We start from the raw sequence: 72089 nt of genomic DNA, 5'->3' as shown, positions 1-72089 counted from the left end.
CAGAACTCAGGCCACTGGGCAACTCAGAAAGCAAAGTGCGGGAGTTGGGGGGGCTTGCTGCAGTGGGCTACAACAGTGTGCTCCCAGGTCACACAGCAAGTACAGGATCTTAGAGGAAAGGAGTTGTGCGTTTCCAGCCTGGAAGGAACGTTTCCCTTCCTTATGATGGAGAGTCAATGTGAGGCACCTCCAACGACTCAGCAATGCCACAACACAACACTCAGGAAGCTGAGGAAGCTCGACCATCCTAAGTCCAGGCCACCCTGGGCCACAGTGAGTTCCAGGCCGGTGTGAGCCAGAAGAAGACCCTGTCTCAAAAACAACAACAAAATTCCCAAACACAAAACCAAACAGAAAGAGTCAGCCAGATGTTAGGGGATACTGGCGCACTACTACCCTGTCAAATGCATATCGAGCTGCCAAACTTTAGAGCCGTAGTGGTAGAGCAGAACTCGCAGGTAAATCTGACTGCATGGGGAATTCTGTGGGGGGAATTGCAAGGAGGAGACAATGTGGCATAGGTCCCTGGGCTGAGAGGAGGGCAGCCCCGACCGAGCATCACTTCCGTCCTGGAATGGACTTCCATTTGGTCCAAGCAGATGCCACAGGAGACTGCAGGGGTTTGTGCGGTGGTGCAGGTCTTTCACCCCAGCACTCAGGAGGGAGAGGCAGGCAGATCTTTGTGAGTTCCGGGTCGGCCAGGGCTACACAGTGAGACCCTGTCTCTTAAAAAAATCAAATCTATTAGAGAATACCGACCCACATATTTACAGATAACAGGAAGTCTAGGATTTCCTTTCAACAGTTTAGAAAATCAAGTGTGGTGCCTGTTGGATAGAAGAAAGAGCCGTAGGAGGGCTCCAGGCTCCACCTTACACGTCTCATATTATTATGCATTACTAAAGGAAACCACACTGGATCCTGGGGGTTTAGATACGTTTATCTGTTCTGTTTAAAACACACTTATGAGCACAAAGCCAGAGTTTCTTCGTGCTGTGTAAAACTTACTTAACCACTCTTACCACTTTGTGGGTCCGACATCCACCACGGGCCACTCTCATAACACTCCCACAGGGGAGAAGGCAACAGGGCCAGAAATTAAACATATCTAAATTTCATGGGGCAAAGCGAAGACTCATAAACGTCCTCTTTTTCTGGAAGCACCAAGAAATACAGACCCCTCCCACCTACAGCCAGGGGAGGGAGGAGAGAGGACTGAGAGGACCAGGGTCCCCGGCACAGCGCCCCCTCCCGGCGGGATCCCGGAAGACCCCGGTGCCATAGAGAACACACGGAACGCAACTGCGCACTTATGCGCGTGACACGGACTCATTTGTCCTGCGGACTAGTGCTACTCGTACAACTTCCGTTTACTCGAGGTCGACCCGCTCACCCGAATTCCAAATGGCCCCCAGGAAGCTGGAAGCTGCCGGCTCCAAACGACCCTTTTCTCTTCCCCAGAAGGACGCAGCGGGGATGCTCGCAGCTCACCACCACCACGCCAACCCCAACTCCGGGGCGCCGCCTCGGCTCCGCGTTGGCGGTCATAGCTCTTGGCTGCTCCCGGAAGTGATGTTGACTGCTCCACATCCGCTTTCAAGCTGTACGGGAGCCGGCTGGAGCCCCGGGTATTGCTACTGTGAGTGTCGTCTGCCTCAGGCCTCAGGTGTAGCTCGGTGGATAAGTTGGGGAGAAACAACCCATATAAATAACTGATTTTAGGGTGTGCTCAGATGATCCGGAGAAGTGAATAAGAATAATAAATTCAACTAGGACAAATTACGTATTTTAGGGAAACGTACTGTACTAGATACAAATATGCACCAATCAAAAATGAAATATGAAAGGAAAAAAATTGGAGAAACCAGGTGTAATTAAACAAATTTAATATCCTACATCTCCATGGCTTCAGAATTGCGCTCTTACAATATAGAAGCTTATTGAGCTGCATACACTTTGGGTCTGGCTAATTAATTTTGGTGGGAATACTTCTTAAGATATCACAGCTGTATGAGATTTATGCTGTGGTACATGTTAGAAAGGCCTTGTCCTTAGAGACGTAAAGACTGTAAGATCTGTAAGAGGATAGTGTTGTAAAACACTGTCTTCTGTACATGACATGACTGTTGCACTCATGAACTCATAGCAGCTGTGCTTACCGGCACAAGACCTGCACAAGATGGGGCGTGTTAGTGTTCTACCTTGGATGAGGGAGAGGCTCCACCCCTTTTTGGAGGAGCTGTTGGAAGTTCATGGTTGCTAGGGGAGGAGGAAGTCAATTTCTTCAGTGGTGTAGCCACTGAAAAATTGCCTGTGCTCCCATAAATAGCTCCTCCCCATAAATAGCAACTTGTGATGGTTAATCTTAACTGTCAACTTAATGAGATCTAGAATAGTCTGGGAGACGAGCCTCTGAGCATGCCTATGGGGATTGCCTTAATTGGGTTGACTGAGGTAGGATCAACTGTGGATGCCACTATTGTCTGGGATGGGATCCTAGAATGTGTAAGACCGAGTAAGAGAGTTGAACACAAACATTCATTTTGGATGACCCTAGTGTCAGTTCCCACCTGGCTATTTTATCTGTGCTTGGAGGGAGGTGGGTGGATTGAGAAACTTCAAGCTGAAATAACAGAAACACAAAAGAAATAAACATAGGATAGATTTGGGAAGACTGTCAGTGAATACTGCAGCCTCCAGATTATGTTTCATAGCCCTTTTATACCACCCTGGGGCTGGGGAGCAAACAAGGGTGATTACTTCCTTAATATTCAAAGCAGTTAATAGCTATGCCCTAAGTCAAACATCCTGTTACTATGTATTGAGGCACAAAACATCTAGTAGCTACACCTTAAGCCAAATATCCTGCTATTTGACTTTGAAGGAGGGAAAACAAGCTTGAACACTAAGCTTGAGTCAAGATGGAACCAAGTTACAAGATGGAGTGACTGTGGCTCTCACAGTTTTGGAAATACTGAAGTCAGTGAGAGACACAGATAATCACTGCTAAGTCTTATAAAGACAGTCTCTACCACAGAACACAAAAGAAAACACTTCACTAAAGAAACAGATACACAAAGGGAGTTATGAACAAACTCATTGTGCTCAACATAGTAAAACACAAAACTCTATCACTTGCAATGGGAGCTAAAAATAACGAACCTAATCCAACCAGCCTATAAAACAACCAGCATGTAATAGAATTAGCAAAAATGCCTCAATAATAGCCCTGAATATAACTGTTCATAGCTCTCCAAATAAAGATGCAAGTGGTTAGATGAAGAGAGCAGTATCCAAATCTACTATTTCTAAGATGCATACTTCACTGGCAGAGAGAAGTCAATTCAGAAAGCAAGTGACAATGAAAACAAGCTGGTGTAGCAATTCTTATAACGGATCAAGTGGCTTTTAAGTTGAAATTGCGGTGATATAAAGAATGCCATTGCATGCTAATAAATGAACTAATTCATTAGGAATATACAATTATAAATATTTATGCACTAAATGGTAGGGATCCTGATTTCATAAAACAACAACAACAAAAAAAAAGCAAGCACTAATGACTTTAAAGGACAGATCCTCATACTACTAGCATTAGTAATAACTAGTAATAGTTGACATCAACAAGTGGTTGACAGCAACATCCTACCCTGCTCAGTGGATAGGCCTTCCAGACTAAAAATAAATACAGAAACTTCAGAGTTAATCTGCACTTTAGACCAAATCAACTTAATAGATCTCTACAGAATATTCCATCTAGCACCTTCAAAATTTTTTACTCTTCCACAGAGTTTTCTCTAAAACAGCATAGTTTAACCCACGAAGCAATGCTGACTAAGGCAGAGAAACTCCTTACAATTTTGTGCACACCGCCATAGCATGTGGAAATAAAACTAGAAATCAATAACAAAAGCACAAAACCAAAATTAAATAAAAAACACAATAAAAATAACATTAAAATGATTTCATTACAAAAAAAACCACAGAAAGTTTTAAACCATTTGGGGATTGAGCACACTCTTATATGGGATGTCCTTCTGTGTGCTTTGAATGTGTTGCTTTTATTGGTTGATAAATAAAGCTGTTTTGACCAATGGCCAGACAGAATCTAGCTAGGCAGGAAATCCAAACTGAGTTACTGAGAGAAAGAAGGCAGAGTCAGGGAGACCCATGTAGCCGCTGAAGGAGTAACATGCCAAACATCACCTGGAGTAAGCTACAGTCTCGAGGAAATACACAGATTAGTAGAAATGGGTTAATTAATTAGAGAGTTAGCCAGTAATATGTCTGAGCCCTTGTGCAAACAGATGTAATTGGTATTAAGCCTCAGAGTGTTATTTCATAAGGGACTGTGGGGACCGAGAGTGGGAGAGAAACCGGTCCATCGGGGACAGCAGGACAGAGAAAAACACTCACCTACACACTCTTTTTAAAATACAAGTTTTATTTATTTTAATTTTTATTTTCTCTGTATGAATGTTTTGCCTGTATGTTTATATGTGCAGTACATGTGTTTCTCATGACCACAGGGGACAGAAGAGGGCATTGGATCCTCTGGAACAGGAGTTATCAGCAGTTTTGAGTCACTATATAGGGGCTGAACCTGGGTCCTCTGGAAGAGTAGCCCATGCTGGTATCTGCTGAGCTGTCTCCAGCCCCACACGGTATACTCCTGAATGACCCACAGGATAAAATGAAATGAAACACAAACTTGCTAGTACATCTGAGACACAGCCCAGGCAATTATGAGAGAAAATTTTGTATGTATAAATGTTCATGTTGGGAAGATGGCTCCATGGACAATTCTTGTGCTCAGGCCTGATGATTTGAGTTTGATCACTGGATCCCACAAGGTGGCAGAAGAAAACTAACTCCTGAGTGTTGTCCTTTGGCCTCCTCACACATGCTATGCCATACACATGTCTACACACACACACACACACACACACACACACACACACACACACACAATTTTTTAAAATCAGAGATATCACAAATAAATAATCTAATCATGTAACTCAAGTTTTTAGAAAGAAGAAACAAAACTCCATAGCAGCAGATAAAGATATCAACTGCCCAGCTGGTGGTGGTGCATGTCTCTAATCCCAGCACTCAGGAGGCAGAGGCAGGCAGATCTCCAAACTCAAGGTCATCCTGATCTACAGAGTGAGTTCTAAGACAGCCAGGGCTACACGGAGAAATCCTGTCTCAAAAACAAAACAAAACAAACAAAACCATAATTAATTAATTAAAAATTTTTTTAATGGGGGATATGTACTTGGACAGAAATTAATAAAATGGATACTAAAACACAAAGAATCAGTGAAACAACTTAAACATGTACTTAACAAGCAGTAAGACTGATGCAGTCATAGTCTTCAAACAAGAGTCTGCTAGGACTGGGTGCATTCTGCTTAGTTCTACCAAATCTTTAAGGAATGGCTAACACCATTGCCCCTAAAGTATTCCACATGGTAGAAAGGAAAGAACAAGACTACATCTGTTCTATATAGTCACTGTTGCTATGACAACAAGACCAGACAAGGACGAAGTCATGTATGGTCATTCTATTTTGAGCTTTTGAGGAACTTCTACGTCAATTCCCAAAGAGATTGCACCAGTTCCCATTCTCCTTGGCAATATGTAAGCATTCCTATTTCCCCACATCCTTGCTAGCATTTTGTCATTTATTTTCTTGGAGATAGTGTCTCACCAGGGTGAGACAGAATCTCAAGGCAATTTAAATTTGCATTTTCCTGATGTTGGAACACTTTTTTTTTCGAGACAGGGTTTCTCTGTGGCTTTGGAGGCTGTCCCAGAACTAGCTCTTGTAGACCAGGCTGGTCTCAAACTCACGGAGAACCACCTGCCTCTGCCTCCCAAGTGCTGGACTTAAAAGTGTGGGCCACCACCGTCCGGCTGTTGGAACACTTTTTTGAATATTTATTGGCCATTCATATTTATTCCTTTTAGAACTATTCTGGTCATTAGAACTATGGCCTGTTTCTCCACCCATAATCTTGAATGCTGGCATTAATTCTTAACAAGTGCCAGAAACAATGTCTGTCAAATCCAGGTCTCTGCTCTGTCTTCCTCCTCCTTAAATCTGGTAAATTCTTGTAGTAATTGACTAAAGAGAAGAGCGAGTGCTCTGTGTTGTGTAATAAAGTAAAAAGGCAGCTGTTGACATACGCCCCTTACTGTCTGCTCAGAACCATTGCTTCCGTGGGCTTATATTTTGTTTCTACCTGCTGGCCCTGTGTGCTGCTTACACCTTTTCAGGCTTTCCCAGCCCTTCTGAAGTAGGCGCGAACATTGGGACTAATAGTTACTTCCAACTGGAAGATCAAGTCTGTAACTGTCCTGGAAGGAAAGAAGATGATGCGTGCGTGCGTGCGTGCGTGCGTGCGTGCGTGCGTGTGTGTGTGTGTGTGTGTGTGTGTGTGTATGTACAACGTCCATCTTCCACCTTGCTGAGCCAGCTCTCTCATATGTCTGCTGATGGACTGTGTGCTCCAGCCTAGCTTCCCTGTGAACTTCTGGACAGTTCTTCTGTCTGTCTCCCATCTTGCTGTAGGACTTCTGGGGTTACAAACTTATACTGTCACATCCAGCCGCCACATGGGTGCTGGAGATAGAATTTGGGCCACCAGGGTTGTGTAGCTAGTGATTTTCTGACTGAGCCTTCTCCCCTGGAAGGAATAAAGATTTTCTAAAGAGACATGTTTGCCCCTTGCTTTGGCTCTCAAACTATTAAATAACAAACCCCAAAGAAATTGGAACTTCCCTTGGAATCTCATGCAAGAAGGAAAAGAAATAGTCCTAGAGCCAACCAGAGCAGGAACTTGTCCCCTGGAAAGTGGTCACACAGTTCTGACAATTGTTCAGACCATCTTACCAGGAGAGTCTGGAGCCCAGACAATGATGAATGGAACCACAGCTTAATCAGGGTTGCTTTGTACATTTCTTTGCCCTCCATTTAAACTTAAGCCCATGTCTGGACCCTGAAGATGGACTTGGGAGGGCTGTCCCTAGACCTCTTTGTTCCTCTCCTCCATGTGTCCATATTGAACAAACCCTTTTTCTGCTCTTCTCTGTTACTTGGCTTTTATTTCTTCCCACACACAAGGTATTTTGTGACCTTGGCTGTCTATCCAATGCTCCTTGTTCTAGATTACAAAATCTCTCTAGGGTAGTTCACCCTTTGTCCTGTATACAACAGCCCTTGGGAATACACAGTACACAGCTCCTTCTCAAGGAACCACAAAATATCTCGTTTCTTTCCTTATTGAGAAAATGGTGCTGGAAACATTGACCTCAAGGTGGAAGGGTAAATGTATTATCAGAATCTGTACAAAGGTTTTTGTAAAGAATATGTTGTGGACAGAAACACAGATGGTGGAGGGGGAAGGGGAGCGGGAGAAAGTAAGAATTGCTTCCCTCAGGGTCAATAGAACTCTATTAGAATAGTGAGCTTAATTAGTCATTTTATGGTGGGCCATTTGTGTGGGGACAGATTTTAATAGATAAGAGGTGCCCAACTGTCTGCATTGTTAGATAGTAAATGTGTATATCCATTCTGAGTCTGGTCTTTAAAGGTAAGATGTCAGGAGTTAATCAGGAATTAGCCTTTGTTTAAATTCTGAAACTTCTTCGAAGTTGAAAGGTGGTGTTGAAGCCAGGTGTTGGTGGTGCAACGCCTTTAATCCCAGCACTCAGGATGCAGAGGCAGGTGGATCTCTGTGAGTTCGAGACCAGCCTGGTCTACAAAAGCTAGTTCCAGGACAGCCTCTAAAGCCACAGAGAAATCCTGTCTTGAAAAAAAGAGAGAAAAGTGGTGTTGAGAGGGGGTGGCTGGTTAACATTGCTGACCTGTTATGGGTCATAATACCATCAGGCCAATGACTCCAGCCATATACTGGGGAGAGGAAAGATAATGATTATTGTAGGTTAAAGACTGGACTGGTGACATTCTTAGAGGCTGAGATGTCCTCTGTGGGAGACAGGTGATGGAATTGACAGTCGATGTTCCTGAGACAGTAAGATTTGGAGCTTACTACCCTATAATCACAGCCCAAAAGATAACAATTATAACAGAAGATTAAGCAAGCAGAAGCCAGAGATACAGAATATACTTTTACAAAGCAAGAAAGGTCCTGTAGGAGCTAATCAGTCTTGTAGACCTATCTTGACAAGATGTCTAGGAGCTCTGCCACCTACAACTCTGCACTAAACTTTGATTTAGGTTCTTGGGGGCTTGGGTTATTTTGAAATATCTTTTCCTTTCTACTTTTCTGTAAGCATTGATCTAGTAGCACGGATGCCATTAAAGGAACCCTTGTTCCTCCTACTTCTGAATTAAGGCCATCTGTGAACCTGCAGTTTTGGAAGGTTACTCTTGCTAAGGAGCTAGAACTGTGTTGTTGTGACTCTATAGAAGCCATTGTGACCTTCCAGATACTGTATAAGAGATATTTCTGGTATTTATTTCTGAGATTCCCATGGGTCAGAGGAATCCTTTGAGAATAGACTAGCCTAATGCTGCCTGTTCCAGCAACAGGTTGTTTGTGTCTAGCATTTCAAAATCGGGAACTTTAGGCAATCCTGGATTTTTTGTGTGTGTGATGTGAGGGCTTGGAGGTAATAGTGCCTTTTTAAGAAAGGAGCCTAGATTGTGAAAATGCTAGAAGGTGAGATATCTGGACATCCAGTTTGGCTATCCTACCACTTGTTTGCAAAGACTAAATATAAGTTGCAGCCAAGTTGTAGCTTGTTCCCTTAAGGTTACTAAATCCAGCCCTAAAAAGTGGCCTGTCAATAGGCTGTTGAAGTTGGCAGTAATAGAAGGGTCTGAGGGGCCTCGGGAATTGAATCCTTTTGACCTCATACCAGGAAAATGCTCAGCTACATACAGAGATTGCTCAAAAGTGGGTAATTGGAAGGGATTTGGTAAGCCAGGTTTTGAAAGACTGCAGAAGAAAGGGAAAAGTGAAGTCTCACTTAACTACAAAAATTGCATGTGTCAGAATGCCAGTGGTCTCTCCCATTGCTTAGTGGTCATGTGAGTGCTGTTTGAAGGCAACTGGCGTACCAAATCCCTGGGGAGATGCTCAGTTGGAAACATTAACATTGTTATCTTACCGTCACTGCTGTAACTGCTCTAGAGGTGGTGGGACCTGGGAGAATAGACCCGACTAATGAGGTGGACCAAAGTCTCATGCAATAGCCAACTTTATTCATTGTCAAGTTATTCTCTGAGAGTTAGGATGAGCCACACAAGTAAAATGTACAATCACAAGGACAAGCCTCACGTGACAGACAAGCTGCAAATGGCAAGAACATGTTTTCCCATAGGGGTGTGTAAACATTTCATTAAATAATAGTAAATAACAGCAGCAAGCAATAACTCACTCCTATCTACTACACCTGATAGAAGCATGAAAACACATTCCAAGAACAATTCCATTTTTTAAAAAAAGAAACAGAGATCACAAGACTTGTCTTGTTTTCTTGAACTTTTCTCGCAAGCTCTCAGACTTCTTAAAGCACTCCAGTCTTGGACTGTGTTCCAGCACCTCACTGTGGTGATTTAAACAAGAATGGCCCCCATAGGCTCATATATTTGAAAGCCTAGTCACTAGGGAGTGAAACTCTTTGAAAGGATTAGAAGGATTAGGAGGTTTTGTTGGGTCATCCAACAAGGAGGGTCTTTGTTGGAGGAAGTGTATCACTAGGGTTGGGCTTTGAGGTTTCAAAAGCCAATCATACACACACACACACACACACACACACACACACACACAGACACACACACACACTTAATCCCCCATCCCCAGCCTGTGGATCAGGTTGTAGTTCTCAGCTACTGCTTCAGTGTCACGCATACCACCATGCTCCCTGCCAGGATGATGATGGACTAAGTCTGTGAAATTGTAAGTAAGCCCAACTGTAAGAGTTGCTGTGGTCATGGTGTCTCTTCATGCAATAAGCAATAACTAAGATGCCCAACATAGGTTGACAGAAATAGTAAGAAGAGTACATCTATCTTGTTTATCACATGATTCTCACCCAGGGTATCGTCATTTGGGTTGCATAAGAAGATCACTTAGTAATATATGATGGTATCTAGGCACCATACAAATGATCAGTTTTCTTCCATAGACTTGAAACAGAAAGACCAGTCCAAGGATTGGGCTTGGCCTGTATTTTTTGTTGGGGTGGGCTATTGCCATTGGGGTCTCATGTACAAAAGACTTCCCCAGTTTTCATTAAGAATAACTATTGAATGTCTGATACAAGAGACTCTCAAGTATTGTAAAGAGGCATTAACCATGTGTTTTATGACCATAGGTGGTCTTGGAGAATCACCACATTTATCAACATGGAGTATGGACATATCCAACAACTAGACAGGTTAGACCAAGTTTCTCTTCAGCTTATGTCTAGAGTGAGAGGGTGAGAAATGACTAAACCATAAAGGATGACCATCAGGAGGCAGCACAGATGGAGGTGTAGCATTGGGAAAGGGAATCAGATGAGGAGAGATTGGATCATAAATCCAGACAGGTAAAAGGGGTGTCTTTGGGGCGAGAGGTTGGCTGCTTAGAGGAATGCAAACAAAAGAACAATGACTAGGTTCCCAATATTGCGCTCTCACCACACTTATATTTTGTATAGAATTAGCAATAGAGGTTGTAACTTGAATTTAGTGGTGACCACAGTCCAGAAACAGTCTAAGAGAAGTCCTGGAAGAGACAGGCTGAAGATGAATCCTCCAAACTGAGTTTGGTCCTGCTTGATATTGAGAAAACATGAGAAGAGAGCTTATAAAATTATCTCATAGAATTCAGAGAAGTGTGTGAGAGAGAATCTTGGCTATTCACAGGGGCCTGGAGATGCTTACGGGTGGCTTCCCTGCAGTGGGAGATAGGAGTAGAACTCAACAGAGTCCAGTTCAGACTGTTTTGGGTGGGTTTTTGTTGGGAGGGTTTTTTGTTGTTAATTTTTATTGTGTATATTCATTGTACATGGTTCTGTGTTACATAAATGCATTTTCATACAAGTATGTATTATATGTTGTGAGTGTTCCCTCCATGATCCATTGGCACCCTCTTTCTTACTCCCCTCCATTAGTCACTTTTGTTCACCAGTTTCACTTCTATTTTCATATGTCACATAGGCATATGTAATTTTATGTATCTATATGAGATTTAAAAACCATATATGAGAAAAAACACATTTGTTTTTCTGAGTCTGGCTTAATTTGCTTAATATGATTATCTCCAGGTGTATCCATTTTCCTACAAGCAACCTAGCTTTGTTCTTCTTAAGGGCTGAGAATACACACACACATACACACACACACACACACACACACACACACACACACGTCATTGTCGTTGTTGTCATCGTCTTCTTTCTTTACCAGCTTTCCTGTTGTTATACAGTTAGGCTCATAACTTAGCTATTGTGATAGTGCCGAGTAAACATTGACAAGCACATATCTCTGTGATATGATGAACTGGGTACTTAAATATCCAGGAGTAGTGTAGATGGGTCACAGGGAAGATCTACTTTAGTTTTTATGAGAAACCCCCACACTGACTTCCATAGATCCAGGCTAGTTTAGCTTCCCAGCAGCAGGGTTCCCTTTTTTTTTTTTTTTTTGGGTTTTACGAGACAGGGCTTCTCTGTATTGTTTTGGAGGCTGTCGGTCCAGCGTGGCCTCGAACTCACAGAAATCTGCCTGCCTCTGCCTCCCGAGTGCTGGGATTAAAGGCGTGTGCCACCAATGCCTGGCCAGGGTTCCCTTTGTATGAAAGGGATTGGTTTGGCTTGTTTTCTTGATGACTGACATTCTGGTAGAGCAGAGTCTGAATCTCAGCATACTTTTGCTTTGCATTTTCTGATAGTTTGTGAAATGGACTGTTTTTAAATATGTTTGTTGAACCCTTGTGACTCATCTTCTGAGAACTACTTTCTTATTTTGCCAGCCCTCTTTCTGATTGTGTTGCTCCATTTCTTATGATTTAGCTTTTGAATGCTCTATGTAGTTGAGATATTAATAATCTGCCAGAGGTATAGTTAATAAACATGTTGGAGTTGGAGACATGACCTACTTCCTTCGAGAAGCCAAGGAGATGTGAATGGATCCCAGACACTGAATGTTTTGTTATGTACACTGTTTGGAATTTGGTTTTGCTTTGTTCTGATTGTGACTGTGCCCTGGTTCTTCCCTCTTGAAGTAAGAAGGTATTTACCTTAATTTTATTTATTTATTTATTTTTTGCTGTGATTTCTTTTTTTTTTTTTTTTTTTTTTTTTTTTTTTGGTTTTTCGAGACAGGCTTTCTCTGAGGCCTGGGGACTGTGCTCGGGGCAACCCATCCCAGCGGTCCAGGCCATCCAGAATCTGCTGTCGTGGTGTTAGTCCCACTCCACCCACAGGAGGAGGTGAGCATGGACCTGTTTCCGACCCACCTTCTGGTACTCAGTGGACCAGGCCATCCAGAGTCGGCCAAAGTCGCGCGGTGCTAGTCCTGCCTCTACCCACCGGAAGAGGAGAGCCATTGGAGTATTGGACCTGCTTGCACCCACCAGAAGAGAACCTTGAACCTGTACCCACCAGGAGATGGAGAGACCCCACAGGCACCCCTGGAAGAAGCAATGAGAAGATGACAGTATAAGAACACACTCAACAACAGAAAGATCAATATGAGACCATCAGAGTCTAGGGACACCACACCAACAAGACCTGAACATTCCAACACAGATTAAGCAAGGCTGTATTTAGGTTTCTCTGTGTAGCTTGGCTGTCCTGGAATTTATTCTGTAGACCAGGCTGGCTTAAACTCAGAGTTCACTTACCTCTACCTCACTGGGATTAGAGGTGTGTGCCACCAATGTCCGGCTCTATATGAATTTAAAAAAAATATTTTTGAGATCATAATTTAATTACAACACTTCTTTTTCTTCCTTTCAAATCCTCCCACATGCTCCTCTCTGCACTCCTTCAAATTCATATCTTTTTTTTACTAATTGTTATTGCATGCATATATGTATGCATATACACATATATATTTCTAATTATAGCCTTTTGGGTCCGTATAATGTTACCTGTATGTATGCTTTCAGGGATGGGCATTTGGCACTGGACAACCAACTAGTGTGCTGTTCTTTCGGGAAGTTCACCTCTCCTGCTCCCAGCTTTCCTCAGTTGCCTGTAGTTGTTTGTGTAGGGTTGAGGCCTCGTGGGTGTTTCCTCGTCCAGTTTGATGTGTTTGTTGGTGTCATCCTTGTTTACTCTGCTTTGGACGATCATGTTGGAGAGACTTTACTGGTGAAGCTTCTGATGTTGCTAGGAGACACAGTCTCGCAGTAGAGTCCCTGATACTACTTGAATTTTAAGATTGTTTTTCTGTTTTGGTGTAAGAATGACACTGGCATTTTTGGTGGAGATTTCATTGAATATTCAAGATTTTATTGAATACTAGATTTAGTAATATAGTCATTTTCATATTAATTCTCCCAGTCCCTGAGCATGGGAGGTCTTTCTCTTCTTTAGTTAGGTTTATTCTAAGGTATTTTATTTTTGTGTATGTGTTTGACAATTGTCAGTGTTGTTAATAATATGTAAGAAAGCTACTGATTTTTATATTCTAATTTTTATCCTCTCATTTTGCAAGTGTTTATCAATTCTAAGTGTTCTCTGGGTGTTCTAATTGGGGTTTCTATCTCTGTGATGAAACTCTATGACCAAAAACAAATTGGGGATGACAGGGTTTATTTGGTTTATACTTCCGGGTTGTAGTCTATCATTGAAGGAAGTCAGGACAGGAACTCAAATAGGGCAGGATCTTGGAGGCAGGAGCTGATGCAGAGGCCATGGAGGGCTGCTGCTAACTGGCTTGCTCCTCGTGGTTTGTTCAGCCTGCATTCTTATAGAACCCAGGACCACCAGCCCAGGGCTAGCACCACCCACAATGGACAGGAGCCTCCCCATGAATCACTAATAAAAAAATGCCCTACAGGCTTGCCTACAGCCCAGTTTTATGGAGGCTTTTTCTCAATTGGGATTCCCTCCTCTCAGATGGCTCTAGCCTGTGTCAAAGTGTAAAATTAGCTAGCACACCGGTGGAGATTTTTTTCTTCCATCTCATGTATACAGTCAAATCTTCAAATAGTGGTATTTTAAGATCAACCTTTCCTTTTTTGTATACATTTTTTCATCTCAATCTCTTTATTATGTATAGTTGGTGTTTTAAGTATAATATTACCTTGGTATGTTCTTTTCTGGTCTTGTCTATTTGATGATCTTAATGTATCCTGTACCGAGATAGGCATCTCTTTGTCTAGATTTGGGAAATTTTCTATGATTATTTTTGTTACATTTTGTTGTTGTTGTTTTGTTTTTCAAGACAGGATTTCTTTGTATTGTTTTGGAGGCTGTCCTGAAACTCACAGAAATCCACCTGCCTCTGCCTCCTGAATGCTGGGATTAAAGATGTGTGCCACCAACGCCCAGCTTATTACATTTTTTCTTTAAGAATTTTTTTTTTTTGGTTTTACGAGACAAGGTTTCTCTGTATTGTTTTGGAGGCTACCAGTCCAGCCCGGCCTCGAACTCACAGAGATCCATCCGCTTGCCTCTGCCTCCCGAGTGCTGGGATTAAAGGCGTGCGCCACCACCGCCCGGCTGAATTCCACTTTTATATCCTTTATTGACTTGCTTCTTTAGTCTGTTTACTTATGTTTTCCTGCATTCATTCTGAAGTTGGTGGTTTCTCTGAGTTCTTTGAGCATTCTTATAGTCATTTGAATTCTTTGTCTAGGATTTCATTTAATTTTTTGGAGAGTTGTGTTGCCTTATTTGTGTGTGTGTGTGTTTCTTATGTATCTGAAGTTAAGCCGCTGGTTGAGTTATTAAATCACCCTTACTCTTGCAGTGGGAATATGAGAAACTAGGTTATCTTAGATTTCAGATGTCAGGTTGGAGGCACCAGGTTCAATTCTTAGTACTCCCCTGACAGTAGAATACCATATGCAAAACCAAAATCTATCACTGTGTAGGCCCACTATGAGAATACGGTAATAATCAAATAAACAATAAATATTTCCTGAATGCCAAGAAGTAACGGAACACTGTATTTATTGTATGAACTAATTTATCAGTTACTGTGGGTATAAATGGGGAGGAAATAAAACAGAGTAAGACCAATAACTAGCAATGAGTTACCGAGAAAAAGCAGAGGGGAGAAAAGTCAATTGAAAAGGAGCACATAGGGAGAATAGTTTGGGTAAAAGCTTGAATGAGAAGAAAAGTTAAAGAAATGCAGTCCAGTAACTCAAAACAAACTTTGCTCACAGAGGCTGAGACATGCGGACTACAGATCAAGCCAACGCGTGTATTCTCTGGAAAGCTGATCAAAAGCAAAAGGAAAGAAAGAAGAGAGGGTGTGTGTGTGTGTGTGTGTGTGTGTGTGTGTGTGTGTGTGTGTGTGTGTGTGGCGTGGGGTGAGACAGGATGAAATGACCTGCTACGCTGACGCCAGGTATTGAAGGTCAATATCTGTGAAGGGGGAGGACTAGGTGGGGATGTGGAACGTGAGCATAGTCCTGCCTGCTCACTGTTCTAGTTGTAGCTTTCCAAGGCCTTTCTTCCTGGGGCACTAGATGACTGTTATGTTTCCATGATCCATTCTGAGTTTAGGTCAAGATGCTGGGCATTTCGGGAAGTAGTCCTGCCTGCGTCTGGCCATAGAAGCTGGGGGAACCTCCTGAGGCTTGGATTGTAAGTGCTGTTCTAATTTCTGCTAAGATGGGGTATGGATGGGGTGTTTCTGTCTGTGAGTGGTCTCATTAGTTGGGTCACAGACATGGGTTGTACCTCTAGGCAGTCCCTCAGGGGACTGGATATAAATACTGGACCCACCTTTGAGTGGCCCTTCCCAGTGTGGGGCATGATGCCTAGAACCTGTGCTTGTGTTCCTCCGAAGCCTGTCTCCAGACAGATTCAGAATTCCTTTCCCTAAGTCTAGAGATATTCTGTTGGCCAAGTGTCAGTGTATGATCCCAAAAGTTGGTTCTCTGAGGTCCTGGGACGGCCACACTGCTGATTCAAAAGGGGTCTTGTTAAAATGGAATCTCACGGCCAGTGTCAAGATTCCTTCTCACACTGAATCAGGAGACTGGGTCTATCTTAAAACCTTCCCACACGGGGTTGGGAGGTGACCCAGGGAGTAAAGTGCAAGCCAGAGGGTATGGATTCAGATTCTCCCACATCCACATAAAGATCTGGGCACAGTGATGTTACTGGATCACAGCTGTAAGCCCAGCACTGGGAGGTAGAGGCAGGAGAATCCTTAGGGCTCACTAGTCAGCCAGTTTAACTAAAATGGTGAGCTCCTAGTTCAGTGAGAGATCTCATCTCAAAAAATTAAGGTGAAAAAGAAATTGAGCCCAATATTCTGACATCAAACTCTAGTCTCCATATGCTTCAGCATGGGCATGCAGACCTACACACATATACATGTAACACACACACACACACACACACTCCCTCCCTCCCTCCCTCCCTCCCTCCCTCCCTCCCTCCCTCCCTATAGTAGGAGAAACTGGAACAGAAATCAAGCCAAGAATACACTCATGGAGTACATTGAAACCGTAGAATTTCATCTGTTTACTGAGAGATTTTTTTAAGGGGTTAGGTTTGTCCTTTTGACCTTCTGGGGAGATTGAGGGTGTTGGATGTCAGGCTATGCTGAGTTAATCCTCACTCACTTCCTGAATGTTATTAAAAATGAAAGCCTGACCATAATCTGCCTGGAGGGATCAGAGGAGCCTGAAATATAGAATAGTATACCCTGTGAGGACCATGGTTACCTCTTAGGCTGTGTCTGCTTTAGCAGGAAAAGCCTTTCTCTCCCTGGTGAGGGAATCCACTGCAACCCGTTGTATGGGGCTATGGTTGAGATCTATTTCAGTTCTTTCACACTGAACTGGCTGTAAAAGGGGAGGAGGTCTGAGGACCCTTTCTGGTTGGGACTGACATCTGTGGGTAAAGATTTGGAAATGGAGCATGGGTCTAAAGAATGCCTGTGCTGAGAAAGAGGCTCGGTTACCATTTGGAGAGTGTCATGATTATTGCCAACTTGACACAAACCTAGACATAGCAGGGAAGAGAGAGTAACAATTGAGAAAGTGCCTCCATCAGACTGTCCTGTGGGCATGTCTGTGTGGTATTTTCTTAATTGCTAGTTGATGTGGGAGAGCCAAGCCCAGGGTGGACAGAACCAGCCCTGGGCTGGTGGTTCTGGGCTGTTGGTTCTGGGCCGTATAAGAAAGGCAGCCAAGCAAACTTGTAAGCACTGCTTCTTCATGGTCTCTGCTTCAATTCTTACCTTGTGTAGTTGTTTTTTTACCTTTTCCTCTTTGCTCTTTTGGGGGCCTGCCATCCAGCTCCTAAATAAATCACACATGGAGAGACCTAAGTGTGACTCGTTTCTAGCCAGCTTTTCTTATTTTAAATTATCCTGTCTTTGCCTCTGGATTTTGGCTTTCTCTATTTCTGTATAACTTTCTTTTCCTCTTTCTCTGTGGCTTGCTGTGTAGCTGGGTGGCTGGCCCTGATGTCTTTCTCTTCTTGTTCTATCTCGCTCCTTCTCTTCCTCCAGATTTCTCCTATTTATTCTCTCTGCTTGCTAGCCCTTTTTCTTGCCTCACTATTGACCATTCAGTTCTTTATTAGATCACCAGGTGTTTTAGACAAGCAACACATCTTTGCATCATTAAAACAAATTTTCCATAGCATAAACAAATGTAACACACCTTAAAAATAATATTCCACAACATCCTTGCCTTTCTGTGATGACTATTCTTGGTTGTCAACTTGACTGTATCTGGAATGACCTATAACCCAGAATTGGAGGGCACATTTGTAATCCGGATTTTGAGGCAGGAAGACACATGCCTTTAACCCAGACGGTGAGGCTGGAAGGCATACCTTTAATCTGGGCTGCACCTTCTGTTGGAAGCCTATATAAAAGAAGGGGTGTTCTTTGCCCTCTTGCCCTTATCTCCATCAGCCCATCCATTCCTTCTTTGGGATCCAATCAGACCAAATTAAATACCCAGCCTCGTGGTACTGAGCAACTTCTAGATTCCTGGACTTTTCATTCATAACTAGCTATTGTTGGACTGCAGCCTCTAAGTCATTCCAATAAATTCTCATATATGTGTATGAAAGAGAGATTCATTCCATGAATTCTGTGACTCTGGAGAACCGTGACTAATGTACTTCCCTTGATAGGGGAATGTAACCTATAAACCAGTAAACCCTTTCCTCCTCTAAGTTTCCCTTGGTCAGTGTTTTATCGCAACAACAGAAACGTAACTAGAACAGAAGGCTTTGGCCCCCCAATTGTGGCCTGGTAAAAATTGTTCAGGGTTTTCTATTATGAGCATCCAGCTTGTTTGGAGGGCTCCATAAAAAGAGATGACTGGTACCGTGGGGGTTGCTGGGAAGCCTTGACTTAGAGCATGTTACATCTCTTCAGGGTGTACTGCAGATGAAGATGTGTGTGACTGGGAGCGAAGGCAGCCCTCGGTAGAAGCAGAGCCATTTGTGTGGTCTGTTGATTCACCACCTTGTTACCTGGAGAAGCATCAGACACCTCCTCTTAGTTCTTGCAATGAGTGGCCACCCGATATGGAAGCAGCAAAGAGGCCCCTTTCTCTACGGAATGGTTTCATGTGGAAAGCACAGATGAAAACTGTGTGACTAGTAAGCTTCATTCCTAGCCTATGACCTCTGTGATACAGTCACTAACACCTGTATCCTGCCACATCAACCTGTTTTACCTGTGAACCAGATGGCCTTGCAGTGGAGAAGTGGAGAATCTCATAGGTCTAGTTCAGTGCTGTGGTTAGGTATGTCACAGGAATGTGGTAGAGGCCTCAGAGGCAAGGTCTAGCTGTATGGACACAGTATTTAAACTCTGGCAGGTCTTCTCATCTACTCTGGAGTTTGTAGGAGAAGCTCTGGTGCCTGTTCGACTAGTTGTGACTCAGTGGAAGGCTCTGGAATGGGGAGTTTCAGAGATCTGATGAGGCATGGTAGCTGCCGTACTTAGCCCTAAGGTTCTCTGCTGTTCAAGGAAGTCTAGGGACCATGTTATTTTAGGGACTTACTCTCCTCACTCTCCTTCTTGTCTCCTTCAGGCTTCATAAAGAATTAGCTGGAAGACCAAACTGGGGAATACAATTTCTGTAAAATCCTAGCATGACAAGAGAGTCCATTGTCATTATTTTCTGTCTGGGGTCCCAACTGTCAAAACGAAATCCTTATGGTTACCAGAAAGGCTCCTTGTGACTGGAATTAATATAAATCCCATTGACTGGATCTTTTGATACAAGATTGGGGCTTTTGAAAGAGAAACCTTACATCTACATGAGGCTCGCTTTTGAAAAGGGAATTGTACTTTGAGTGGATTTGTCTGGGCTTAGGGTTAGCAAGTCATCCACATACTAAAGTAGTCTCTTCCCAGGGAGAAATCAAGGAAGGACGGGTTTTTGGCTAGGGCCTGTTCAAAGAGGTAGGGACTTCCTTGAAAACAGGGAGGGGAAGACAAATTATGACTTCAAGTGAGCCCCCACTTTGCAGACTGGGCGTGGTTGGACATTGGGAAAGCCTAATAGCACTGTGGCCTTGGGCACTCTCAGCTGAACTGTTGTTTTAGGATTTGTATGGCTGTAGTGAAACCCCACAACCAAAAACAGCTTGGGGAGGAAAGGGTTTATTTTCACTCAGAGTTGCATATAGCATTCATCACCAAAAGTAATGAGGGCAGAAACTCAAACAGGGCAGGAACCTGGAGTCAGAAGCTCATACAGAAGCCATAAAAGGGTGCTGCTTGTTAGCTTTCTTTCTTTCTTTTTTTTTATTTAGGTTAGAAACAATCTTGTTTCACATGTCAATCCTATCTCCCTCTCCCTCCCCTCTTCCCCTCTCCTCCCCACCAGGTCCCCCAGTCTCCCACCCAATCCAATCTCTAGTCCGATCTCCAAGGAGGGTGAGGCCCTCCATGGTGGAACTCCAGTAACTATCATTTCATCCAGGGCAGGGCCTGGACCCTCCCCCAAGAGTCCTGGCTGAGAGAGCCTCCCATACTGTGGCATGGGCACTCAAAGTCTATTTGTATGCCAGGAATAAATACTACCCAAGGCCCCATAGATTACCTAGGCCTCCTCACTGACACCCACATTCAGGGGGTCTGGGTCAGTCCTGTGCTTTCCACACAGCCATCAATCTGGGGTCCAAGAGCTCCCCCTTGTTCAGGTCAGCTGTTTCTGTGGGTTAAACCAGCCCAGACTTAACTCCTTTGTCCATCAGATCTCTCTTTCTGACACTGGATTCCAGGAGTTCAGTTCAGTGTTTGTCTATGGGTATCTGCCTCTGCTTTCATCAGTCTCAGCCTGCTTTCTTATAGAACCCAGGACCATCAGCCCAGTGGCCCTCTCCCGTCATCACTAATTAAGAAAATGCCTTCCAACCAGATCTTATGGAGGCATTTTCTTAATTGAGTTTCCCTCCTTTCAGATAACTCTAACATGTGGACAAGTAGACTTAAAGTTAGCCAGCACAACTGTCTTAGTTGGCCACACTGATAGCAAGAAAGAATACTTTTACTCAAGAATGGGTTGCTTTTTTTTAGGCTGAACTAGATGGTGACTGGATGAAAATCCCCGATTTTCTGAGGAGAGTAAGGAGGAAGCAATTGTTGTCATTTATTTCACCTGCCGTTTTCTCCCTTCCATCCACAGGTTGAGAGTTCTTCAAGTTCCTTCCAGTTATTAAAGATCTTAGAAGCTATGTTTAATGAAGTAGAGAATGGACTCGGGTCTAGCTTTTGAAGTCTATGTCTAATATCGGGAGTCACTTAGCTTATAGAATGGAGAGCCAGGCCAGCTTGGCCCTCTGGACCGTCTGGGTGAGTGTACTGCTCATTCTCTCAGCTATTCCAGACTGAAAGAGGCCAGAGTGTTCAGAGGATCCCCGTGTGATATCCCATAGCTTGCTAGAGGGCTAGATAATGGTCCTTTTCTCCCCCCCAATAGAAATGTAACCATATGATTTCAGCAATCCTTCCCCACTCACTCCTTACATTGATGGTCTGACATGATCCACGGGGCTCTGTGTTGAGCATGGCAATGAAACCTGAGCAGGCTGTATCTGGGTTGTGAGTGTAAAGCCTATTTTCCTGGTATGCCTGAAAGACCAGATTTGGGGCTTGTCCTCTTTTGCACAGGCGTGCAGCAGGTGGTCAGATGACATAGGCATCTTGTCAGGTGATATCAAAAACCACAGTAACGTTTTGGAACTCTCTAATGAAAGTGGCAGGACTCTGGCCAAACGAACCTGGTCCGGATTGTCCTTGGAACAGGCCAGTCACGGGGAAGGGAATACTCTAAGTATGACAAGGTCGACCACTTTGTAAAGCAGATGTTTTTCCTGGGAAGAGGGAATAGCTTATATTTATTTTCAGCATTCCCTTTATGATGTTTCCCAGTGTGTGTGAGTGAGAGAGTTCGCCTGGAAAGGGATGGGGAGCTGTTGGGGAGAGGATGTGGGAGCAGGGTTAGTAAGCAAAGGAGTGGCTATTGGTAGAGAAGACAGAGGTTGAACAGGGTCTGTATGAACACAAAAGAAGGCCCAGCAACGATGCCCTCTGTGGCTGAGTGCTGTGGAGAGGGCTCCTGTAAGAGGATCTGTGAGACACTTAATGGCCTCTCTCCCCTGGCTAAGGGATCTCTGACAAGGCCATGAAAGCTCAGCCAGTGGTGTCAGAGTCCTTTCCTAAGTCACAGTGCAAGAGGCCTCTAGCTGTAGGATATCACTGCTGACTGTGCCATTAGGAAGCCGCCATTCCTTGTCCTGGCAGAGTATGAAGGCTAAATTTTGTTAGAAGGAAAATATATTTTCCTATTGAGAATCAGAGGCTCAAATTTGGACACTTTTTTTTTTGATGGTACGTTGTTGGGGTGAGTCAGGGGACATAGAGGATGGGACACCTATTGTGGGTCTTATCAGAGGTGGAACACTTACGGTGGAAATGTCCCAGAGAGTGTCAGACCTCGGTGTGTCTTGGATGGTCTCATTGCACTGACTCCTGATCAGTGCTCTCCTTGTGGACAGGAGAAGCAGCAGCCTCCCAGCCTGTGATGGTTTCACTCTGGAGCTAAACTGGTCCAACCGGTCTGGCCAGACCAGCATCGAGGGGATGGTCACAAACTGAAACTGGCCACAGATTAGCTTCAAGGGACAGGGGACCCTCCCATCCTGAAAAAAGTGAAAATCTTGGATCAGGGATTCTGACCAAGAAGGAAAATGGCAGGTGTGAACTTGATAGCCACACATGAACACCGTAGTCACTGTAGTCACTGTAGTCACCTGTCCTGTTTCCTCCCACACTGAAGCACAGAAGGGACAAACGGTGAGGGGAGGCAGGACTGAGGGAGTCATCACAGATTGCGTGCCCCTGCCCTGGACAGGCTGCCCATGTCAACAGTCCCCCATGTTGAGAGTGAGGGTGCTCCTAGAAGGAAGGAAAGTAGCCCCTTGCCTTTGCAGACTATGGTAGACTAACTTCATTTTTCTGTTGTCTTCAGGACAAGCATTCAGCCTTGGCCAGGGCCCTTCAGATACAATAGGAATTAAAGCTTTCTACTATAATACTGAAAGGCATTTCTTAGCTTTTACCGGAGGGACAAAGTGGTCTGGAATTGCAGCTCAGAGGCCTTCGGTCCTACTGGAGAGCAGTGCCAGCCAGACATCTTTATTTCCCTTGAGCCAGTTGGCTACCTACGATAGCACCAGGATAGAGAGGCCAAGAGCTTTAAGGAGTGTTCCTGACCAGGCCACCAAAATGTCATTCTAGGAAGGAAGACCTTCAAGCATGGGGTAAGAAATTTAATTACCTGTCATCCAATATGCAGCTGTTATTCATGTCAGCCCTGGGGAAAGGTTTGGAGTGAGCAGGATTGTTGGAGTTTTCTCCACAACACTTTGAACCATTGGTGATTTTTTTAGTCATCTATTTATTTTACATTCTGGCTGCAGCCTCCCCCCCCCCGCATCCCCCCCGCATCCTCCCCCCCCCCCAGTTCCTCCCTACTTCTTCCCACCTCCTAGTTCTCTCCTCCTGTCTCCATTCAGGAAAGGGCAGGGTCTCCCATGAGTATCCTCAAAACATGGCATATCAAGTTGCAGTGAGATTAACTACCTCCACATGTGTTCAGGCTGGGCAAGTCAACCCAATATGAGGAGTAGGGTTCAAAAAGCCAGTAAAAGAGTCAGGGACAGGCCGGGCAGTGGTGGTGCACACCTTTAATCCCAGCACTCAGGAGGCAGAGGCAGGCGGATCTCTGTGAGTTCGAGGCAAGCCTGGTCTACAAGAGCTAGTGCTAGGACAGGCTCCAAAGCCACAGAGAAACCCTGTCTCGAAACCGCCCCCCCAAAGAGTCAGAGACAGTCCCTCCTCTTGTTAGGTGACCTAGAGGAGGACGAAGCTACACCTGTAACATATATTCAGTGTCTAGGTCAGTCCCATGCAACAGTCCCTGGTTGTCGGTTCAGTCTCTGTGAGCCCCTATGAGCTCTGGTAAATTAATTGTGTGAGCCTTCCCATGGTGTCCTTGACCCTTCTGGCTCCTACACTCCGTTCCCCACCTCCTTTCCAGGATTCTCAAACCCTACCTAATGTTTGGTTGGCTGTGGGTCAGTATCTGTTTCCATATACTGTTAGTTAAAGTTAGCAGCAAGACACAGCTGGGAGGGCCATGCCCTGGGCATCAGAAGATGAAGAGAACAACTCTTAAGTGATTGGGAAAATTAAAGTCTTCTCCCCTGAAAGATGTGCATTTTCTCTTCATCCTGTCCCTCATACCATCCCAGCAAAGGAAGAAGTACAGAGGTCGAAGGCAGAACTCTCTTGCCTGTGGCAGACATTTTCCCCTTTCTTCCTTATGACAAAGCCAACTCTGTTTCTATTCTGTTTCTCGTTCTGATGCCCTGTGCTGTCCACTCCAGTTTCTAAGACACTTGAATAACCATGGCTTGCAAACATTTTTGCTGTGAAAAAATCTTTTGGGTAAAGCAATTTTAGTCTAAAAACATTGCTAGTATCTACTAGTTGTATCACTAATATCTACTAATACATATTGATGGGTTTTTGTGTGATATTTACACACTACATTTGTGGACTGAGAAAATGTAACCTTCTTTTTTACTCTTTCTACCCTAGTCCTTCCTAGTTTCTATTTTACCTTCAAGTCCTCTCTTAATTTGTGACAGGGCAGATAGTAGCAGAGGTTCCTCCATCTTATATTCTTGCTGAAGCCATTGTGGTTTAATTAGAATCTGATCTTGGTGGGCAATCCCATGGAAATTTACCCAAGTCTGTTCTAGGAATCCAAGTTCAATATATCCAGCTATTTTTTTTTTCTTAGATTCTGTTAAACTGATTGCTTGCATGAAACCTCCCCCTGCAGCTGTAAAATGAGATACTAGAACATGAGTCTGGCCTTTAGAAACTCCTCCCCTTATGCATATTTATTATGCATGTGTAATTATATATATGAATGAAGGAAACAGAAAGGTAAGTGTAAGTAGTATATGAACAGAAATATGTAGGTCATAAGCATAATAATTAAATAGATAAGCCGAAGGAACATCAGGGTAAGGGGAACATGTCAAGAAAGTACTCATTTCTAAGGCCCTAGAAGCCCATCTCTAACTCATCCACTCTTTTGATCCAGGGGAGCCTTGGCTACTTTGAAAATTACTTCCTTGTTTTTCTTGGTAGCTTACTTCCTGTGCTCTAACCCACAGAGACTGATGGGTTCTTCTGAATGTAGACCGTGAACATGCTTTTGGGTTTGGGTCAAGACTATATTTGTAAGACATAATATAATCTTTAACTTTGTCTTAAAGTGTCCAGCATTTACGGGAGATCTGTCTGATTTTGTTCCTACAATTCTGTGGGTACCTCAGATCTACACTGGATTATCTGATTTAAAGTGTAAATAAATCTAAAGCAAACAAATAAAAAAACAAAACAAACAAAATCCTTCCCCTAAACACCGAGTGCTACACTTGAGCCCTGAATATCTGAGTATAATCTCAGCTGGCTAGAATAAAGACTTTCAATTGGCCATGAACTATGTCTGAGTTCTCATCTCTGTTGGGCTCCCTATAACACTTTCATACCTGAGACAGAATATTTGGCATTTGTCTTCTAATTAATGTAATGTCCTTCTGTCAGCATCTAGGGGCCTCCATTGGGTTTGTTTTCTCTGTCAGTTAAATAATTAAAAGCCAGGAAAAAAAAAAAACTGAAGTATTACAAGAAGAAGCAGAGGCAGGCAGATTTCTGAGTTCAAGTCCAGCCTGTCCTGCAGAGTGAGTTTCAGGACAGCCAGGGTCTCAGAAAACCCTGTCTCACAATACCAAAACAAACAAACAAAACCCTGAAAACAGATGTTATCAACCTATTTCTATTTGTTGATTCCAACATTTGTAGGGTATCTGTTTTAAGGTTGCTTTCACCTTTTTGGCTGCTTTCAGCAAATGATAACCACAATACACACATACACACATACATTCTTCGGAGTCAAGACATGGAAACATCGGTAACTTAAGAATGAAGCTAAACTCTCAAGATATTATTACCTCAGCTGCTAAGTCTGGAAAAAGTTCGATCTCTTTGCAGGCAAGAGAGCCTTTCCAGAAAAATGTTAGCACCTGAAGGGGACCCCCCACTTCCCCTGCCTCTGTTGGTGGGGTTGTGCTTTAAGACTCTGGGTGTGCTTTATGGACAGTGCATAACAGTGACATGCAGAGCACAGCAACCACCCTGGGAGGACTTATGGGCCATAACAACCAGTTGACCAATCAACACAGGGCAGGTCGTCCAAGCCTGGAAGCACATCAATCCCTGCCTCATGGTTTCTCGGGGTCTTTTCTCCAGCCATTTGCTGCCGTGGAGGAATGAAGGGCCTGAGCTAATGGGGTTAGCTCGTTAAACAACTAGAATAAAAGACTCTGCTTTTACATCAAAATGGGCCTCTTGGTGATTTTGTGGTTCAGAATTTGGACACAATACACCCACATCCTGGAACTTACTATGTGACTAAAGATAACCTTTGGACTTCTGATCCTTCTGCCTCCAACACTTGAAATGCTAACATTATAGATATGTGCCACTGTGCCCAGTTTTGTGGTGCTGGGGTGTTGAAGCCATGGTTTCATGCAGGCCAGTTAAGCACTCTGTCACCTGAGCTACATTCCCAGTATTTCTTCCACACATGTTAAAAGTCAGTGATTCGAATGGGAGTAGACCCCAGTCATCTGTCTAGCTGGGGATTTCATGGCTCAGTTCATGATGGTTGGCCATAATTATGAATCTGACACAATTTAGAATCATTTGGGAATCCAGTCTCAATGAGGGATTGTCTAGTTTAGCCTAGCCTATGGGCATGTCACCAGGAATTCTTGACTCATGGCAAGGCTCACTCTCTGTGGGTGGCACTGTTTCCTGGGTAAGGAATCTGAATTATATGGAGTTATGGAAAACAGCTGAGCACTTGTGTGCAAGACAGTAATTGTTTTCTGCTCTGGACTGTGCATGTAATGTGTCTAGTTGTTTGGGTTCCTATCATCTTGATCTCCCACAATGATGGACTGTAACCTGCAATTGTGAGCCAAGTAACTCTTTCTTGTCTTTTGTCAGTGTGTTTTATTGAAGTGCCAGGAAGTGAAATTAAGATGATGTGTGTGTCTGCTCCTCCCAGAGATTCTTATAAAAATACCCTAATTTCCCTTGGGTGGGGCCTATGGTTTTTTCTTTTTGCTTTGTTTAATTAGCATTTATTAGCATATATCAGCTGTACATAATAATAGGTTCCATTATAGCATTTCCCACTTGTATTTAATAAATTTAATGGGTAGTTTGCCTGCATGTATGTCTGTGTACCACGTGTCTTTACTTTGATGACTGGATGCATTTCAGTAGACTTGCTACAGGAGTGCAGGCTACTCCCCTGAAGAAACTGACTCTCCAACATTAACCATTCATTGTCAATCTTCAGGGAGGGGTGGGGCCTCATGAGACTCTTGCTCCCTCCATGACCAGACATTTCCCCCGTCTTTCTCTTCTTTAAGACAGGGTCTCATTGTGAGTTTTAGAGTATGGAAGTCTTTAACCTCCTGCCCACGGCTTCCAGTGTGGTAGGATTGCAGGCATACATCACCAGGCCTGTGTTGGTGTGGGTATATCTTTAAAAATTAGCCTACAGCTAGCAGGTTTCCTTATGATCTTTTTATGTGTAGTTTTGGTAGATTCCCTTCTCTTCTCCCTGCCCCTTCTCCCCTGTGTCCTATTAGTTACCACACAATGGTCATATCATTTAATTTGTATATGTATTTATGTGTGAGTAAGGGGTAGAGGCCAGGAAACTACAGAGGAGCCAAGAGAGAAGAAAATAATATGCTTGCTGTGGGGGTGTGGTAACTAATAGGACACATGAGAGAGAACATGTAATATGTCTTTCTGGGTCTTGGGTTACCTCAATATATTTTCCTGTTAAAAAGTTAAAGTATTTTCTTTTAATCTTATGTGTGTGCTGCTGCGTTTGTGTGCACATGGGTGCAGGTGCCCAGGGAGGCCAGAAGAGGGTTCTAGATCCCACAGGCAGTGAGTGGTGTCCCTCCTGATGTGGGTGCTGGGAATTGAACTGAGTTCTGCAACAGCAGTACCAGCTCTTAACCATTAAGCCACCTCTCCGGCTCTCTTTCAAAGACATTTTGCTAATGTTTTCAGAGTTCAGTCAGCTTTAGTGAGCGACAAACTTTCAAGTATCTGGGCGCTGTCTATTTTATTGTATTTTATTTAAGCTATCCTAAAGGCTCAACACATACATTCACTATTACCAATTAACTCCACTTTACAGGTGAGGCCACTAGGGCTCCGGGAAAACAAGAAGACAGAAGTGGCGACGCTGCAGTTCTCTAGGAAGTGTTCTGGCGGCCCTTAGGCCACAGGACACCCTTTGAGGCTGAGATGAAAGTTCAGAGGGTCAAAGTTTGCTCTGTGCTTGCCATTCAGGGCCAGTCTGGCAGCGACAGGGTTAACCCGAGGCCCCGCCCCTTGGATTGTCCTGTGTCGCGGGCTCGGTGCACGTCCGAGACCGAGGCGTTTCTGCGCCTGCGCGGTGCCGAGGGGACGGTTCGGACTCAGAAATGGCGGCGTCCATGTTCTACGGCCGGCAGTTGGCCGCGGCCGCTCTGAGGAGCCACCGGCCGCAGGCTACGCTGCGGGCCGCCGCCCAGGTAAATCCGTCCGGTCCGCCTCAGCCTCGGGGGTCGGCGGGCGAGGTGCGGGGTCGCGGTCCGGCCGCGGGGCTGTCCGCGGCGCTGGCACGTCCCGGTGTCTTGCGGGGCTCGGCGGCGGGGCTGCGAGCCAGCAGTGCGAGCCGGCGCTCGGGGAGCTCCGCTCCGCTCCTGCCTAGGTCCTCAGGAGGCCCGGCCCGGCGCCCTGGCTGCCGGGCCCGGCTCCGGAGCGAGGCTGGGCGCGCCCAGAGGAGCCTGGGGCCGTCCTGGCCGAGGGCCGACGCTTCCTGGCCCCCTTTGGGTAAGGGGGATGCCCTTCAAGTGTACTTTTGATGTCCCCGGAGCTGTCGTGGGTGGGAAGGACTTCGGAACAGCAGCAGAGTCGGCCTACCTGCCTTCCCTTAGTAGTTGTGCTTTGATCAGTCTGTCTCGGTAGTGAGTGCTGGTAACGAGCTTGAAGTTTTCCAGCTGATGAGCTGGGAGACTAAGGAAGGAATCGTCTAGAGGACTTCATTTCTATATAGACTCTGACGTAGCACTGACTTCTTTCTGTTGCTTTGCTTCTTGATATTTAGAGTGCGGCCGTTGTTGACCTAAGGTCGTTAGACTTGTCAGCAGCACTGGGGTTGTCATTAAGGCCAGCTGTCATTGATGACAATCTTGGGGCTAAGAGAAGTACTTTGGCCCGAGAGACACAGGCGAGGAGATGAAGGCTGAGGTTTAACTCCACAACTGTCTGTTTCTGAAGCTGTATGCTGGTGTCTGCTCTACAGCTCAAGAACATGAAAATTGGATGCTGGGGATGCTGTTCATTTGGTAGAGTGCCTGTGTAGCCTGTGTGAAGCCCCAGGTTCCAGCCCCAACATCCCCGTAATCCTAGCACTCAAGGCGGAGGCAAGAGGATCAGACATTCAAGGTCATCATCTTCTACGTAGAAAGTTAAGGGCCAGCCTAGGCTACAGGACTCCCTGTCGCAAAAGAAGAAAAAACAAACCAATTAAACAGTAACACGCCCCATAAAAATTGGCCCTGGGTGTTAATACCTTAAAACTTGAAGAGCAAGATCAGCTTTCTAAGATAGTTGCAGAGTTTTTTGGTTTTGGTCTGAAGTAACTCTTCAGGTGCACCATATTGAATAGATTTAGTACCCCCACCTCATGCCCTTAAATAATGCTGCCTAGTTTTTCCAGAATAAGGATTTAGTGGACAGATAGATTTTCATTTCATTCTAATAGGTTTCACGATAGATTTTCATTTCATTCTAATAGGTTTCATCTGCTTGGAAATCCTGTTAAACATACCTTCGTCCCTGGGCGGTGGTGGCACACTCTGGGAGGTAGAGGCCAGTCTGGTCTACAGAGCAGGCTCCAGAGCTACACAGAGAAACCCTGTCTCGAAAAACAAAAACAAACAAAGACCTTGCATTTCTCTGTGGAATGGGTAATATGTTGTCTTTGTTACCACGCTTTACCTGTCACTCCAGAGTTAAGAATGTATCTTTGGACACGATGTCTCTGGAGGAAACTTGTTCAAGGTCACACATTAAATTTAGCTATTCACTTCTTTAAAAATTTGTTGGTTTGTCTTGGAATTGGTCACTTTTTTTCCCTTAAGTTTTCTTTTTCTTTTTTTCTTTTTTAGTGGATACATAATTTTTAATTTACATATACTTATAATGATCAAAGTCAGGGTATTTAGCGTTTTGTTACCTCAAATATTTGTCATTTCTTGCATACATAGCCACCTTTCCAGTTGCTTTAAGACAGAATTACATTCTTGTTATCCATAGCCACTATTGTAGAACACCTAAACCCCATCCTCCTATTTAATTATAACTTCTGATGCTGCCCAGTCCTGGGATTATGCAGGAATTGTATTGCTAACAGAATTTAAAACTAGTATAATTTGAAGTTAGAGCAGCTAGTGCTGCAGGAAACAATTCATTTAAAATCTTCAAATGTTGAAACTTTTAAAGAGCTGGGCATGGTGCCACACACCTTTAATCCCAGTACTCTGGGAGGCAGAGGCAGGTGGATGTCTGAGTTCACGGCTAGCTGGTCTATAGAATGAGTTCCAGGATAGGCAGGGTTATACAGATACCCTGTCTCCATAAACAAAGCTCAAAAAACCAAACTAAAAGTAATGAAAGTGTTCCAATACTACAATAGATATTTGTAATGCTTTCACCTAATTTAGCATTTTTGACACCCCTACTTCCATAGAACACATACATGGTGTCTCTGTACAGTCCTAACACTCTGCTCTGTAGATCATGGCCTCAACTCAAGAGATCTGTTTGCTTCATAGGGGTGCTCCACCACTGCTGCCACCACCCAGCTCTTTATCTTTAAAGAGTCAAAGACCACCTAACAAAAATCCCAGTCCTACACATGAGAAGGCCCCTTTTGAGTTGTTGGCCAAGACATTCCTAAAACATGCAGCCTATTGTTGTTTCCCTGGGTTACCCACCTACCCAGAGGTGGAAGGTAAGTCTCCTGAGGACCCCATGTGCTTCAGAAAAAGGGCCCAGAGACTCCTGATCTGGAACTGATCCAATGCCTTCCCAAAGGAGGGAGGCACCCAACAGTCCTACCCCTCTGTGATAACCCATAAATCACATCAACAACCAGCATGATACTCTAAGGGTACAGCAGTGGCCCACATACCTTGATTGTAATCAATAACTTTCTAATTAGACCTAAGACCTACTCAATAAGAGCATGCTTTATACTGGAAACCTAGCTACTACTCAGTGCTGTTGAAGTCATGGTTATTGGAGGAGAATCTATAGCCACTAATTTATTAAACCAGCATACTCTCTAATAACTCTGTAAAATCTTTTCCTTATACCTACAGGTAAGTGTAGTCCTCATCCCTCAAGGAAACTTACCTTTGCAACAGATGGAGACCACTAAAGAAAACCTCAACCAATTAAAATTCAGAGTTGGGGAGCCCAGTCCCAGTTGATACATCTACAGAACATTCTCATACCTAAGTCTCAGGGGACTTTGCAGAAGAGGGACCATAAAGATTTTAAGAACCAGAGAATCAGAATCAGGGAATTTGCTCTGAGATTCTATTTTTTAGTAACACCAGAAGCTCTACCCATAAAGTCTCACCAACATGACCGCCCAGATGTGAGCTGGACAAGGATGACAGCAATGGACATGCCAAACTAAATGACTAAAAGCCCACAAGACCTCCACCCTACACCAAGAACTATAGTCAACCTAGAAAAGCTGGAAATGGGAGAGGTGGCCTTCCTTAGGGAAGAGCACATCAATTAGATGCTCAGTGCTAAACAATTTTCCCCAAAAACATGCATACAGGTAGCATTAGATGGTAACATATAGGTATCATATTGGATTATATTTAGGAATATATGTGTATAAGTGAATATATATATATATGCATGCAGTAACAACTAGTGAAAAAAGAGGCTATGAATTTGAAGTAGAGAGGAGACGGGTATATGGGAGCATTTGGAGGGAAGAAAGGCAAGGCAAGGGGTAAGTATTATTAAATTACAATTTCAAAAATTATATATATAAAATCTCACCATTTCTTTTTGGTGAACCACTTGTGAGAGTAAGTTGCAGGTATCATGGTACTTCATCCCTGGACACTTACTCATATATCTTTAAGAATAAGACATTAGCTGGGTGTGAAGGCCTATACATTTAATCCCAGCACTTGGGAGGCACAGTCAGGTGGATCCTGGTGAGTTCAAGTCCAACTTGGTCTACAGTGTAAGCTCCAGGATAGCCAAGGCTACACAGAGAAACCCTGTTTTGAAAAACAACAACAATAAGAACCCCCTCCCCCCAAAAAAACCCAAACCAAAAGAATAAAACATTTTGGAACCCTTAGTATGTGTAGTACCAGTTACCTGGGGACTGAGATATCAGGATCACTTAATTCCTGGAGTTCTACACTGGCTTGGGCCATCTCAAAACAAACCAAGCCAAGACAGAACACCCCCAGTCCTTGAGGAATAAGATCTTTCCCCATATAACCATAGTACACTAATATATGTAGGAACTTCATCATTGATTTAAAGTGAATAATGTGTACCCCCCTACACTACCTTTAAATCTTATGCTTTAGGAATTGAAATCCTTTTCCGTGGTATTTCTTTTTGATGCATGCAGCTAAGGAGGTGCCATCTAGTGGCATAGACTACTGATGGACTCTTTTAAAAGATTTATTTGGTTTTTAATTATGTATATATGTGACTGCATGGGTATGTGCACATGTGTGTGGGTGTCTGTAGAGTGTGAAATTGAGCATCTGACCTCCCGAAACTGGAGTTCATGCAACTGTAAGCTGTTCAGTGTAGCGGCTGGGAAGAGAGCCTGGGTCCTCTGGAAGAACATCAGTATGTGCTCCTAACTCTCTAGCCCAGCATTAAAGTTTTTAGCATTAGTGGCACACTGTCTGCTATAAAAACAATTAAAAAAATAGTGTGACAACTTTTACTAGGTTATCTAGATTCTTTCTCCACCTTTATTTTTGAGGTATAGTTTTATGTGCAATCAAATCTATGATTTGATTTAATGGATAGATTGATTTTTATGTTTGTTACAACTTTTAAGTCATCACTTAAATAAGATAGGTATTTGATTAGTCAGCTCACAGAGAGTTGTATGCCCTCTTCCTTGAAATACTCCCTTGAAAAGTAACCACTGATTTCGGCTTCTGCCACCATAGGGTAATTTTGACCAGTTTGAACTATGTAAAAGAACAGAGGGGCCCGCAGGATGGCCCAGTGGGTAAAGTGTGCCACCAAGTTCGAAGACCTAAGTTGGATCCCTGGAACTCACATGGTGGAAGGAGAGAACTGACTTATGCAAGTTGTCCCTTGACCTCATATGTGCCATGATGTGTACTCACATACATAAATGTATAAATGTAAAAAAAAAATAGGAACTATCCTAGAGGCTCTTCTCTCCTTTGGTGTCTTTGCTTCAGCATTACATTTGTGACTTTAGTTTACTACAGTAGTGTTTTTTTTCCCCTCTGAAGTATCCTATTATGTAAACATAATTTATCCTGTTGGTGAACAATTGGTCCATTTCCATTTCTGTCTTAATGAGGAAGACTGCTATAAATGTTACTATCTATGCCTTTGGGGGGTATAAGACTCATTTCTGTTGATGATATCTAGGAGTAGGTCAGGAGGTAGACATCTAGGCCAGTGGGAAGTTGCTGGAGTGACACTGAATTAAGGTATTGATAGCCAAATGAAATGTTATCTTGGTTTAATTTTATTATTGTTTCTTCTTGATCTTGTTTATGTTCTTGTTTCACCTCCGCCTCCTCTTTGTGCTCCTCCTCTTACTGTTTCTTCTTCCTTGTCATATGTCCGTGTCGTGTGGTCCTGTCCCCGTGTGTGTGTGTGTGTGTGTGTGTGTGTGTGTGTGTGTGTGTGTGTGTTAGTGTGTGAACTCTTGTGCGCATGGAGTTCAGAGGACGACTGTGTGGAGTAGTTTTTCTCCCACCCTTACTGGTTTGGGGGCTTGCACTCTGGTCACTAGGGTTGTATGACAAACCACTTTCCTCCACTGAACTATGTTGTTAACCTTAGGCAGGCTTTTAAGTCATTGAATTAGCAATAAATTGCTATTATGTGTGATTAACTTGTTAGGTTAGAGATTCTCAAACTATCGTCCTTAAGAATCAACTGATTTATTACCAGATCAGATTTCTTTGAGTGCAATTCAGTGATTCTGGTTTTATAGAGAATGGAGTCCAGGAACAGTTTTAATTTTGATGCAGTAGAGCAAGAATTCATTTCAAGAAACAGACTTTATATATGGCTCTTTAAATTTAACTCTTACGGTTAAATTTTTGATGAGAATTATGTTTTGATGTGTTGGATTTCATGTGAAAGTATTGGGAATGTATAGCTAAAACTTAAGAGTCAGATTTCAGTGCAGTCTTAGAAGACTTTTGTAGTTAATTTGTTCTGTATTGCCTTGGAGGGTTGAAAGGATTGAGGGTTTTAAAAGGAAGCCAGGTATTTCAACGTTTTGTTAGGTTTAGCTTAGGCTGACTTGAGGTGTTGGGACTTGATAGGTGTTAGAGGTCTAACTGATATGTATACTTTCTGAGTTGTGGCCTTGGTACAGGAAGCTGAAAAGCTAGTTGCATATTTGTTTTTCATTCAGCAGAAAGAGACACGTTAGGAATTTCTTTTTGAAATTGTTTCATAAGAAAAAACTTGTGTGTGATATGTCTCTGTGTGAGGGTGTGTGTGTGTTCCCCACAGCGCATGTGTGGAGACTAGAGGATAACTCACTTTTGCAAGGGATCTGAGGATTAAACTTAGGTTCCCAGGCTTGTATTGCAAACACTCTTATCCTCTGAGCCTCCCTGTTGGTTTTTTGGTCCTAATTCTGATTAAACTGAAAACGAGATGGTTTAGTTTTCTCTCTGTATGAGCACTCTTTGTCATTCTTTTCTTTTCTTTTTTTTTCTCGAGACAGGGTTTCTCTGTATTGTTTTGGAGGCTGTCCTGGAACTAGCTTTTGTAGACCAGGCTGGCCTCGAACTCACAGAGATCCGCCTGCCTCTGCCTCCCGAGTGCTGGGATTAAAGGTGTGCACCACCAACGCCCGGTACTCTTTGTTGTTCTTATTGTCATATGGCATGCTTGTTTGCAAATACACACTAGAATTAAGCCTTAGAGGATAATTTCACTATTCTATTTAAGTCCCTATATGCTTTAAATGTTTAATAGAACATTCAGCATGGATTGAAAAGGGAAGGAGTTTGTAGTTGCTATGTTCTCTTGGGAGAAGTATGGGTTCAAATTATTCAGCTCTCATATATCTAATGCCAGGCAGTATAGATCCCAGAGAAGGATAGAGAAAACAATTGGGAAACAGTTTGAGTTTTGTGGAGAAGATGAGATTGGCCTTAGAGCCTCTGAATTTATCATTCAGCTAGCCATTTTCTGTAGGCTAGTGGAGATACGGTAATGAAGCCCAGATGTCAGAGAAGGCCAAGGGATAGATGATGAGGGAACAGTTAAAAAGTTACAAGGGTAACATTTGATATCCAACTGGTAGACAAGCCTTTACTTTTTTATTATAATCCAGGCACTCTAGTGTGTTTGTATGATTTCATGTAGCAATTTGTTGTGGTTATGGAGAACCAAGCAAATGTGAAGAGGTGGCTAATTTGTTCTTTCTTTCTGGTAAAACATCTGACAGACCACTATCATAATTAAATATGTCTTTTTATTTTTTTTTATTTTTATTTTTTTAGGTTCTGGGAAGTTCTGGATTGTTTAACAAGCATGGACTCCAAATACAGCAGCAGCAACAAAGGAATCTCTCACTGCATGAATACTTGAGTATGGAATTATTGCAGGAAGCTGGTGTCTCTGTTCCCAAAGGCTTCGTGGCAAAGTCATCTGATGAAGCCTATGCAATTGCCAAAAAATTAGGTACTTAAAAAAAAAATCACAAAACAAAACAAAAAAAACCTTAGTTACCTTGACACAGAAACTTGGGTGAGATGTTGAGCTTTGCTTTTGGTTTTATGACTTTTGACATTTATTTATTTTGGGAGGTAGGTTCTCATGTTGCCAAGGATGTCTTTGAACTCAGATTCTCCTGTCTTTACCTCCTTAAAAAAAATGCTGAGATTAAGTGTGCCACCACATTTGACCTGGTTGTCTGTCTGTTTATCTATCTATTTTTGAGAAGGTAGAATTTTACAACTTAAAATTTACAGTTATTATAAGATGATTTTTGAGCTGTAGTGTTAGTGACTTGGGAACTACTTATATTGGTGCTAGGATGCAGACATCCTCTTTTTAGCTAGAACAGACTTAATGGGGAAAGTGATTCTTTTTTGTATCTTGAAGGATGATGGCTGTGATGAGTGTTGGTTTGTTTGTTTTAGGAAAGTTCTGAAGGGACGACTTAGCTGGTTATGTGTGTGGTTGTGGAGAGGGTGGCATGCACTTCCTTGCTTGCAGTGTGGGAAACAGATAAATGAGAATGAAGAGGCTGAGCTCTAGATTAAGCTCCCTTCGAGCAAGCTGTGTCTTACTTGCTCACTGATTCATGCCAAAGGCTCAGAAAGATGCCTGATAATTAAGCTAGAGTTTGTTTAATGAGTTCAGGAGTTGCCCATATTTTCTAGTGTGTTCTTTTATTGAAAAAAATCCTTAATAACTTTCATTAATTTGAATTTGCAGAAATATCTTAATTTTTGATTTTAGGAAATAAGCCCAAAATTACATTCTAAAAGATTTATCATAAAAAACATGAAATAGTGCAGTGTGTGTACACTGTTTTCTGTGTTTGAAGTCGGAACAGTTTTTAGATAGGTGAGTAGGCAGTCATCTTGGATGGACTTCTGGTTACTGTGAATTTAAAAATGCTTTGGTGACTGAACTTTGTGCTTATTAGCTTTTCACACAGACTACAGAACAGTTAATAAATGTTTAAACTTACATTTATCTTAGCTATAAAAATGGGAATTTTCTTTAAAAATGAGAATATTACTATATAGACTATGTTTTAATGAGATGGCTATTTTCTTGACTTGAGAGTCTGGCTTTATAGTTTTTATTGTTATAATAAAATTTTTTCAGATTATTCACCAGTGAAGTGCCTGTTAATTGAATGCAGTGGGATTTGAATTTGTGTGGTCAGTGGCAGCAGGACCTGATTTATTAATGAAGTCAGTAAAGCTACACTTATTTCCAAATTATTTTTTTCCACTTAATTTTTTTTTTCTGGAAAAAAATTGAAAAACTTTAAAAAATGAGATAATTATTTTGATACTTTTATATTTCTGATAACTTCTGTGGACTAATTAGACCTGTAAAGGGCAGGTAGGAACCTTGGCTTTTAAAACAGATTTGTTTTGTTTTAAAAAGTTATTTGTGTGTAGCGTATGTGCCTGTGTGAGTACATGTATACCACATGTATGCAGGTGCCCACAGAGCCCAGAAGAGGGTGTGGATCCTCTGGAGCTGGAGTTGCAGGTGGCTGTGAACCTGCTCTGATGTGGGTCCTCTGCAAGAGCAGTAACTGCTCCTGACTTCAGGTCCTCTCTCCAGCCTTGGGAGCTCTGCCGTGGAGGCCTGTGGAAGAGAGAGGCCTTCCAAGAATGCTAAAGAACATTGCAGTCTGTAATAGAGGATAGCACTCTAAGCTCTGAGGGAAAGGCTCAGGTTCTATTCCTTGTTATATTTGCATCTTCTATGTGCGTCTGTAAGGAGCTGTTGCATGAATTAATGGAGTTGATAAAACTATTTTAGTCATTTGACCTCATACTTAACTTTCTCATTCTTCTCACCTTCTGTATATCTTTGGCTATACGTGAATTTTTCAAATACTAGAAAGTAAGGAGTTGGCCTATAATCAGGGAGAACTAGAATGAATAAGAACTTTTGGTCCCTGAGACTGCCTGTTGATTTCTGATTAAGAACATTATTGTTGGTTTTTAAGTTATTGTTTAAGCTGCCTTTGATTACCTATTACTAGTTTTCATACACTTGTGAATGGTGGAATTGGTGGTATATTGAAAAGGAATGGTCTTTCCTAAGTAAGGCATTTCTGAGATTCTAGTGTTTTCAGTTCTGAGATTTTTAGAGCAATGGAAAATAATTTAGATTAGACTTATGAGAATTCTGCTCATTCTTAAATATGTTTATTTTTTCCGACCTTCAGCAAGGTGTGTCTTGGGAACTCTTGCAGCAGCTTATAAACGTCAGTGACTACAACTAAGGTTCTGCTGCCTGCAGCCTCGTGCTAGTGGGGAAGCCAAGCTACAAGTGATATGGAAGAAAATTATGTATTATGTCAGAAGTTGATGAATCTCTGGTGGGGAAAGCAGGTCAGAGAAGGGAAATTGACCAGAGGTAGGCAGATCAGCTTGTCAGCCTAAGTAAGCCTAAGGGGCCGTGTGAGACTTGGAGAAGCTTGATGGGACATCTGATTGAAAAGTACTTCAGATGGCACATTAGAGCGAGTCCTGGTGACAAGGTGACAGGAGTGTGGAGTGTAGATGTAGTGCGGTGAGGCCCAGGGGTGAAAGGGCGCTGTTTAAATCGTGGGTGTTTAAGCACTTTTAGGTAGAGTAGCATCTGCTCATTGGGACTGTGAATCACCCAGGTGAGAAGGCAGCTGGCCAGGGCAGGTGCCCAGCTGGAGGAAAGATGCAGTGGCCAGAGTTCTGCATTAACGGTGTGGGAGTGTTCTCCAAACCAATTTTTTCTTTTTCGAGAAAGGGTTTCCCTGTGTAGCTTTGGAACCTCTCCTGGGACTCGCTCTGTAGACCATGCTGCGCACTGCTATGCCTGGCTTAGTTCACGTTTTACTTCATCACCAAAAGCGTTTATTATCTCATTTATTAGTTTGTTCATTCTGCTCTGTGCAGTAGGAAATGACTTTTTCTCACAGTAGAGAATCCATCTGCAGCCTGTTGAAATACGTATTTATAGGGTAGAGGTCATATTCCAGAGACAACTTTGTGTTTGAGAAACAGCAAATAGCACTAGCACGAGGCTCTGTAGTCTTTTGTCATAATGTAGTAAATGATGCTTCACTGCCAAGGTAGGCAAAATGTTAAGAAAGGCAGAATGGAGCAGATCAGAATTGCCACATGTCTTTGCTACAAGAGAGTGCCTTTCTGAAAGGTATTCCCTTGACTATGAACAGTGAGTAACATCTAGATTAACTATCCAGTTTGCTAGGTCTGGGTGGGAAGGCTCCAGTGTAGGTGCTTGTCAGGCCAGAGGGTCAGTGTTGGTCTCTTCCTTTATTGCTGTCCACTTAGAAAGAAATTATTGTTATTGGGGTATGCGTGTTTGTGCGCAGAGGATAACCCTTGGGTTCTTTTCTGTGGGTCCTGGAGATTGAATTTAGGACCCTAGGATTGTGTAGCAAATGCTTTATCTGTTGAACATCTTATTAGTCCTCCAAATTATGTTTTTGAGACAGAGTCACCTGTTGACATGAAACTCACAGTGTCGGTGAGGTTGGTTGGCTAGCAAGCTTCAGGCTTCTCCCTGTTTTATAAACGTGCACCTGTGCCTGGCTTCTTATGTGGGTGCTGGGACCTGAACTCACGTTCTCATACTTCCGCACAAGCACTTTATCCCCTGAGCTGCCTCCCTGGCCCCAAGTTTGTTGGTTTTGTACAGTAAATTAGAAGGTGGGGAATACAGTGTTTTTCTGCTGGTTAAAGAAGTAGTAGTATTCTATTTATAAACTACGTGAATGACTTATGAGCATAGCATTTGGGAATTTTTTTATATGCTTATCTCCTAACTCTTAGTAAGTCACTGTTCAGTGACGTATGGTGGCAGAATTTGCTGTTGTAGAGCACAAGGCATTACCAGTCCAGGTACTGGAATTGTCCCAAGTCCTGCTTAAAGTAGTATATGTAACTCAGCATTTACGAGTTTACATCTGAACAGAGACTAGGGAATATATATATATTTTTTAATTATTTAGATTTGTTTATATGTATGAATGTTTTGTCTGTATATATCTATATTTGTGCACTACATGTGTTCCAAGTGCCTGCATAGGTCAGAAGAAGGCATTGGATTATTTAGAATTGGAGTTAAGGATGGTTGTGAGTCACCATGAGGATGCTGAAAACAGCCTGGTTCCGCTGGAAGAGCAACAGTGATCTTGACTACTGATCCATCCCTCCATTTGTGGGAAGTTTTAAGAAAACATTTTAGTCTCATTGTTGTGCTTTTAATACCTTCCAAAGCTTTAGTTTGAGGATTGTAAAATACTTTTAGTACACTATTTCAGAAATGATTTAATGTGTCTAATATTTCAAAGGCATAAATCTTCTGGTAAATATTTATTAATTCTTCTCTCATATTTACCATTTACCATCGTTTCCCTTCCCTCCTCTCCTTACATTCCCCCTCCCCCCCTTTTCCCCAGATCCACTCCTTCTCTGTTTCCCTTTAGAACAGGGTAGGCCTCCTGGGATATCAACCAAATATGGTGTAAAAGTTACAATAAGACTAGGCATATGCTCTCATAACAAGACTGGATGAAGCAATCCAGTAGGAGGAAAAGTATCCCAAGAGCAGGCAGGAGAGTCAGAGATAGCTCCTACTCCCACTGTTAGGAGTCCCCTAAGAAATATCATACTATACAACTGTAACATGTATGCAGAGGACCTAGACCAGACCTATAAAGGCTCTCTGATTATTGCTTCAGTTTCTATGAGTCCCTATGAATCTTGGTTAGGTGATTCTGTGAGCTGTGTTCTTGTGTTGTCCTTGACCCTTCTGGCTCTTCTTCCATGGGATTCTCTAAGCTTAGCCTAATGCTATCAGTTACTGGATGAAGCCTCTTTGATTGATGACAATTATGCTAAGGCTCTGGCCTACGAGTATAGCAGAATATCACTAGGAATCATTTCACTGACTTTTTTTTTTGCCAATCATGGTTGGTTCTATCCTAGGTTTCTGGTTCCTAGACCTCCAGGCAGTGTCAGGCATGGACTCCCTCTTGTGGCATGGATCTCAAGTTGGACCAGTCATTGGTTGGCCATTTCCACAAGTCTGTGCTACCTGTACCCCAGCATGTCTAGTAGGCAGGAAAAATTGTAGGTTGAAGGTTTTGTGGCTGGGTTTGTGTCCCAGTCCCTTCACTGGAAGCCTTGTGCAGTTGTGAGGGACGGCCAGTTCAGGCTCCATATCCATCGTTACTAGGAGTCTTTCTTAGGGTCACCCTCATAGGTTCCAGGGAGTTTCCATCACACAAGGTTTCTACCTTGTCCCCCAAATGCTTCTCTATTCCAATTGTCTCTCCCTCCACCCTTCTTGATTCCCACTGTTTGTGTCGCCACCTGTCCCAAGTCCTCCCATGAAATCTATATCCCCTTCCCAGGGAGATCCATGCTTTCCCCCCTTGAGCCTTCCTTGTTACTTAGCCTCTCTAGGTCTGTGGATTGTAGCATGATTATCCTTTACTTAACAGCTAACATCCACTTATAAGTGGGTACATATCATATTTGTCTAATGTTTTAAAGGCATAGATCTTCTAGATGGTGATTGTTCTACTTTTCAAATCTAGAAAATATTCTTATATGGAATGCCTCAGTCTTGAGATTGTGAATTAATGGGGCATTTCATGTAATAACACCTGTTAGTATGAGTGTTAAATAAAATACTGTCTTGTATGCGATTCTCTGCTTCCTGTGCAATAAAAGTATTTTTCTTCTAGGGTCAAAGGATGTTGTGATAAAAGCACAGGTTTTAGCTGGTGGCAGAGGAAAAGGAACATTTTCAAGTGGCCTCAAAGGAGGAGTGAAGATAGTTTTCTCGTAAGTTACAGTTTTTGAAAGAAAAACCCTTAATTTAAATTATCAGATTGTTGGAAACACTGAGAATGACCTCAGGTGTAGATTTTTTTTCTCAGTTGGAGAACAGTGGAATTTGAATTCTTTTTCTTATTATAGTCCAGAAGAAGCAAAAGCTGTTTCCTCACAGATGATTGGGAAGAAATTGATCACCAAGCAAACTGGAGCAAAGGGCAGAATATGCAATCAAGTTTTGGTCTGTGAGCGAAAATATCCCAGGAGAGAGTATTACTTTGCAATAACAATGGAGAGGTCATTTCAAGTGAGTACTTGTAGACAAGACACATGAGTATTTGTTTATGACATTCAGTTTCAGAAGCTGAACATTATGTATATGAGGGATAAGAAGTATTATTCATAACATAGAGAATTTGTCATTTTTTAAAAAGTATGGTAAAATTTGAAATGTAATATAATTTTTAAAAAAGCTATAGGAAAAACTTCACTGGAATACATTGGAATTTCAAGTTGTTAATTCATTAGAGATAGCTTAAATCTCTGGATATCATATTTGGGTTAATGAACTGTGAAACTTATTAGTTCCTTGTATAGCAAAATAGTTTTACCAAAGACAAAAGTCAGAATAGACAAAAACCATGTATCTCTTGTCATCGTGCTCTTTTTCCACTCGTAGGTTTATTTAGTTTTACTCTTTGTTATGGTTTTTGTTGCATTGTATTGTCTGGTGTGAGTTGACAGTGACATTAGATAGGGAGTGATATGGTTTAAGGGAATGTGGCGTTTTAAGGCACACCAGCACTCTTTCCTCTGTGGACCTCAGGCCAATGTTCAAGCATTGTGCATTGGCTCCAGCTTCAGCTAACCCTTCACAAACAAGATGCATGGATGGTAGCCTATGTTGTGACTGGCCTTTGGGGTTCAGTAAGTGTTCACTAACAAGTATCTTAAAATTTTTAATTTTTTAAAGAGGTATTTCTTGAGGCATAACACTAGGTGGTAGTAAAAACTCACTAAACTTAGAAAACATTCTTCAGTGAGAGCCCCAGAGCTTTCTATGTGTGGGCAATTTGTAAGTGATTTCAGAAATTACACGGCACTAATCTAATCACATAGATTTTTCAGAAGTTGTATCTTATGCATTTACTTGCTTTGTTTACACATTCATTTCCTAGCTGGTGTACATCAGTACATATTGTGTTAATAAATGTCTGGACAAACTAAGAGAGACTTTAGTTTTTATTTTGTTACCTAGTAAGTGTGTGTGTGTGTGTGTGTGTGTGTGTGTGTGTGTGTGTGTGTGTGTGTGTAAGCATGTGTAGGTACATGGGACATATGTTCCATGCAGCTCTATGGAGATAAGCAAGCTCCCAGGACCCACCTGTCTCTACCTGCAGGTGGGGTGCCTGCCTACGTGCTGTGGGTTATGGGGTATGGTGTTGTGCCCAGACTTCTTTCTGTAGTTTTTAAAAGCTCATTTTGAGCCAGTCTCACTCTGAAGTTCATGCTGGCCTCAGGCTTGCATGGATCCTTTTGCCTTAGCCTCCTGGGAGCTAGCATTACAGCTTCTGTCCAGAATAACTTACTTTAAATGTAGCGAATGCAGCAAACTGAATGCTTTATTGTTGAGGAAAGTGAATATGTTATTAAAGATATGGCAGAGCATTTGGGAGAGGATGAAAGTTTAGTTCATTTTAAGAACTTGAATATTTAGAGAAGCATTTGGGTCTTTCTTACTAATGCAAATATGCTTTTATTTCAGTTACATTTGTAATGATTCAGAATGAAAATACTAGTGAAATGAAATCATTTGGCCAAAACCACCATGCTCATTTTGTTAGAGACAGAGCATCCCTTTACACCTCAGGATGGCAAATTATAAAGCTTTTTGATGTTATCACTTTAGATTGATGTAGAATTGGTTATGCTTTCTGGAGTGTGACCAGCTTTGAGAAAATCCCATGGATAGGTCTCAGTTGAGCAAACAAATCAGGCAGCAACTGGGGACACAGCTCAGTGTTCACATAGCATGAATAAGCTCTAGAGTTTAAAACCAACCTTATCAAAAGTTAGTCAGCAATTAAAGCTAGAAAGCAAAGAATATTTTTTGATTGAATTAAAATTGTATACATGGCTAGGTGTGGTGGTGCGTATTATAATCCCAGCACTGAGGAAACTGAGGCAGGAAGCAGGAGACTAAGTTTGAGGCTACTTGGGCTTCCTAGAGAGCACCAAGACAGCCAGGGCTCCTTTTTTCTTTTACACTTTAGTTGGGGTTCCTCTGGTCTTTAGTAGCAACACATGAGAATATTGGGCAGGTGAGCCAGTGAGTCAGTGTGCCAAAGGGACAGACATCAAGTGCCCACTCTAGCACTTTGTTAAATGAGAGTTACTGACACTTGCCTGCTGCCTTTTGGTATTGACTTTGTCCCGAGAAAATGTAGTTCATCAAATAAATACTTTTGCTACTTTACTTTTCTAGTAAAATTTGATAATCTGCAGGGGCTGGAGAGATGGCTCTAGAGAGTGCTGCATGCTCTTCTAGAGGTCCTGAGTTCAATTCCCAGAAACCATATAGTGGCTCACAACTATCAGTAATGAGACCTGGTGCCCTCTTACTGGTGGGCAGGGATACATGCAGACAGAACACTGTATACAAAATAAATAAATATTAAAAAAAAACAAACTTGATAATCTGCTGAATAATTGGTTCACCTTACTGTCAGATTTTTGCTTTTTGCCTGAGGTAGATAGATGTATAAAAAGTACTAAAACAATTCCATAAGTTTTTCTTAAATAGATCTTTATTATAGTGAGTGGCTACTATATACTTTAAATTCAAGCTCATTTTAAGGTAAGGATTCTTGAAAGACAAAAAGGACAAAGACTTTAGGTGTGAAAGTGAAAATAACATTACTAGTATACATGAACTTATAACTATTTCCTGGAAAGTAAATTGTTTTGAAATATTATGATTGAGATTTAAAAGTTAAAACTAAAAGTCATTCTGAAGTGATTTTTGAAGTGCATATAGAAAATGAATAAATGTTTTCCTATGAAGGATATCATAGAATTAGTATGAATAAAGGTTTTTCACTTTGTTTTAATTATTGTTTTATAGATATCTATTTTTAAATTGAAAATAATTCTAATTCCTTTTTTTACATTTTTAGTTTATTTTGTGTGTGTATATGCAAACAACTACCCACATTCATCAGTGTTTTAATATATAGGTTAAAGTCAGGACAACTTACAGGATTCAGTTCTTTTCTCTTCCCTCTGTCTTGTGAGACTTGGGGTATTGAACAAAAATTCTTATGTTTGGGGGTAATGTCATCTGTGGAGCCATCATCTCCCTCCCTCCCTCCCTCCCTCCCTCCCTCCCTCCCTCCCTCCCTCCCTCCCTCCCTCCCTCCCTCCCTCCCTCCCCTCCCTCCCTCCCTCCCTCCCTCCCTCCCTCCCTCCAGTTTCCTGAGACATGGTTTCTCTGTGTAGCCCTGGCTGATGTGGAACTCATCTGTAGCACAGGCTGGCCTTGAACTCTAATATCTGCCTGCTTCCTTTCTTTCTCTTTCTGCTGTTTTTTTTTTTTTTTTTTTGTTATTTGAATCTTGATCTGTTTGAGAGTTTATTAATGTTGGTCTTTCTAGCTGGTTAATTCCTTAGTTTGGTTAATTGTTTTTAAATCCCTGTCATACTATCACCAAATGGCCATCATATGTTCTTGTATGTTACCATTGGTTAAGTTTTATGATGGCTGCTCAGTGAGTCTTCTGAGGCACTCTGACTGCTGCTCCTCCCTTGTCAGCTGGAAGCAGTCAAGAGCAGTGTCCTAGTTAGGGTTTCTGTTGCTGTGAAGAGACACCATGACCACGGCAACTCTCATAAAGGGAAGCATTTAATTGTGGTGGCTTGCTCACAGTTCAGAGGTTTGATCCCTTTTCATCACGGTGGGAAGCAAGGCAGCATGCAGGCAGACAGCTGCTGGAGAAGGAGCTGAGAGTCCTACATCTTACAACAGGAAGTGGTGTGTCTCACTGGGCATGATTTGAAGACATACAAGACGTTAGAGCCCACCTGCACAGTGACACTCTTCCTCTAACAAGACCACACTACTCCAGTGAAGCCATACTCTCAATAGGGCCATTCCCTTTGGGGGCCATTTTCTTAACATCCTCACAAGAAGTATGCACCTCAGAAGCCCCAACAGCATTTTAGGTGACCTCCGAGAGTGGGGAATGAAGGGCTAGGAGTTAGACAGATTCCCTGAGAGGCGGACAGATAGGGAGATGGGCCATGACCAGATAATAAAGATGGTAAACTTGCAAGATAGCTTTTCCTCTTCTTCTGACCAGAGACAAATCTGGTAGCTTAAAGAGGCCTTGTGAACCGGGCGGTGGTGGCGCACGCCTTTAATCCCAGCACTCGGGAGGCAGAGGTAGGTGGATCTCTGTTAGTTCGAGGCTGGGCTGGACTGACAGCCTCCAAAACAATACAGAGAAACCCTGTCTCGTAAACCCCCCCACAAAAAAAAAGAGAATATAAAAAAAAAGGCCTTGTGAGCTTTTCTCCTGACAGTGAGGCCCCTGCTCATTTCATCACTTGTATTTATTTGTATCTTATTTTCTTACTAGTGGCAGTAGCCAGGGCTGTTCTTGCAAGGTGGTGTGTTTTCTTTTTATTTGCTTTATTTTTCTTGTTTTCACTTAAGCAATACTTTAATGTCTCTTCAATTTTATGTGAGAAATGCATCTTATATTTCATGTATTTGATTATATTTAGTTATTTGGTATAAGCATGTGTGTTTTTTATCTTTTTCTCTTGCAGGCAAGGTATCATTTTTGCTTTCTTTTTCTGCTTTTCCATTTTTCAGTTAAACATTTGTAGTGGTTACTTGTTGAAGATATGTTACATTGTCAAAAAAATTTAAATATGATGTGGAAGCAGTGGATACCAAATCTGACAGTGCACAAGTTCATTTAAAATTGTGTAGGGTCTGAAGTAAAATGTGATGCTTTGTGTTCTTCATCCCTTGCAGGGCCCTGTGCTGATAGGAAGTGCACAGGGTGGTGTTAACATTGAAGATGTTGCTGCTGAGAACCCTGAAGCCATCGTTAAAATACCTGTTGATATAGTAGAAGGCATCAAAAAGGAACAAGCTGTGGCAGTATGTTATGTTCTGAAACATCTTTTGTTTTTAATTAGATAATAGTTCTTAAGTAAAAATAGTTAACTTTGTAAAACACTAAACGATTAAAGCAGTTTAATTTCTTTTTTAAAATTGGAGTTTTTGAAAGTACCTACAGTACTTTTCTTTGTAGGACCTGTAAATATTTCTGTGTGTGTGTGTAGTTTTTTTTTTTTTTAAATAGGAATGTTTTTAAGTGGGCCACTGTGCCATTGCAGTATCTAGTAACATTACCAGGAATTCCTTAGTGTTTTGCCATATCCAGTCATTTGCAAGTCTCTGATTATCTCATTATTGGTTCTTACAGAAGTTACCTGAGTCAAGAATCATAAGAGGTTCTTCACTCTGACTCATTAATATGCTCTGCAGCACCTTTTTTCTCATGTATAGGTCTTTTCCTCACTTTTAAATTTCAGTTTACTTGTTGAAGAATCAGGGATGATTATCAATCATCACTTTTCATAGTGCGAGTCATTTTAAATGTTCCCTGTCCACATTCTTTCCTGTACATTGTGTACAGTGGTAGCAAGGCTGTCTTAAACACACATACAGGTTTCCTTCCTCCTTCTAAGCAAAGTGCTTTGTGAGAATTGTTTGATATTTTAATGATATTGTTGATTACATTATTTGCTTTGTGTAGAAAAGTAAGTTAAATAGTTTGCTGTGGATATAAACACAAGGCTTGTCAGTTGCTGTGAGAAAACATTGTTAAAATAAGCTTAGTTATGGAAGTACGGCACAGCAGACTTTGGCATAAGGCTCACAGGACAGACCCATGCTTTAAACAGATGAGTAGGATAAATATACAAAAGGCAGATTTGATTTACTAGGAGTTATATGAGAGTGGTGACTACAGTGAAGTTCAGATGAGGAAGCAAATATTTAATTTAGAAGAGCTAAGATAAAGCATTTTGAAAATATGATGATGTGCCTCTCAGTGCTTAGCAATATGTAATGACATATTGGATTAATGAGGACCAGTTTTCAATTGTCAACTATTTAAGTCTATACAAAACTAATGGAAATCCTTATAGTGAAATGATGCTTATATAGTATTACTTTTCATTTAAAAAGGTTCACCAAGTGACATGTTTTTTTTATTGTCTATTTTTTTGCTATTTGATTTTTACATGAGTCATATTCACCTTCAAAGGAACGAATTCTCTGTAGTGGCTCTGAGCAGAGTACTGTCCTGTATAAATTTCTCATGAAATGTTGAAATTGATAATTGTTCCAGCTGGGAAAATAGCTCCGTGGTAGAGCACTTGGCATGCAGATAGGAGATCCTAGGTTCAGTACCTAGCAGCAACCTAGCAAAAGGGAGGAATGCTTGCTTCATCACAGACATTGTGAACTAGGTCTGCTAGCTTGTGACTTTGATATTTGTTGTTTAAAACGCTCCTAGATGTCTCCGATTCAGATCTCTGCTCAACTCTGTAAACTTCTAGATGAGAGGCTTAAATACCTGTATTTCTAGGGCCTGCCAGAGTTTGAGTTTTGAATGGATGAGATAGTATCCTTTAGCTGTATCTATCCTATGGGTCCAGGAGACATGCTTTGCACTACCTTAAAGGGGAAGTAGGTTGCTTTCATAACTTTGGTCAGTGTTTGGACCCTTGAGATTATCGACCTATTTTTTAGATGTAGTTTTAACAAACTATAAATCTCTTTTTCTTCTCTGTATCTTTCTAATTTTTAGTATAAGAGCCGCTGAAGTGAGCATGTAAGTCTCTATTTCAGTTTAGGTTGACTATAATAAGCTTAGAGGCCGTGGGGAAACTATGGAATCAACACTGGGACTGTAATCTAGGATAATGAATGGCCAGCACTTGACCTCTGAATCAATTCTGATTTGTAAATGGGCATAAAACCTACCTTATGAGGATTTTGAAGCACCAGGTTTTGTTATTTAAACCTTTAGTGGTGGCTCTTTCAGTGATTGTTAACCACAGCTCATGCTTATCTTTTGAAATGATAGTTTTTGTTTGCAGTGTTTTAATGCTCACTACTACTAAGAAGGCATATTACTTTCAGCTTGCACAGAAAATGGGATTCCCCTCTTACATTGTGGATTCTGCAGCAGAAAACATGATCAAGCTTTATAATCTTTTTCTGAAGTATGATGCGACTATGGTAGAAATAAACCCAATGGTAGAAGATGCCGATGGAAAGGGTAATGTATCTTCTTCTATCGGGTGTTGCCTTGTGTCATCTAAGCAGGCAGGACTGGTTCCTGTGTAGTAGCTTATGTTCTCATGAATTGAAAGTGAGCAGATTTGAAAGAAACCCACTAAAACACAAATTAGAGTTGCACTACATCATATGGTAACTGCCAAGTCTGTCACCTGTGTCTGATTAAATTAATGAAAATGATACAATTTGAAAATCCAGGTGAGTAGTCACACATTCCCAGGGTCATCATTATCAGAAGGGACAGACATGGAGCATTTCCACTTGGGCAAAGATCCTGAGGGGCAGCTGGATGGGAGTAATGAGGGTTGTGGCAAGAGTTAGTTGTGGTCTGGGAGAATTTGCCATCCAAGGCTTCATGCCTGGATTTTTTGTGTGAACGGATATGCTCAGGCATAAAGTGGTTTCAGTATTTGCAGCCAGAAAAGATGAGCTTGTTTATCTGTGGGCTCTTTTTAGCATATATGTAACTGTATGTCATTTAAATTACTATGTGCCCTCCACATAGAGAGGTTTATTTTCTTTTTTTTTTTATGTAAGTTATTTTTTTATCCTACTCTAATTTTTTCTTGTTATTTTGTATTAATTGCTTCTACTGCTGTAAGTTATTTGGTTTTGTAATAGGCTCTTTGGACTGTTAACTCTTCTTAAGTACTTGTAGTCCTTTCACTTTTATACCTACAGTTATTTCTATTCTTTATCAAAGAAACTGATTTTTATTTAGTCATTTATATGCTAATGAATAAATTGTCTTGTAATAATAAACACAGTTTGTAAAACAGAATATAATGAAACATTTTCAAAGAGTGAGGAATTACTCATGTAAAACATCTGGAATTGCTATTCTGATTCTGTTATTTGAGAGCGATCAATTAACCCTGAAACTTGTTCCAGCTGAATTATAGCAGCTGCGATCTGCTGTTGTGGGAATGCCTTCATGCTCTTAACTCTGTATGCTGCTTTTCTTGGTGTACTTACGTGTGTTAGGACATCGTGTGCTTATGAGAGATGCCAGCACTCAGGGAAGAAGTGCTGTGACCCAGACTGTCTGTGTGTGCAGTGCCTGCTGGGCCATACTGCCCTCTCTGGTGCCTTCACTTCTTACCTTAACAGTATGCAGAAGAATCTTTTCTAGTTATATCTTTGACTGTATCTGTGATTGTCTTTCATACAGATTTTAGAAGATTTTGGGGTCAAATAGTAGTATTTTAAGGTATGTTTTGATCTTTCAGTAATAAGATTTCGTGATACCTTTTCCCAGGTAGATTTCTTCTCACTCTATCTCTCCCATTCTTTTTTTTCCCCCCTAAATTCTAATATATTTTCAGAGTCAGTCTTGTTGCATATTTTGTATGAAATGTTAACATACTGGGTTTTGTCTTCAAAATGTTGAGGGAGAAATGGTGTTTTGTCTAATTTGGTCAGTTCTTTGATTTCTTCTAATGTGTTTTCATGTTTGTTGAGCATGTTTTCTGTTGATGTGCTCTTTGTTTACCAGTGTCAGTTTTCTATGTCTGATAAAGCAGATTCATAGCTTGAAGTGACTTACCACCAGTTTTTTCCTTTCATAGTTCTAGGCTAGAAATCCAAAATGGTTCTCAGGTGTTAGTAGGATTACATGTGTTCAGAGACTGTAGTGAAGAACCTGTTGCGTCAGTTAACCCTTCCTGGTAGTGCTCCTTGGTCTGTAGGCAGGTACTTCATTTCAGTCGCTCATTGGTGACCTCATTGGTTATTTTGTTTTCTGTGTATATCTACCTGCTCTTCTGACTTTCCCCTGTAAGGATGTTTATGGTTCCTGTAATCCAGGATAATATCTGATGTCACCATCATTATCTTAACCATATCTGTAGAAACTCCACTATATTAAGTATTGCAGTTTCTATGAATTAGTGACTTACTTGCTACAGTACACATATTTTATTAGTTTTTCTTCCTACTTTGGTGACATCTGGATATTTTTGTATTAGTTCTTAATATTACTCAAAAATTAATGTAATCAAGTATGTTTACTTACCCTTAAAAAACTCTCTGCTCTAACCTGTTCCCTCTTGCTCATTTTTTGTTCTTTTTTGTCTAATATTCATTTTTAACTAAAACATTAGAAAGTATGTTCTTAATTATTCCCTTAAACATTGGAAACTATATGCATTTTGCATCTTTCTTTATTCACTTAGTCATGAATCCTGGTGATATCTCCAGGTATACAGACACTTTGTTTATTAAGGATGCTAACCTCTTTTTTAGCATTGATTTAAATATTCTTAATTTTATTGTTTAATTTTGCTCACCTTGGGGGAACTTACTAAAATTTTTAGTTTTTTGCCTTAGGGTTTTTACAGCTGTGAAGAAACACCATGGCCATGGCAACTCTTGCAAAGGAAAACATTTAATTGGGGCTGTCTTAGAGTTTCAGAGATTTAGTCCATTATTGTCTATTGTCACGCAGGACGTGGCGGTGTATAGACAAACATGGTGCTGAAGAAACAGCTGAGTTCTCTATCTTGATCTGCAGGTGGTGGGAGGGAGGCTGTCTTGTACTTCGCATAGCTTGAGTATATGACACCTCAAAGCCTGCCTTCACAGTGACACACTGTGGTGATATGTTGTTTATAGTCGATTAAAGCCACTGAAGATCAGAGAAGCAAAGCAGCCAAGCTACCAGGGAGCTTTTATCTTTACCAAGTCTGGAAGGAGGATCCTGTCTTCAATGTGGCTGCAGATTAATTGCCTTGAGACTGAATACTGAGTGCCTCATAAGACCCTGGGCTCCTTATAGTTCTGGGATTAAAGGTGTGAGCTCCATTTTTCTTTTAGACTGATTCACTCTTGTTTAGTTCTGGGTGGCCTTGAACTCACAGAGATCCATCTGCCTCTATCTCCTGAGTGTGTGCCACCATTACCCAGCTTCTATTTCTATGGCTGTGGCTGTGACTGAGGCTATGGCTGTGACTGTGGCTGTGGCTATGGCTATGGCTAGCATTATGATCTTCAGTGGCTTTATTATATCATAAACAATGTATCACCACAGTCATAATGCTGAAATGTATTAGGTGCAACTTAGAAAAAAGTTCTCACAGTCTGTAACAGTCTAACTTGTTTAAAAATTCAAAGTTCAAAGTGTCTTCTGAGATTCATGCAGTCTGTTAACTGTAATCCCCTGTAAAATCAAAATCAAAAAGTAGGTCACATACTTCCAACATATAATGGTACAGGATATACATTAATGTTCCAAAATGGAGGACAGGGAGCATAGTGAAATACTGGACCAAAGCAAGATCAGAAACGAGCTAGGCAAACTCCACTCTGTATCTCCATGCCTAACGTCAAAGTGCTCTTCAGATCTCCACCTCCTTTCAGCTTTGTTGAATGCGACACACCTCTCTTTCTTGGGCTGGTTTCATTTCTGTTAGCAGCTTTCCTCAGCGGCTCCCATGACTCTGGCATCTCTAACATCTTGGGGTCTCCAAGGCAATCCAGGCTTCACTTCCATAGCTTCACACAGTTGCCTCTCTGGGCCTCCATGCAGGGACACCTCTGTCACATGCCTTGCCTCTATGGCTTTCCTAGATGAGGAAGATTCCGTTTCTTCTATCCTTGACTCTATAGCCAGAACCATATGACTAAAGTTGCGAAGTTTTGCTGCTAACTGGAGCTGGAACATGGCCCTCCTATTCAATTACATCTTCATTCACTTTCTGTTTTCAGTGGTTTCCTTCACTGCTTTAACTTGGCTATCCTGAAATTTGCTCTGTAGACCAGGCTGCCCTTGAATTTAGAGATCTGTCAGCCTCTTCCTTCTGAGTGCTGGGATTACAGGCATGTACCACTATACCTGACTCTCAACTTTCTTTTTCACAGGTTGGAGCCTTAGCTGGGTGGGGTCTTGCCTTGAGGTCATTTATTTTATTTAATATCTAACTCTTTAATCTGTTTATTTCCTTGAGCGTAGGATCTAGCTCTATTCCACTTCTGGGTATCCCTTTTCATCCCATTCAGTACATTTTGTATTTTTACTTTCTCAGCACACTCCTTTTCATTATAAAGTGTTATAAAATGTTCATAACAGTAAACATTAGTAACCAGAGGACAAAATCTATACTAGACTGTTTTGAGATTTCCTTTGCCAATTCAATTAATCCAAAATTCTTCACTTTAGCCTCAAACAGACTATTTGAACAAGGACAAAAAGCAGCCACATTCTTAGCCAAAGTATCACAAGAATAGTCTCTAGGCCACATAGTAAAATTTTTCTTCCCTGAAACCTCTTAAGCCTAGTCTCCACAGTTCAAATTACCCTCAGCACCAGGCTTTCATGTTCCTCTTCATATGACCCATCTAGCAGTGTTAAAGGATCCCACTGCTTTCCTGATCCAAAGTCCCCAAATCCACATTCCTTCAAACAAAAGCACAGTCAGTGCTATCACAGCAATACCCCAGTCTTAGCACCGACTTCTTAGGGTTTCTACTGCTTTGAAGAGACAACCATGACCATGGCAACTCTTATAAAGGAAAAAATTTAATTGGAGCTGGCTTACAGTTTCAAAGATTTATTTTAGTCTGTTATCTTCATGGCAGGAGACAGCAGCATGCTGAAGAAGGAACTGAGAGTTCTACATCTTGATACACAGACAACATGAGGAGACTGTGTCCCACACTGGTGTAACTTGAGCATAGGAGACCTCAAAGTCTGTCTCTACAGTGATACACTTTCTCTAACAAGGCCACACCTCCTAATATGCCATTCCCTATGGATTAAGCATTCAAACACATGAGCCTATGGAGGCCATATCTATTCAAACCACCAGTTTTCAATTAGTCAGATCCCCCTTTACTTCCTTTTATATATATTTATATTTATTTTTTAAAATTCGTTTTACATTCCAACTACAGTTCTTCCACCCCTCCTTCCACCTCCCTTACCTTCCCCCAGCCCATCCTCTCCTTTTCTTTGAGGGTAAAGGGTCTATGAGAAGAAAATAAAGTCTGACCCAGTTGGGGCAGGACCAAGCAAGCCCCTCTCCCATGCGTTAAGACTGAGCATGGCATCTCACCATAGGGAATGGTCGCCAGCAAGCTAGTTCATATACCAGGGATAGATCCTGTTCCTACTGCCAGGGGCTTCTCAGATAGTCCAAGCTTCACTACTGTCTCCCACATATAGAGGGCCTAGTTTGATCCCGTGGAGTCTCTACAAACTTGGTTCAGCTGTCTCTGTAGATTTCTCCATCTTGGTCTTGCTCTTTGACTGGATCCCGCTTGACTTGGCGCTTGGTTGTGGATCTCTGCATCTGGTTCCATCAGTTACTGGATGAAGGCTCTATGATGATAGTTGGGGTATTCACCAGTTTGATTACAGGGGTAGGCCAGTCAGGCATCCTCTCCACTTTTGCTAGTAGTCTCAGCTGGGAGGTCATCCTTGTAGATTCTTGGGAGTTAGCTTAATATCAGGTTTCTCCCTAACTCCATAGTGGCTCTTTCTATTAAGATCTCTTTCATTGCTCTTCCACTGCATTTCCCCCCCTCAACTATCACATTCTCTCATGTTCTCATCCCCCTTGCCCTCCCCTTTACAGCCCCCCCTTTTTCCTTTTTCCATTGTACCATTTTGACTTCTTTGTCAAAAATCAGGTATTCATAGGTGTGTGGATTAATGTCAGGGTCTTCGATTCAGTTCCATTCATCCACTTGTCTGTTTTTATGCCAATACCAAGCTGTTTTTATTACTATAGCTCTATAGTAGTGTTTGAAGTTAGGGATGGTGATGCTTCTGGAAGTTCCTTTATTGTGCTTTGGAGGTCAACCTGTGCAGGGCTTTCTGTGAGGGACTGTGAGGGTGTGGGAAGACCTGATCACCTGTGTTAAGTTCCTGCTTGAACTTCCTGCGATCAAGCAGGCCATGATGGGTGTGTTGGATGCAGAGGCAATAGCTCTGAATTATTCAAAATCCCCAACTCCTCTCCAAGTTGAGAATCTCCCAGCTTCTGAATCCTGAGCCAGACTTCTGCTTCTGTGTTCTAACCCTATCCTGAGAAGGGGTATGCTACTGAAAGATGAAGTCAGAATCACCTTCATAGAGCTGTTTGTGCTGGGCGTGGTGCCCCATGCCTGCAATTCCTTACTCATAGTAAGACCCTGTCTCAAACAACCAAGGGTTGGGATGTAGATCAGGGGTAGAACTTCCCTACTATGTGCTATGCTCTGGGTTAGATGCACATAATACCTCAAAAAAAAAAGTGTAAGAAAGGAAAAAAATGCAAATGAATGACAGGTTGGTAGTTCCTAAGTATTTTGCTATATCAAGCATTCCCTGTTGAGATTTGGAGTTTTCTTAAATTTGTCTCCTTTTGCTGTTTATTCTTCGTAATCTTTTTAAATTGAATCACTTTCTTAGTTCACAAGTTAACAGAAATAGGCAAAGGTCATCTGGCTCATGGGCATTCAAGTCTTGAGGGTTTCTGCTGCTAAGGAAGAGAAGAGTGAGGAGAAGGGCTTAAGGGAAAATTGCATCAGTATTAACATCATTTTGCAAGTCAATAGAATTTAGTCATTATAAAAGGGTGAGTGTGTTTAGGATTTACCAGAAAACAGTATTCTTGAGTGATAAGAGGGCATGGTACCTGGGCCCAAGGGAAAGGTTTTTAGCTAAGAACACAGCCAGTTAATATTTAGAAAGTTTCAAAAATGTGTAATGTCTTTTTTTATTGGATCATTAGATTGTTCTTTTTTATTTTTTAAATTTAATTTAGAAACAATCTTATTTTACATATCAATCTCAGTTCCCTCTTTCTCCCATCCTCCCATGTCTCCCACTGCCCCCTCCCTAATCCCACCTCCCATCCAGTCCCCAGGGAGGGTGAAGCTTTACCATGGGGGATCATCAAAGTCTGTCACATCATTTGGGGCAGGGCCTAGGCCCTCCCCTGTGTATCTAGGCTAAGAGAGTGTCCCTCCATGGGGAATGGTCTCCCAAAGTCTGTTCGTGCACTAGGGATACATCCTGGTTCCACTGCCCAGTCCTTGCTGACACCCACATTCAGGGGGCCTGGTTTGGTCCTATGTTGGTTCCTCAGCTGTCAGACTGAGGTCCATGAGTTCCCATTTGCTCAGGTCACATGTTTCCGTGGGTTTTCCCAGCATGGTCTTGACCCCTTTGTTCCGTCACTACTCCTTCTCTACAACTGGATTCCAGGAGTTTGACTCAGTGCTTAGCTGTGCATCTCTGCTTCTGCTTCCATCAGCTACTGGATGAAGGCTCTAGGATGGCATTTAAGGTAGTCATCATTCTCATTATAGGGGATGGGCATTTAAGGTAGTCTCTCCATTATTGCTTAGTGTCCTAGTTGGGGTCATCCTTGTAAATCTCTGAACAATTCCCTAGTGCCAGATTTCTCTTTAAACCTATAATGACTCCCTCTATTGATGTCTCTTTTCTTGCTCTCCTCTATTCCTCTCCCCACTCAATCTTCCTGATCCCTCATGTTCTCCTGCCTCCTCTTTTCCCCTCCTCTTTCTCCTACTTCCCCTCCCCCCCATGCTCTCAATTTGCTCAGGAGATCTTGTCCCTTTCCCCTTCTCCAAGGGACCATGTATGTCTCTCTTAGGGTCCTCCTTGTTTCTAGCTTCTCTGGAGGTGTGGATTATAGTCTGATAATCCTTTGCTCTATGTCTAATATCTGTATATGAGTGAGTACATACCATGTTTGACTTTGTGTGACTGGGTTACCTCAGTTAGGATGGTTTCTTCTAGTTCCATCCATTTGCCTACAGTTTTCAAGATTTTATTTTTTATTTTATTTTTCTGCTGAGTAGTACTCCATTGGTGTTATGTCTTTGAGGAAAGTTTTTTTTTCTCCGTTTTTGTTCTTTGGTGCTGGGATTGCTGCAGAAACAGTAACAGGAATATTTTAGATTCCTGTTTTTCTTTAAGAAACAGTTAGAATTCATGTTGTGAACATAAATTGAAATACTTTGAATAAACGACAAATTAAAATGTGCTTTTTACCTTTAAACTAAACCATGTTTATTATTGGATAGGTCATTGTATGTGTCATAAAATTAAGACTTTCTTCATTTTCCTCTCTAAGTGTTATGTATGGATGCAAAGATCAATTTCGATTCAAATTCAGCCTATCGCCAAAAGAAGATCTTTGACCTTCAGGACTGGAGCCAGGAAGATGAAAGGGAAAAGGACGCAGATGATGCAAATCTTAACTACATTGGCCTGGATGGGAACATAGGTTGTCTAGGTACCTAATGTGTTCTCATGTTACAGTTGGCTTTGTAAAATTTCATGCATTTTCTCTGTTCATTATACAAATCATCTTTCTCTCTTGATAGTAAATGGTGCTGGGTTGGCTATGGCCACAATGGATATAATAAAACTACATGGAGGGACTCCAGCCAACTTTCTTGATGTTGGTGGAGGTGCCACAGTCCAGCAAGTAACAGAAGCATTTAAGCTTATCACTTCAGATAAAAAGGTAAGGGTGGGATTATGTGTTAGAATTGGAGTTGTAAGAAGCAACCTGATTAGTTAATGTCATCTGCTAGTTCAACATTAAAATTCAGAGTACTACAATAGTTTGAAAAGAGGAATTGAAATCTTTTAAGTGAAATACAAGTTAGAGAGACTTTGGTGAAATTAAATAATGTTGAACTTTATCAAACTGAAGAAATTTGATAAAATTAGATATTAATGCCTCTGGTGAACTATCATGGGAGCCATTCATATGGAAAAAAAAAACTCTTGTGAGAGAGAGAATAAAGTGATAGAGGTAAGATCACATCAGGATAGGGTTGATGACCAGGGCAAACGGTTTAAAGAAGGAAGACTATAGGTAGTGGTGAAGAAGAAAGAGTAAGGACTGAAATTGCTCCTGAGATTTGATTAGCTTAAGGGGCTGTGGTTCAGAGCAGAGATAGTTGTAGAGCTGTTATGACCTGGGTTTGAGTCAAAAATTGGTTGTATTGATGGGGCTGAAAGAAGGGAATAGTAGATGATGGACACCAATGGAGATGCTTTCTGTGACATTGCTGTAGGACAGGATCTGGAATGATTGTGTTGGTAGACAGGAAGAAGTAGGTGGAATGACAAGGTTTTGTATGGATTATAGTAGAAATCAAATATAAGCAGGTGTTGAAATTAGTGGAAATAAGTTCTGGTTGGTAGTAGACAGAAAGATAGAAAGGGAAATGATGGTTTTATCTGAAAATGTTTCCATGGAATTGATTTTTATAAAACACATATCCTGCTGTTTTGGGAGAAAAGGATAAATACTCATTCCTTTCATATTTACTTTATTATAGGTACAGTCTATTCTGGTCAACATTTTTGGAGGAATAATGAGATGTGATATTATTGCAAAAGGAATAGTTATGGCAGTAAAAGATTTAGAAATTAAAATACCTGTTGTGGTACGGTTACAAGGTGAGTGTTAAAGATATTGTTTCTAGTTGTTTAAGTGATGTAATTGTGAGAAACTCAGTTAATTTAAAATATAATCTTACAAATAGCTATGTTTTTACAGTGAAAGCATTAAATACAAAATTTGGAAAGTCTGTTACTGTGATAAAATACCGTAATCAAATGCAACTTAAGGTGTGGTGAGTGCACACTTTAATTCTAGCACTCTGGAGGAAGAGGCAGGTGGAGCCCTGAGTTCAAGACCAGCTTGGACTACAAAGTGAGTTCCAGGAAAGCTTGGACCACACAGAGAAACCATGTCTCAATAAAACAAAACAAGGAGTTGGAGAGATGCCTCAGGTGTTAAGAGCACTGACACTCTTGCAGAGGTCCTGAGTTCAATTTTCAGCAATCACATGGTGGCTCACAACTATCTGTGAGATCTTGTGCCCTCTTCTGGCCTGCAATGGTATACACAGGCAGAGCACTGTGTACATAATAAATAAGTAAATCTTTAAAAAACAAAAACAAAAAGACATCTTAAGGAAGAGTTTATTTTGGCTTACAATTTCGGAGGACAAGATAGCCATAATAGTGGAAAAGGTACCTGCAGGAGCAAGAAACTGAAATCACATCTCAGTCACGCATATAGTAAAATAGGATGAGACTGCAAACCCATCTCTAGTGATGTACTTCTTTTAGCTAGACTCTCACTCTAAAAGATCTGTAACCTTCCCAAACAGTGCCAGCAATTGTGGGCCAGTACTCAAATACATGAGCCTGTAAGGGACACCTCTCACTCAGACCACCACAATGTGGTTTTTGGTTTTTAATTTACTACACTGGGCATAAATGTCCAAAGTTTTGCTTTTTGTAATGTGACATGTTAGGCCTTTTCTTATGGACTACTAATTAGCTTCCAAATTATGTCACAGAAACTTGTTAGTTATGAATACTTGGCCTTATCTCTTATTTTGATGTTTCCCCTTGTTTATGTTTTGCCTCAGGACTTTTTAACCTTTCTTTCTGTATATCTTACTTTTACCTGGCCTGACTTCTGGCCCCGGGCATGTTCCTCTTTCTCCCTTGTGCTCTCCTTTTTCTTCTCCATCGCTTAGATTTCTCCTACTTATTCTCGCTGCCCATTAGACCCACCTGTCTCTCTCTTGCCTACTTATTGACCGTTCAGCTTTTTATTATAGGCAGGCAAGGTGAAACAGATGCAACACATCTTTATATAATTAAACACATCCTTACATTGTTAAACAAATGCAGCATAAACAAATGTAACACATCTTTACACAGTTAAAGTAATATTCGGCAACTTAAATGTAACACATCTTTACATAGTTAAAGTAATATTCCACAAGTGATTTGTTTTGTGATTTTTCTGAGATTCTGACTTTGCTTTTATTACTATGGATATAATGTAAAATGAAATATTTCACAATGTAGTTCCAAGCTCTTACAATTTTTTAAAAATAATTGTTTGTGTTAAATAATATAAACTCCTGTGTGAAATACTTAACAATGTTAAATACTTAACAATACTTAACACAAAATGTGCTTTTGTGTGTATATAGAAGCACATACACATTTAATTCATTTACTTATATTTGCATAAATTGTTTCCAGGTACACGAGTTGATGACGCTAAGGCACTAATAGCAGACAGTGAACTTAAAATTCTTGCTTGTGATGATTTGGATGAAGCTGCTAAAATGGTAAGTGGGTTCTGATGATCTAAAGACAAATTTGTAGTATAGAAAGGATCTATTGATCTTTAAATTCTAAAATGATCCAGCTGAGTATTAATACTGCTGATATTAATGTTTAAGTATATGGAAAGCAAGCTTAATTCTGGGGAGTGACAACATATACATATATTGCTAAGGTAGAGTTTGCAGTGGGGGATAAAGATTGTACCCAGTCTCAAATGCAACAGGAAAATTGGGACTATCTGTCCAAGGATCTAGACAGGTGGTCACCAAGTGGGAGATTAGTAAAAGAAATGAAAATAAGTGAGGGGAGATTCTCATAGTGACAATGCAGAAGAGTCTGTAGGCAAAGGGAATTTAAAAATTATGTTTCAGAACCTCTTATATCTTTTATCTATTATCCATCCATCTTAAACAGTGGCCAATTTACACCCAATCTGGTCTAATCTATGTTCTTATCTGTTAGTAGTTAATAAATCCCCATGTGCATCATTTTATACATCACAGTCATGTAGATGAAGGTGAAGTAGTATAATGATGTAAAGGAATTACTGTTAGAGAATGCTGGCCTTCTGATTGTGAAAGTTCAACAGTTATCTCATACCATCTAGGCTCTTTGTTAGACTTGGGTCAAACTGTTTGTACAGCAGTTGGGTAATAATTGCATTTCTTAATCAGTAGCCCTTCTGTTTTAAAGTAATCTTCCTCTGGAGTTTATTTGTTAAATACAGTGTTCTGGTCCTGTGGAGTCTTCCTTGGTCTGTAGAGCCTTCCTGTTCTTCTGTTCTCTGTGTTTTTCTCTTAGACTAGAAGTTCAGTCTGTAGTGTTGCTTATGTTTGATAATGATCCCTCCCCACCCCCAGGATCTGGTGGGAAATTTTCCATGTGTATGGATGGAGAAATAGCTTATATAAATTCACTTATATCCCTCTAACCCCAGACTCTTTTTTTGTAATTACTTTACCAGGAGAGAAGCTGAATTTTGGTTTTAGACATGTCTAATTTGTATGACATTTTGTATGGAAACAGATATTTTCATGTCTTACAGGGAATTGGAGTTTTAATTGTTACCTCACAGGAAATATACCAGCAATTTTTATGTTTAAACTCCTACCCCAATATTATAAATTAAGTTTGTAAGCTTTTTCAAAGTATGTTTTATTTAGTTGTGCTTTGAATTGTGGGTATCTTACAAGGATACTCTCTGATTTTGTATTCAAGGTAAAATTTAGGTAAGATGTATCTAGTTATATATCATACAGGTTATGAGAAATGTCAGACTTGACACTCTTGCAAGTGCCAGTTCCTAAAAGAGAGTTGTGTGACTTACAGCAATGTCAGAGTAGCCCTAGTGTTTTAAATGGAAAAGATTCTGTGTTCATTTTGCCTTGGTTTATAATGTGTGTTCACCTTTTTATGAACATAGAGTCAGAGATGTTGTGTTCTCTCTTTCAGGTTGTAAAGCTCTCTGAAATAGTGACCTTAGCTAAAGAAGCCCATGTGGATGTGAAGTTTCAGTTGCCGATCTAAACAAGAACTTGGTAGCTGGCTGACTTGTTAATGTGTTGTAATTCTTTATTATACTGTGGTCTCTGCTATTGTCCCTTTCCTTTTCAGTGTGTGGAGAATGTAATCGCCACATAGCACCTCATAAACCCTTGAAAGCATTTGGTCTGTGTTTGATTCTGCTGCTCAGAATGGACTGTTTGTATAAAGAATGTATGATGCACATTGCTGGTTCCTTTTGTTGCAGCCATCTCTTTTCTTCCTCTGCAGAACACTTGCAGTATGTCTCTTTTCTGTTGTTGGAGACAGAGTTCTTCATTGCTAAGAGTTCTATAAATAAAATAACTACAAAGATAAAGCTTTATTCTTTAGTATGAAAATATATCTAGTAACTGCCTCATTAGAACAGTGTTGTGTTAAAACAATGTTTATATAAGAAATATTTATCTTCAGCATCAAATGGATCTTAAATGTATCAATCATTATTTATACACAGAACGTGCAAGCACTCCTCAGAATATCTTCTAAGTATTTCAGAGAAGTAACTTGTTGATTATTTAACATCATTTTAATCATTACAGGACAATAATAACCGCAAGTCTTCATGATTCTGTGGTGGTGAAAACACCTGCAGGTTGATATCTCAGACATTTATTAAGAACATGGTGGGCAAAGTTAAGATTGCCAATTTAAGTTAATAAACGTTTCCCAATGTAAATTGGAGTAATGTATTTTTTTCTTTTAAAATAACAGTTGTAGGTGGTCATTTTAGTAAGTAGGTCTAAGGAGGCAGTTTATAGATCATACAGCTGGACATGACAGTACATACTCTAAAGCTTTCTTTAGAAGATTAGTAGATTTATGCTGTTCACAGACATACTTTCTAGTATATGTCGTTATTATGTGTATGTTTGTATCTTTGAATTTGGGGAGGGCATGTGGGGATGCCTTTCTCTTTAAAGCTCTATATACTTACTTAAAAGTCCCCCCCCCTTTTTTTTTTTGTTTTAGTTTTTCTGTGTAGACCAGTCTGGCCTCACACTGACAGATCCATCCGCCTCTGCCTCTTGAGCTCTGGGATTAAAGGCGTGTGCCACCAAGACCAAGCTAAAAAGCCCATTTTAACATTTAAAAATCTTTAGTTTATAGTTGAGTTATAGACAAATATACTATAGTAGTTTCTGTGGAGACTACAACACATTTTAAATGTGTGTGGTTACATGGATGATTTTGGGATTAGAAGTTACGTCTTTCTGTACCAGGCAAGCACTTGACTACTGAGCTATATCACTACTCCTACCTAATTTGCCTCTTAATTGACTTGGTAGGTACTAAATCTCCTCGATTATATTATTTTTAGCATGGTTGGGAGGGAAGAGCAAAACAACAGTGCTCAAGCAGCATGCTAAAGCTGTGGATGATTTGGTGACATGTTTTTATCTGGCAAAGAATTGTATTTAGAGAAAAATTTAGATACTGACTATAAATGTTAGACTGGGGCCAAGTGTAAAGGATTGTAGTGAGAATCATGTGCTTTTCTCTGGAAACAGGAGCAAGAAAGTGTGTAGTAACCAGTTTTCAGATTGCAGTAATTTGTAGTGTTAAAATTTATCATAATATAAAATTTAAGCATTGATTTTCTAAAGAGTTAAAAGGGTAAGATTTAGAAGTTGGTATCTAAAATGCCATTGAAGAGCTGGGATAATGAAGCCATGTGTTAGGCCAGGATCCAATCCACTCAATGTGTCCACAGTGACACAGAGGAGCTGAGATAACGAAGCCATGAGTTCTGGAAATCAGGACTGGTTCCACTGCCTAAAGTTTGTACTCATACAGGAGGATCTCTGTCAACTGGAGCCAACCTGGCTGGCCTACATAATGAATACCAAACTACATAGAAAGAACCTGTCTCAAGGGGAGAAAAATCCTCTCGCTTTTTAAATTTTATTTTTTAATCAGTGTACAAAGTATTTATTGGGTTTCTGTAAGGGTTTTTAATACATCCCTAGTTTTTGTTTTCCCCTCCCTGACCAATCCCCAATTAAAGCTCTATTCTGTTTCCTATCATGTGTATTCTACTCTCTTCTCCATTGAGGTCCCTGCCCCTCACTTCCATTTATGGACACTCCAAGTTAAATGTACAAGTAAGTGTAAACTGTCAGAGCTAGGCTGCAAATGTAAGAGAGAACTTAGTATTTGTCATTCTGGGCTTAGTTATCTTTCAGTGTATTTTCCAGTTGATTTCATTTTCCTGAAAATTCCCTAATTTCACTTTTCTTTGCAGCTGATTAAAATTCTGCATGTACACTTTCATTATTCATCAGTTGATGGATATCTAGGCCAATTCAGTTTCCTAGCTATAGTCAGTAGAACAGCAGGGAACATTGTTATGCAGGTATCTATGTACAAGCAGGATATGGAGTCCTTTGGATATATGCTCAGAATGGTATTGCTGGATCATATGGTAGTTCTTGTTTTAGCCTTTTGAGAAACCTCCACACTGATTCTATAGTGGCTGTATTAATTTGCACTCACATCGTCAGAGGCTGAGTGTCCTATTTCCCCATATCTTTACTAGCATTTGCTGTCATTTGTTTTCTTGATTACTACCACTCTGTGTGGGGTGAGGTAGAATCTCAAGGTAGTTTTAGCTGGAGTTTCCCTGATCACTGAATATGTAAATCATTGCTGAACATTTTCAAAAAGCGCGTTAGCCATTTGTATTTCTTTTGAGACTGGTCAATTCCTTGCCCTCTACCCCTTAAAATTGGGTTGTTTCCTATATTTTAGTTGCTTGAGTTACTTGTATGTTGATGTACATATAGCTGGCAAGGATGTTCTCACATTCTTTATTGACAACTTGTTGGTTATTGACTTTATTTTCTGTGCAATCAGAGTCTTCAGAAACTCCTTACTTTTCCTGTGCCTAGACTTGAGATGGATGCCTTATGCTTCTAGCAGTTGCAGGGTAAAGGGTCTTATGCTGAGGTTCCTAATCCCTTGTTCAGGTTGAGAGGTTAGCACCTAGTTTCATTCTACATACAGCTATCCAGTTTCCCCAGCACCATTCATGGCGGACGCTGTTTTCTCCATTGTGTGTTTTTGACATCTTAGTATAAAATCAGGGCTGTAGGTGCATGGACTTCTAGCTAGGTCCTCAACTTTGTTCTGCTGGTCTTCAGGTCTGTTTTTGTGATAGCACCATGCTGGTTTTTGTTTGTCTGTTTATTATGACTCTGTAGTAGACTGGAATCAGGTAATGGTGGTATCTCTAGCATTTTTGTTTAGGATTTCTTTAGCTGTCTAGAGATTTTTGTGCTTCCACATGAATTACAAGATTTTTTTTTCCTGTTTCTGTGGAGAATATCTAGAATTTTGATTAGTGTTGCATTGAATCTGCAGATTTGATAGCATGGCCATTATCATACTATTAATCCTATCAGTTCATGAGTGTAAGACTTCTTTCCATTGTCCAGTGTCTTCCTCAGTTTCTTCACTGTTTTAAAGTGTTCATTGTAGATCTCTTTCTCCCAAATTTATTGGTTTGTGATTTGGTAATTGTGAATAGAATTGTTTCCCTGATTTCTTTCTCAGTCTACTTGTCCTTGGTGTTTAGGAAGGCTGTTGATTTTTGTGTGTTAACTTTGTATTCTGCAAGCTTGCTAAAAGTGTTTATCAGTTCTAAGAATTTTCTGGTAGACTCTATAGTGTCTCTTGTATAGAACTTTATGTGTAAATAGAGATACTTTTGATTTCTTCTTTTTCTGATGGTTGTATTCCTTTTGATTTCTTTCTCATTGCTCCAAGTGAGACCTGCAGTACTATATTGACTAAGCGTGGAGAGAGGGCACTTTGTCTTTATTCCTGATTTTAGTAAAAATGCTTTGAGTTGTCCTCTATTACAGCAGCTCTCAACGTGTAGGTTGTGATTCCGGGGGTGGGGGTTGGGGAGTGTCAAATGATGTTGCACAGGGGTCACCTAAGACCGTTAGAAAACACAGATACTTCTTTTACAATTTACAACTAGCAACTTTACAGTTATGGAGTGCAATGAAAATAATTTTATGGTTGGGGATCACTATAATATGAGGAAAACTGTATTAAAGGGGTGTAGCATTAGGAAGGTTGAGAATCACTGCTTCTATTCCTTTTAATATAATGTTGGCTATGGGTTTGCTATATATAGCCATCATTATGTTGAAGTATGTTCTTCCTGTTTGAGTTTCTTTGGGACTTTTAACTTGAAGCAGTGTTGGATTTTGACAAAAGCCTTTTCTGCATCTACTCAGACCCTGATTTCTGTTCTTGAGGCAATTCCTATAATTTAGAGCATTTATTCATGCATGTGAACCATCCCTGCATTTTTGGATTAAAGCCAAGTTGATCGTGTTAAGTGGTGTGTTTTTAATTCTCTTGGCAAGTGTTTTGAGAATTTTTGCCTGTTTCTCAGGGAAGTTGGTCTCCAACTTTCTTGTTACATCTTTCTCAGGTTGATAGGATGATGCTAATTTTGGAAATAAATTGGTAATGTTCCTTTATTATGTAGCAGTTTGAGTATGTTGATATTTGTTCCTTGAAGATGTGGTAAAATTCACCGGTGAATATATCTGAGCCTGGGACTTTAGTTTCAGTTGAGAAATATTTAATTACACCTTCAGTGTTACTGCTTGCTATAGACCTGTTTAAATGTTTATCTTATTTTAGTCTAATTTTGTAGATCATACACATCTAGAAATAATTCATCCCCTTCTTTCAGATTTCCCAATTTAATGCAATGTAGGTTTTTAAGATAAGATCTGATTGCTTTCTGAGTTTCATTGGTATCTTCATGGCTGTTGTTTAATAAATTGAATCTGTTAGTTTGTCTATATTGTTTACATTTTCAAAGAACTCTTTGTTTCATTAATTCTTTGCATTTTTTCAGAGCCTTAGGTTAACCATTGTATTAGTTACTTTCCTGTTGCTGTGATAAACGGTCATGACCAAAAGCAGCTTTGGCTTACTGTTCCAGACAGGGGTGTTCGTAATTGAAAGAAAGGCATAGCAGCAGGTGGCTGGAGCAGGAAGCTGGCTGATCACATTTTTCTCACACAGGAAGCAGAGATAACATACTTCCTATATAAGGCTCTGCATCCTAATGCCATAATTTCCCCAAACAATGCCTCCAGCTGCAGACCAAGTGTTCAAATACATAAGCCTCTGAAGGACATTTCTCCTTGCAACTGCTATAGTCATTAAGTTATTTGTTTGGGAGCTCTGAGCTTTTTATTTTTAATGTATGCACTTAGAGCCAAAATAAAGTCACCCCAGGACTGCTTTCAGTATATCTCAGAGGTTATGTTGTGCTTTCATTTGAGTCTAAACTGTTTTTCTTCTTGATTTCTTTAAGGGCCTGCCCACTGTTCGGTAGTGTGTTGTTCAATCTCCACAGCTCTGTGTGTACACTAAGGTTTCTCTTGCTTTTGCTTTGAAGCCTCACTCCACTTTGATCAGATAGATTACAAGGAATTGTTTTGCATTTTTGCTTTTCTTTTTACTTTTTAAGGCTTGCTTTGTATCCTATATATGATCTATTTTATAAAAATTCTGTAGGCTACTGAGAAAAATTATTTGTAATTGGTGGGATATTCTGTAGAACTTGTTAGATCCATTTGATCTGTGATGAACAGAACGAATTGAATGAACGTACATGGGATTTGGTAGACTGACTTACAAGCTGTGGTCTAGCTAGTCCAATAATGACTGTCTTTCAACAAAAGTTAAGAACACGGTGGTTGTTCATTCTGCCCATGAGGCTGGATATCTCAGCTGTCTTTGGCCTGTGTTGGAGTCCTAAAGAATTGGGTTCTAATACCAGTGAAGGAATGCCCCAGTAGTGGGATAGATGAAGGTGCCAGCAAGAGTGAAGGCAAGCAGTCAGAAAGCAATGCAGAACAAAACTAAACAAAACAAAAACTCAAAAACGCTTCCTTCTTTAATACCCTTCTTTGCGTCCTCCCCCCCATCCCATGGTCCAATTAAGAAAATCCTCATAAGTGTACCCAGCTAGTTGGGTTTTAATTGATCCCAGATGTAGTTGAAGGAACTACGGTCTTCATTCTGTTTCTCAGCATCTATTCCCCAATAGCCACATCTGCCTTGGCAACATATTTGGGATTTCCAGGACCCTGACCAAGGTCCAGATGCACTAACCAAAATAATGCTTGTACCATCTACACATAAACTAAAATAACCAATAAAGGTATAAATGAAAATTGTCATGCTGTGTCTGAAGTAACTGCTCTGTTCTGCTGGAACAGATCATGCAAGGTTCTTTGCCCCTCGTCTAATATGATGTAGTTGTGGTCTATGTGGTTTTGGCTTTAAAAAACACTCTACCCTGACTTGGTGTCTTTCTGAGACAGTAGCCAAGAGCAGGTCACCCAAAAATAAACCACTCATACTCTGCACTGGCTCACTATGCTGATGGTCTGTAACTCTCTGTCATGGATTATTTCACAGTCAAGCTGGCCACCACACTACTATGCCTTTTGACTGGGGAAATTGAGATAGTTAATACTCAGACTTGTTTCTGAAAAGTACATTTGATTCCTATCATTTTGTCGACTTTGTAGTTATTTTTCCTCATCTCTCACTTGACTATTATCTTAGCATAGTTTATTATTTCTTGTGACCTAGTGGCTGGTTTTTGTTTTTTGATTTTCAGTCTCCAAAATTCCTTCAAATACCTTCTGTAAAGCCAACTGAGCAGTCATAATTCCTTTAGTCTGTTTTATGAAAAGTTTTTTATTTTTCTTTCAGTTATGACAGATGGCTTTGCTGGATGTAGCGGTCTGGGTTGGCAATTGTTGTCTTTAGAGTGTCAAGTACATCCTTACGAGCCCCTTTGGCTGTTAAAGTTTCTGTTGAGAAATAGGCTGTTATCCCAGTGGTCCTACCTTTATATGCGGTTTGGCGGTTCTCTTGCAGCTTTCCATTGCTCTGTATGTTTAGCGTTTTGACTGTGATATGATAAAGGTGGTTCTCTGGCCTGGTGTGCTTGGCGTTTTAATGTCCCTGTATGTAGAATGGCAGCTCTTCCCTAACGCCAGGAATTTTTCTGTTAGACTTCTTTTGAAATGACTCTGTGCCTTTAGATGAGTCTTCTCCTTCTCTGTCCAGATTTGGTGTCTTGAGAGTGTCATGTGAAATTCCCACTGGTACCTTAATATTCTCTGTCCTTGTTAGACTGTCCCGAGCTCAGATAGTCTCTGTTCCCCTTGGTCCATTCTGTTGCCGAGACTTTTCCATAGGATTTTTGTTGTTGTTTTTTTTATCAGCACTTCAGTTTATGTTTTAATATTTCCGTTTCTTTGTTGGAATTCTTAGTGTCCTGATGAGAGCATAGCTAGCTGATGAGACTGAGAGGAGAAGCAAACCAAACCCATCCAAAATGTGTAGCAATTTTCTTCTGAGATAAAGTCTTCCAGGGGAACTTGCTAAGACAGGATGGTCTAAGCTGCTTCTCAGCCTGTGGGTCACAACCCGGGTGGGTTGAATGACCCTTTCCCAGGGGTCGCCTAAGACCATCAGAAAACACAGGTATTTACATTATGATTCATAAGAGTAGCAAAATTACAGTTACAAAGTAGCAACAAAAATAATGTTATGGTTGGGGTTACTACAACATGAGGAATTGTATTAAAGGGTCACAGCATTAGGAAGGTTGAGAACCGCAGTTCTAAGGGGAGGGAAGGGAAACTCCCTAAGCTCAGGAAGTAAACCTGAACAGACTCCCTAGGCTCCTCTCTCCTCCCCAAACATGTGTAACCAGTAAGGAGGGTTGAGAGGTAATCAGATCAGCCAAGCTGCCTAGAAGAGGCTCAGTGGAACTGAGCTGCCTGCCTGGCAAGAACACTCTCCCACCTGTGAGCTGCCTCAGGCTGTGTGACTCATTCCAGGTTTCCAGTTTTTGTGAGCCATCATCCATGCTGGGGTGAGCTTTTGGTGATGCAGCGGTTTTTGAGTAATTTCTGATCCCGTAAGTAACCCCAATAAAACTCATTGTTTCACCAAGTTGAATTTGGGATGGTATTCTCACTGTGGTAGACATTTGTGTTTCTCCAAAAATCCGTCACACAACATCTATGAAGATTTTAGTGATTCAAGCTGAAAAACATTCTGAAATTTTTACATGAAACAGTATACTGTCATACCTAGGAATCCAGTTTGATAACTTCTCAAAAAATTTAGAACTTAAAATTTTAATCTGTCACGACCTGATTCTTTGATAAAGTAAAAACAAAAATTATTACAGAAAAATGCAATGTTGAGAGTCATACAAAGTAATCAGTCCCAATTTAATCCAGCACCACAATTAAATTGTTACAATGGTTTCCCAAATGTTCAGCTACCCCCAACCATCATCAGTTCACAGATCATGTTTTCTGTGTAACCAAGAATAGCTCTGTGGTGAGAAGCTTGTCAATCCTGCAAGTGCAGGCCAGCTTTAAGGAAATCCTTAGGAGAGGAGACCAGCTTCTGCCCAACTTCAGAGTTTGTAAGTCTCTGTCGCAGTTGCTTTAATGACAAAGTCTAGTCACTCCCAGTACAGTAATAAGTCAGCAAGAGTAAGGTGTGTGTGTGGGGGGGGGAGGGGTTGTTTGTTGTCAGTGAACACAAGCATTCATTCATGCATTCATCTGTCCACATAAAACAGCCCTTGTCCCAGAGGGAAGAGATGGTTTATTCTTGGGCCAAATACTGAGTGATCATAGCCCACAAATCCAGGTTTCTCCATGTTCCAATGTAGATTAAATTTCATCTTATAGTTACAGAATAAAAAAATCACCAGGCACTTCTCATTGCATTTGTGGGAGTGGCTAGGTTAGTTTGGGTTGGTGGAAGTGGGTGGTCTATTAATGCATTCCAAAAACAATTGACCTGGTAGTCCCAAGGATATTATGTCAGACATAGGGGCTTAACATATAGATAATTTGGCTATGGATCAGCAACATTCCAACTACACTACAATCATAAAGTTTTAGTCAATCAACCTTGTAGACTCTAGCAAAAGTATGGCTTCACCTCACTCCTGGAAATTCAGTTCACAGATGTCTGGTGGGAATTGATTAACTCCTAGTTGAGACTGTAGCCAAGTAGTTGAGAGTGATAGTTGCAGGATGACAGGATGTGTATGTGAAAAGGAAACCAGAGGCAAACCATGAGTATTCCTGATTAGTTTCCAAAGCATAAAAATATCTTTAAAAATTGGTTTTATATATTATTGAGTGAAGTAAGCATTGTTTTAGAAAAAGATAGCTTATCCTTTTGGTAAAACTGAGACTGTTAAAAAAATAAAAACCTAACTAGAAAGCTAGAAAAAAGCACAAAAAATTAAAACTACCTGTGCTGCCAGCAAGCGTTCTCCTGGTCTCTGCAGAAGCACAGTGTTGTGCTGGCCTATCCTTGCTGCTACAGAGTCACAGTCTAAAGAGTGTCTCTGTGCCCGCCTACCAAAGACGGTTGCATGTGTACAGACACACACACACACACACACACACACACACACACACACACACACACACACACACAGAGCTAATTAAGTCCTAAGACTTTCATCTGTTTACTGTGCCTGTATAGAAGTTGTGTGTGTGAGAGAGAAAGACAGAGAGACTTAATGTTTTTTAACTTTTTCTATTGGCCATTTCTTAATGATGTTAAGAAATGTTTGTATATTTGAGATTATTCATTTGTTATATGTTACAAGTGTATTAGACACCCTTTCATAGCTTTAAAACAATTCTTGAATAAAGTAGGAAGTCCTGTTTTGGCTCATGGTTTCAGGGGTTCAGTCCATAGTCATTTGGCGCCCTTGTTCCTGGGTTGGGGCATGGAGAATCTGAGCATCGTGGTGGATGTGTATGGTAAAGGAAAGTGGTTTTCCTTAAGGCTCTTTCTTGCTGGAAAGCAAAGAGGGTAAGAGCTTGGGACTAGAGGCAGGGGCATGCTCCCATTGGCCTACTTCAATTCCTCATCTCCTAGATTTCATCACTCCCTAGCAATGCCATCAAGCTGAGTCCGTAAGGGGGACGAATCCACTAATGACATTAGAGCTGCTGGCATTTAGTTGCTCCCCAGAATCCATCACCTGGCAGCCAACTCTTAACACATGAACCTTTGGGCTACATTATCTGTTTGTGAAATGTCATATATGTCACATACTAAATCAGTGTGTGTTCTTGGATGTAGATATTGGGGGAGGAGGGAATTGAAAGAAGCAAAGCTGCCAGCCACTAGAGAGTTCTCACCTCTACCAATGCTCAGATCAAAGGGGCAATTCTGTCCTCAGACTGCATCTCCAGAATGTATCTGTCTCCACCAAACCTCAGACTGCAC

The 72089-nt window shown here is 41.1% G+C and overlaps 2 protein-coding genes across 3 annotated transcripts in view; one reads left to right on the top strand and one right to left on the bottom strand.

Annotated features, from left to right (window-relative positions):
- Nucleotides 1-1585, bottom strand: part of Nudt15 (nudix hydrolase 15) — a 5241-nt gene extending 3656 nt beyond the window's left edge. For both annotated transcript variants that reach the window (XR_005870953.1, XM_005071042.4), the window contains exon 1: nt 1394-1585. Coding sequence is in view for 1 of the 2 variants with exons in the window: in XM_005071042.4 (XP_005071099.3) it covers nt 1394-1548 (155 nt within the window). In the remaining variant the exon portion in view is untranslated. The remainder of the gene's footprint in view (nt 1-1393) is intronic.
- A 26644-nt stretch (nt 1586-28229) lies between these two features.
- On the top strand, nt 28230-62430 carry Sucla2 (succinate-CoA ligase ADP-forming subunit beta). Its single transcript, XM_005070968.4, has 11 exons — nt 28230-28383; nt 35656-35836; nt 41610-41709; nt 41845-42007; nt 46742-46870; nt 48926-49064; nt 57169-57330; nt 57422-57564; nt 58391-58511; nt 60123-60211; nt 61662-62430. The coding sequence occupies exons 1-11, from the start codon at nt 28294-28296 to the stop codon at nt 61734-61736; spliced, it is 1392 nt and encodes a 463-aa protein (XP_005071025.1). The 5' UTR covers nt 28230-28293; the 3' UTR covers nt 61737-62430.
- Nucleotides 62431-72089: the final 9659 nt, after the last annotated feature.

The sequence above is a fragment of the Mesocricetus auratus genome, unplaced genomic scaffold (genome assembly GCF_017639785.1).
Source record: "Mesocricetus auratus isolate SY011 unplaced genomic scaffold, BCM_Maur_2.0 Super-Scaffold_2245, whole genome shotgun sequence".
In the NCBI taxonomy this organism is placed as follows: domain Eukaryota; kingdom Metazoa; phylum Chordata; class Mammalia; order Rodentia; family Cricetidae; genus Mesocricetus; species Mesocricetus auratus.
This window is presented reverse-complemented; position numbering and strand designations above follow the sequence as displayed.

Coding starts and splice junctions, on each gene's coding strand:
- Sucla2 (XM_005070968.4), top strand. CDS start 28,294: ATGGCGGCGTCCATGTTCTACGGCCGGCAGTTGGCCGCGGCCGCTCTG. Junction 35,837..41,609: donor TGCAATTGCCAAAAAATTAG/GTACTTAAAAAA, acceptor TTTTTCTTCTAG/GGTCAAAGGATGTTGTGATA. Junction 57,331..57,421: donor TGGGAACATAGGTTGTCTAG/GTACCTAATGTG, acceptor CTCTCTTGATAG/TAAATGGTGCTGGGTTGGCT.